The following is a 72,089-nucleotide window of genomic DNA, read 5'->3' as shown; positions in this document are numbered from 1 at the left end:
TTCCATATCATTCTGAGTGTGGGCCTCCTGGGCCTGCTCTGTAACATGTGCATCCTGCAAAAGAATAAAAGTATTGCTAGTAGAGACAGGAATTGGGGGCGGAGGGTGGGAGCATGACAAGCCAAACTCAGGTGCAACTCCTGAAGTGATGGATCACTTTGAACTCGCGGGTCAGACGACCTTTGTTTATTTTTTTTTATAATTCTTTATTAATTAGAATTAAAAAAAAAAAAACGAGTTTCATATAAATCACACTTTCAAGTTGTGGTTATAGACTTTCTGTAAATCAAGTATTATTAATAAAATTGAATACTTTGAGAATATTATTATCATATTCACAATTATTGGACTGTCAAAAGGTGTAGTAGTGGGTGGACTACGTTCTTTCATGCTATCTACACAAAGAATCCAAGAAATTTCAATGTACTCCTCTTAGGGAAGTGTCATATTGTGAAAAAAGCTATTTTAATGATCATCTCTTGCAAACTAAAGGCAAAAACTTGTGTGAGACTGTCTCACCGTGAGACGGGTCGGGTCAATATGAAAATATAATATTTATGCGCACAAATGTAATATTAATTAAGAACAAAGTATTTATTACTTATATAAGCAAATGTAAAACTTTTTAGAAAAAAAATGTAATATTTTTGTATTTTTATTCAAAATATTATATTTTTTCTTTTATTAAGTAACAAATATTTCCCAACATTACTTATGTCCGCAAAAACAAGCGTACGTAGATGAGGAGATGATTTTTCTAAACTTTTGTGTGAAACAAACTAGGAAATGAGTTTTGTTTAGTTTTGGCAAGCACATATATAAAAGATCTCTCAAAATTTTTTTTTTGAGTACATAAAAGATCTCTGCCTAATATCTTCAAAACAAATAAAATAAAATAAAAATCTCCGCCTAATACCTCTAGATGAATATTTTTTAAAGGATAATACTAGATATGACAAATTAAAATTTATCACTTCACAATATTTAATAAAATATTTGATACAAAAATGTAATCTAAATAATGTTTTCATAAATAATTTTTTTTTTTCTATTTCATTTTTTCCATCTACTTTTAATCTAATTCGAGATTGCTCACTTTTTCCACTTTTGCTCCATAACGTTATTCACATCCATGAAATTTTCTCTTACTTCCAAAATGCTATATCATTAAATTTACAATTAATCATTTTTCTTCATCAATACAATTTTTTCTTCATTTTTACAAGTAATTTCCTAGCTATTGCGCAGTCTGGGTCCCTGCGTCTCCGGACGTGTTTTAAGGGATAGACCATAGAAAGCTAAAGTGTCCTACAAAAATGTGTAGTATATGAAATGATTATAATTCTTCATTTTCATTTACCTCATTATGTTGAAAAAATCGCGCCTAAATGCCAGGCGCCGGCTAACCATCTATATTATCACTATGGTGATTTAGACGAAACGGCCGCCTAATCGGCGGATTAGTTATTATTATTATTATTATTATTATTATTATTATTATTATTATTATTATTATTATTATTATTATTATTATTATTATTTTAAATAGGCTATTTCATTTAAAATGACGTCGTCATTTTCAGCGAAATAACCTAAATCGTTCAAATCCTAAATACTTTTTAGGTTCATATTTAATATTTTAGTATTAACTATTAACTATTAAATAATATATAATTATCAAGTCTTAAAAAATTTTAAAAATTAAACAAGTTGTAAAATCTAAAAAAAAAAAAAAAAAAAAAAAACATAGGCACTAGCGATTTTTTCAATCATGCAATAGAGTTTTAGGAAAGGGCATTATTGAGGGCCGAGCATGCAGAAAGAATGAATCGGTAATATTTACGGAAGATTTATTATAAAAAAAAATTCTAAAGAGAAGAGATAGCAATAAAAACTGAGGAGGGTAACCTCGTAAAGATTGAGTGGAAGACTTAGCTAACTGCAGTCTAGAGATGGATGACAATGGGAAAGAGGAAAGCTATGGAAGAAAAGTGTAATGAGAAAAGTGTAAAGGAAAAATGAAGAAGGAAATTTCATAGAGATTGAGTGGAAGACAGCAGGGAAATTATTGATTGTAAGCCAAGTGTCCTATAAATTCTACAATAGATGATTAACTAAAAAAAAAAAAAGGAAAATAAAATATAAAGAAAAATGACGTGAAAAATAAGAGAGACCGACAAAACTATTTTGGACATTATATTGATACTTAGATATATATGTAGAGGCTCAACCATAGACCCATAACTTGTGTGTCAACCTTTGAAAAGAAAATATTTAATGCACTTGTATTGTGTATTTTATTGATCAAAAATAAAATTTAGTATTAACAAAGGCTTTGTTTGATGGAGCTTATTTAGGAGCTTATAGCTTATTTTAAGTTACCAATAAGCTATAAGCTCTGTTCGGTAATGTTTCCAAAATAAGCTCCTAGCTTAAAATAAGAGCTTATTTTTGAACGCTACCTTCGTTTCAAAATAAACTCCTAGCTTCCTAATTTTTTTTTTTTCATCTTTATCCTTATTGTTTTAAAGAAATGACATAATTTACGCTTCCCAATTAAAACCATTTTCTCTCTTCCTTTATCCGCAAATTTCACCGCAATTATTATTATTATTATTATTATTATTATTATTATTATTATTATTATTATTATTATTATTATTGTTGTTGTTGTTGTTGTTGTTGTTATTATTGTTATTATTGTTATTATTGTTATTGTTGTTATTATTGTTATTGTTATTGTTATTGTTATTATTCTTATTGTTATTATTGTTATTGTTATTATTGTTATTATTGTTATTGTTATTATTGTTATTATTATTGTTATTATTGTTGTTATTATTGTTGTTATTATTGTTGTTGTTATTGTTGTTGTTGTTATTGTTGTTATTGTTGTTATTGTTGTTATTGTTGTTGTTGTTATTATTATTATTATTATTATTATTATTATTATTATTATTATTATTATTATTATTATTATTATTATTATTATTATTATTATTATTATTATTATTATTATTATTATTATTATTATTTCCGACCACTTTTTGCTTTCAACTTGATTTAAAATCACTTTCAGGTGGTCGGAAATTTAATAATTTCTAATAGTGACAGACCGAAAATTAAAGCTGAGGAAGAAAAGTCTAAAGAGGAAACACAAAGGATAAAGAGGATTAGAAAAGGGACCGTAATGAAGGAATTTCATTCTGGCATGCATTAGGATCATAAAATCATAATTTAACCGACACAGGTCATAATTCCAGTATCATATTCAATTTTATTTTTTTTAAAGTAATATTCAAATTTTTTATTTTTTAATAAAATATACAACTCATTATTCTCGCCCTCCCCTACTTTTAATCTTCAACATTGGAACAAAAAGTAAAAGAAGTTATCTTAAGTCCAATGGTACTAAGGGTGTGTTTGGAAACCTGAAAAATGAGTTCTGGAAATCATTTTTTAAGTTTCCATTGTTTGGATGTGTCGGAAAATCAAGTCAACGGAAATCATTTTCCGTTGACTTTGGAAAATAGGCTTGTTTTGGAGGAAAATGACTTCTCCTTTTTTTGAGGGGGAGTCATTTTCCAACTTTTACACCAACATCACACCACCATCAACATCATACCACCACCACTTCACTAACACCATCACCACCACTATACCACCGCAACCATCGCCACCACACCACCACCATCACACCACCACCAACACCATACCACCGCAACCACTACCACCACCACCACCACCGCTGCCACCATCACCACCACCACCATACCACCGCCACCACCACCACCATCACACCACCACCACTACCACTACCGCCGCCACCACTATACCACCACAACCACCGTCGCCGCCACCACCACCACCATCACACCACCACCGCCGCCACCACCACCACCATACCGCCGCCACCACCACCACCATACCACCGCAACCACCGTCGCCGCCGCCACCACCACCACCATACCACTGCAACCACCGCCACCACACCGTCATACCACCACCAGTTATTATTATTAATATTAATATTATTATTATTATTATTATTATTATTATTATTATTATAATATAACAAATAACATCACTACCACTACACCACCACCACAACCATAATATTTTTGATATATTATTAGTTATTTTTTTATTATATTTAAAATTATTATTATATTATTATATATATACATGTTGTAATATTCTAAATAAAAGAATTAAAATGTTTAATTATACAATTCTACTCATTTTTCAGAAAATGAACCAAACACACAAAAATAGTTTTCCAGAATGCAACCAAACACTGGAAAGGAAAATATTTTCCGGAAAATGACTCATTTTCCGAAAAATGACTCATTTTTCCAGAAAACATTTTCCAGAAGTCATTTTCCTGCTTTCCAAACGGACCCTAAGTTAAATTCCCACAAGAGAGATTGTGGATTTGAGCTTTAGTGGAGGTGTTATTACTATTGCTCTTTGACCTTCATTAGGTTGAAAAAGTAGTTATAAACGGATAAGGAGTACTATATTTTAACAGAGTTAATAGTATTACACAAAATGCACATACCACAATACATATATTAGTTAGCTTTAATGGAAGTCTTGTAATATTATTATAGTCCCACATTTTCATCCCCAATCAATAAAGTTGTGTGGAAGGAAATTATTGTGGGTAAGCCAAGCGTCTTACAAATTCTGCAATGAATGATTCACTAAAAAAAAAAAAAAAGTGACGTTAAAAATACTATTTTGAACATTGATAATTTGATGTATATGTAAAGGTTCAACCATAGACCCACAACTTGTGTCAACCTTTGAAAATAATATACTGTGTATTTTATTGATCAAAAATAAATTTAGTATTAAGAAAGTTCATTTTGCAAATCCAATTCTCTCATTTTTGCCCCAGCTATGTATACTACAAATTACATGAATTATAAAAAAATAAAAAATAAATAAATAAATAAATAAATTAGTAGTAAAATAACATATTTGATTTTTTTTAGTTAGTTTTAAAATAATATTTATTTTTAATTTTTAATTTAATTAGAATTAACTTGATGAAATTTGTTTATATAAGTGCTACCTCTAAAATTAACACAACAATATGGTTGTGTAAGCAAAAACAATGTAGAAGATGATGAGATGGTTTTTCTGAATTTTATGAGCTATAGCTCTACATGCGACCCTACGGCATGGTCCAAATATTTCTCAAAAATAATATCCATTGCACCTACTGATTATAACAAAAATAAGAATAATAATAGCTCCTAAAAGGTGATCAAGCCTATCAAATTGGATCTTCCTGCACGGCTACACAGTATTTAAAAATAAATTATACAAAATTTAATCTAAATAATATTTTTGAAAAATAGTACATGGTAGCACGCAGGTACAGATTGCTATTTTTGAAACCACTGTTAAACTGCTGGATTCTGTGAAAATTGGTGGTGCCGATAGGGGGATTCTGCGCCTCCATTTTAGCATCCTCTTTTATTTATTTCTTCTCTCCATTTATTATTCTTTTGAGCATTATAGGCCCAAATGGGCTCAGTATGTTTTCTGGTCACTTTTGGACCGTCAGTTGTAAGACTCTTTTTTCTGTTGTTTAATAAAGCTTTTGTCTTGAAAAAAAAAAAAACTACTCACTAATTCATCATGGCTAAAGTACGACTCCTCATACAAAAAGTTAATCTTGCGGATTATGAGTACCAGAATGTTCAGCTAAGCAATATGACTTCTCCTCACAACTTGACATCAGTTATGTCTTATAAGAATCTAGCTAGCGCCTAGTTATCACATTTTTGCTATGAACATTATTACTTGTTCTAAGGAGCCAAAGTCTTATCACATTTTTGCTATGAACATTATTACTTGTTCTAAGGAGCCAAAGTCTTATAAAAATCTAGCTAGCGCTTAGTTATCACATTTTTGCTATGAACATTATTATTACTTGTTCTAAGGAGCCAAAGTCTTATCACATTTTTGCTATGAACATTATTACTTGTTCTAAGGAGCCAAAGTCTTATAATGAGGCCATACAATTTGAGTGTTGGAGGCAAGATATGAAAGCAAAAATTGAGGCCTTAGTTTGCAGGCCAATAATACATGGGTTCTTACTGACTTGTCACCCTCTAAACAACCAATTGGGTGTAAATGGGTGTACAAGATTAAACACAAAGCGGATGAAACTATTGAAAAATACAAGGCAAAGCTGGTAGCTAAGGGGTACAATCAAATTCCTGAATTGGATTACTTGGATACCTTTAGCCCAGTGGCTAAGGTCACTACGATCAGAGTTTTGTTAGCCCTGATAAAATTCAAATAAAGCATATCAAGTAGCATTTGCACAGTTCATTCCAAATAAAGGACTTAGGTCCTCTAAAATTCTTTTTAGGGCTAGAAGTTGCCAGAAATCACAAAGGCATAAGCATTAATCAAAGGAAGTAAGCATTGGAATTACTTGACATCACAGTTTTTTTTTACATTGCAAATTAAACCAGCCAAAACCCCCATGTTGCCCTCTTTCAAGCTAAGCAAACACAATGGAAGTGCTTTGGAGGATATCACTCCATATAAAAGATTAATTGGAAAATTGCTGTATCTCACTATTACAAGACCAGACATCAGTTTTGCTATAGAGCAGTTATCTCAGTTTCTAGATTGCCCTACAAACATACATTTACAAGCTGCAAAATAGACTCTAAGATATATCAAGTCAGCTCTGGCTCAAGGCATATTCTTTCCAGCTACATCCACACACCAACTAAAAGGGTTCACTGACTCTGACTGGACAGCCCTGTCCCGACACCAGGAAATCTGTCACAGGGTTCTGCATCTTCTTAGATACTGCTTTGGTGTCATTGAGGTCTAAAAAGCAAGTAACAGTTTTGAAATCCTCTTCTGAGGCAGAATATAGGGTCCTTGCTACTACAACTTGTGAAATACAGTGTATAACCTATTTACTTGAAGCCTCGGAAGTTGATGTTCACCGCTCAACTCTCTTATTCTCGGACAGCAAGGACTAGATAAGTGCACAAGGTCCTCACCTGATCCTATATATATATATATATATATATATATATATATATATATATATATATATATATATATATATATATATATATATATATATATATATATATATATACTAATAAGAGCCCAAGAGAGTTAGACCTATAATGGGTTTAAAAAAATGGCGGTCAAATTTTTTAATCAAATGAATGGTTCATGCATATTGATCAGATTTTAATTTTTCTTTGAAATTTCCTAATTTATCCTTAGTGAATATGATTATCCGTTAACTTTTTCGTTAAATATTATTTTTTCCGTTAATTTCTGTTAGTTCACCGTTAACTTACTCATTGATTTTAATAAGAAATGTCTCAGGTTCGAAAAGTTGACATAATTAGTACTCTATTTTACTTTTATTAAATTACTAGTTTTTTTACGCCCTTTGCGCGAATGGAATAATGCACAATGATTATTTTTAAATAAGTATTTCAAAGTATATCGATGCAATATTATATCGGAGATGTTCATGCATAAGTAAATAAATATTGAATTTGTTTATTTAAATTGGTAATTTAAAGTATATAAATGCAAGATAGTATATGAGAGATTGATTATATCGTCACTAGAATAGTTAACGGAATATTCCGTTACTAAATTAATACTAACGGGATTTGAGTTATTTAAGGGAAAAAAAATAATATAATAGAGGGTGAGTAAGGAAAATCATTAAAAAAAAATACTAAAATCAAGATAATATGAACCATTCATTTTAAGAAACAAAACTACCGATATATTTTTGTTCCAGTTAAGGGCCTACCATTATTCGCTCTTATTAAAATTGTAGATGTAGATATAATTAATAATTTAGTAGCTACAACTAAAAATAATACATATGCATTTCTTTAATTTAGAATTATGTGTCTACAATGTCTTTATTCAAAAAAATTATTCATTATCAATAAATTAAATAAGAGAAATAATTTCATTAGTTATATTTTCTTTATTTTCACCAATATAAAAAATCTTTACATTCCAATTAATTATATTCGCTACATTATCCCTACAATGTCCTTATTAAAAATAAATTATTCATTATCAATAAATTAATTAAGAGAAATAATTTCATTAATTATATTGTCATTATTTTTTTCCAATGTAAAAATTCTTTACATTCAAATTCATCAATTAATTTTATTCACTACATTGTCTATTATCCTTTTTGTGGACTGTTTTTTAATTAAATATCAAAATTATAATACAAAATAATGCTATATATTTATTTACCAAGTATTTTATTAATAACATGAAAAAATTAAAAATTAAAAAAATATAATTAATAAAGCCAGTCATATTAACTACTTGATAGATTTGTTGACAAAGAGAGTATTCAAATCACACACAAATTGAAGTGAGAACTACCTCGCAACGGTATGCAAAAAGATATTTGAAAAAATAGTTGTTTAGATTAACATGTAAATGACATAATAATAATAATAATAATAATAATAATAATAATAATAATAATAATAATAATAATAATAATAATAATAATAATAATAATAATAATAACAACAACAACAATAACAATAACAATAACAATAACAATAACAATAAGGGAAAATCAACGATTTGGTCCCTCAATTGTTAGCGAAATATCAATGTAGTCCCTTAATCGCGTAATCATCGATTTAGTCCCTGAAAATAATTATTTTTTGTTGATTTAGCCCCTTCGGTCATAGTCCGTCAATAACCCGGCGAGAGCTCCGATTTGCCATGGGCAATTTGGTCTTTTCACCCCATATTCTTCCTCTACCGACCCTTTAATCGGAGCTACTGTTGATAACCACGTCGCATGGTCTCAGTCCGTACAGTCGCCGACCAGAAACGACTTCGCAGGCTCGCAGTCCGTCCAGTCGCCGACCACTTCCTCAGTTCATCCAATTGCAGTCTCCGACCACAGTCAAGTACCTATAGTTATTTTCTTGCTTTGTAATTTATTTTATTTTCATTGTAGGATTGCGCTTCTCCGAGCTCTTGCTTTTGAAATCCAGGAATCCGGTCATGGTTTCGTGTCCCGTTTTGGCTTGTTCAAAGGTATTGCCTTTTGGTGTTTTCTTGCCGAACAGCAATGCAGTTTCTTTCAGTCATTGTCATAAACACTTGGAAGACACTTTTCCAACGAAGAATTTACACACCAACGCATGCTTCAAGCTCAGCAAGACCCATTTGAGTTCTTCTCTGACATTACAGAAACCGTCTGAACATTTTTCTTTACTGCCATTGAAATGCTCCGGTTCACACTCAACTGCAAAGACTGATGATGGGATCATGTTCAGGAATAGCCTGAGAAATCTCTCGGTGGAATCGATAAAATCAAACATTTCTGAGCTGACCCCGTTCTTGAATAGCCTGAGAAATCACCCTATGCAATTGATAAAATCAAACATTTCTCAACTGACCTTATTCTTGGAAAGCCTGAAAGATCTCTCTGCGAAATTGATAAAATCAAACTTTTCTCAACTGACCCCTTTTGACTTGTGCAAGTGGTATGTGGTGATTGCAATTGTAGTGCCAAAGTGGATTGTAAATGTAGAGTTCAATCCATTCTTTTGGATGTATTTTATCTGGAGTTGGTTGTTCTGGCCATGGATGGCGGCGATTGGGATTGCGGCATACGGGTTTTATTACCTTAACAAACATTTGCATCGGATGAAGAATATGGCGTGAAAAGACCAAATTGCCCATGGCAAATCGGAGCTCTCACCGGATTATTGACGGACTACAGCCGGAGGGACTAAATCAACAAAAAATAATTATTTTCGGGGACCAAATCGATGATTACGCGATTAAGGGACTACATTGATATTTCGCTAACAATTGAGGGACCAAATCGTTGATTTTCCCTAATAATAATAATAATAATAATAATAATAATAATAATAATAATAATAATAATAATAATAATAATAATAATAATAACAATAATAATAACAATAACAATAACAATAACAATAACAATAACAATAACAATAACAATAACAATAACAATAACAATAACAATAACAATAACAATAATAATAATAATAATAATAATAATAATAATAATAATAATAATAATAATAATAATAATAATAATAATAATAATAATGATGATGATGATGATGATGATGATAATACACTACTTTAAAAACACTACTTTAAAAGCATAAATTTTCGGTGACGGTTCCGGCATGCTTTCGACAGGCTACACAAATTAATAATGTGGTGTTATGTTCAGATAAGGAGGAAGCTATGAACAAAGATGAGAAGCTCTCTTGTGTTCTCTCTCTGCGTGAACTGGAAGTAGGATTTTATAGTACAAAACTTCAACATCCTTCTCCCTTCAGACCACACAAATAGTGCTATTTTAGTGGTAATGGATCCTGAATAAAAGGCATGTCTCTGACTGGAGGACAAGAGAGGAATTATTCATGCAGCTCCAAAAAATTAGGAGAAGAAATAAATAGGTGAAAAATTCTTCTTTATTGAATAGTTTTTCCAACAGATATAATATAGATGACAGGGGTAATGATGAGGTTGCAACAACACTACCCCTACCCAACACTAGAACAGATGACCCATCCGCTAGAGTAACCATAGCCCCAGGGTTAGACAGGGAATATGTGGAGAAAACATTAGGATTACCTGTCATATGGTCACTAGCTCCGGAGTCAACGACCCACTGTGTAGACGAAGAAGACACACATGAAACAGGATTACCTGTTTGGACAAAGGTTGTAGAAGAAGATGGTTGATTGGATGGAGACTTCTTTCTAACGGCGTCCATCACTTTGATAGCACCTTCTGTGACACCCCGTAAATCTAAATACTAATTGAGATTAATTGAAGAATTAATCCAAGCTTTCTTTGGTAATCCATTTCTAAAAATGCTAAAATTTAATAGTCAAGGGACTAGAATTTGACTAGTCACTTAAGTCAAACAAGTGTACCTTATGCTTTATGGTTTGTACCTTTACCCTCTTGTCTTTCCAACCTTAGTAATGGTAAAAGTGACCTTTCACCCATGAATTGTTGATCAAGCTATCCCTAGCAAGTCATTCCTTTCATTCTCTCATACTAGCCTAAATCCCAAACACTCCATCATCTCTCTGAAAAGAACCTAGCTTATTCTTCAAGCAAAAAGGAGAACCTTCTAGCTTTGCAAGATCTCACTCCAAGATTCCTACTTTCTTCTTCCTAAGCATAGGAAAGGGTAAGGTTCATAGCTTTTTAGTGTTTTTAGCCATCTTTTGGGTGTCTTTATCTAAGATAGAATCTTTGCTTGTGTTTTGGCTTGTGTAAGAAGTTGGTGGAGAAGAGGAACTCTAAGAAGAGGCTTAGGAGGGTGAAAAGGAGAAGTTGTTAAGCTACAAAGGTAACACATGCTATACAAAACCTATTTTCTTACCTAAATGATGATTATTGGCTTCTATTTGATGTTCTTGGTGTGATTTGTGAGATTTGATGCATGATCTTGTGATGATGCATGTTTAGAGCTTGTATTTAGGTTTCTTGAATGCCATTGCTTGACTATTTCTTGGGTTCAAGTCATATATTTGTTGTGTGTGAGATTTTGGGTGTTTTGAACTTGAACTTGACCTTGAAGATGAAAATCCCCGAAGGGAATTTGGTGTACAGGTATTGTACCTCGCGGGCGGAACGGCGTGCAGTGGCCTACCCGCCGCCCCACCCGCGGGGAACGAAGCTGTATGGGCATGTACCCCGCGGGGAACAAATGTTGTTAGTGCGGGGATTTGTTCCTCGTGATTCTTTTCTTCTTGGTATTGATGTTTTGACCTCCCGTTGTTAGATTATTGAGCTATTTGTGAGTCTTCTTGATGTTTCGTATGTCTAGAACGATATGTTAGGATTTGGTGTCTTGAATCGTGCTAAGGGTCCAACTTTGTGATTTGTTGGGCTAACATGAGTCTTGAAGGTTCGTTGGAACCATTTGGGTTATCCGCTTGATGAGCATGCTAGTTTGATGTTGTTATGCTAGTATGTGTGGTTCGTTCCTTCTTATTGGGGTTGGCAACTTGTGTTGTCAATCATTTGATGTTGATTGTATCCTTTGTTGTTGAGTATTGTCTCATGTCTTTGTTGTGATCTCTTGATTGATTCTTATAGTGTGATCTTGTACAAATCGTTGTACCATTTGTTGATACTTGATTGGGGCTATTGATGTGCCTTAGCCTTCTTGATGATGATGACTATGTGTGAATACGAATGAGATTGGTGGTTTGTGACTTGAGCTTTGCTCACATGATCGGTGGTGTGTGACTATGATATTTAATGGTACCCTCGTGTACTGAGAGTTTGGTGGTGAATGATTGGCGGTGTAGGTGGGGGACGACGGTCCCAGGCAGAATAAGGTTGGACTCAGAAGTACAGGGTGGCACTAGGAGGCAACGGTTGGAACTGTGATAAGGCCGGGGTAGCAATAAGGTTGGAACAGGGCATAAGGTTAGAACTTTGAAACTTGAAACATGAATGTAAATTTCCTTGCTTATATGCATGTCTTTGATGAACTCTACCTTGTGAATGGTAGGTTGCATCTAGAGTTGTGTTGTTCCTTGTTGTCTGTGGTTTTGTTGCCTTGATGAGGCTTATGATCCCCGTTCTTGTTGAGAGTGTGATAAGTCTTTGATGTTGATATCCTTCTAGCTTTAAAATGACTATATACTGTATTCCTCAGTCTCAAACGCTTTTGATTATATCCATCTATATACTATGCTATTTAACGCGTATTGATGGATTACCAGCATTATTCGCTGACCAGGTGTTATCCCTTATCTTTTACAGGTTTTGCTTAGTTGTGGAACACGCTAGTCGTTATTGGTAGCTAATGTAGTTCCCCCTTCCTTTAATTGTTATGTTTTGGGCCTGTGAGCCTTAGATAGACGTGGCCTGTGTGCCCTAGACATTATGTTGTTTTGATGGATTGTTGTAGACTTAGCCGGTGTACCCATGATTTATGGGTGTGGCATAACACCTTTCCCGGTTTATGATAGCTTCCGCTTTATGTTGATTAATGTTAGTTTGTTTATCTTTGAAATTAAGTTTTGAAATTATCGTAAAAATTGGGGGTGTTACACCTTCACTGTAACAAGTCGCCACGTTTCTCATGATTTTCCCGACCTTGAAAGCAACAAAACTATGGGTTTTGCACTGCAGCTGTAACCTCTGTTCGTAGCTACGATCTTCTCTCGGCCTTCCAACACAGATGTCACAGAAGACAGAGAAGAAGCTGGAGTTGTAGATGACGGAGTATTCTTCGCTTAGCCATCTGACTACACCACCATTCCAGATCAACTAGACTCCCAGAGACGATCCTGCCGGTACCAATCGCGACCGGAAAAGTCGCCGGAATAGGGCACACGTGCCGGCCCGTGGTGTCGGAGCTCCTGGACTGCGGTGGCGCATGGCGGCGCGTGAGACCTCAGGTGGCTGCTCCGCTTCTTCCGATGGCGTCGCTTATCTGCTCCGACGAAAGCCCACTACCCTCTTTCGCTTCGGTGCTCTGATACCATGAAGAAAACTAAAAAAGGAGAATCTACTCTCTTATTATTTCTTATTCTGTGTATCCTTCACTGCCACAATACTGGTCTATATATATACAACAAGGGGAAGCTCTACAGCCTATTCACAACCTTAACTCCCATGTCTATTCACATCCTAAGCCTGTTTAACTTCCATGTCTATTCATTTCTAACAGCTAAGATGTGTTACTCCGCATTTAACTTTCTCATTTGTGTCCAATCTACTTAGGCAATAAGAAACTTAGAACTTATGGTGGTTTAGCTACAGGGATCAAATAGTGATACATAGGTGTGTGCAAAATTGCATTCTTTCGGTCTATAATTCAGCTATTTAGCTATGAATTGTGAATTTAACTGCTTCCATCTGCATCTTGATGATTGATGGCTTTATAGTGAATATTTATTCGTGATGCTATAATGGTGAGAAGTACAGATCTCAGTATATGGTTCACTGCTTTACATCCTTATCAATGTATATGTTATGTATGAGTATATAATATTCAATGCACATTACTATTGTTTCAAATTCTTATTACTAGTCCCAGAATTTTTACTTTACTGAGTGTCTGAGTGTAGCTTCTATATATATTTTTGCAGGAGAAACCTAAGATGGGAACAATGGTTTCTTGGTCTCTTCAAGATATATCAGGGATCTTTGCTACATTGGTGGTAGCCTATGGCATTAGCATCAACCTAAGATGCTATGCACTTCAATGCCAGGACCTCCAACTACTCAAGATCAAAATTCTGCTAATTTAAATGTTAAAAATTTAGGAGATGATTAAATTATGTTTATTAATATATTTGGTATTGATTCTACGATATAACATTACACAATGCTATACTTTTGTTATCGATATTGAGTTTGAATGTTTTAAATATAATACATTTTACAATTATATTACTGAGGTACTATGACTTGTGGTCAAATGAGTCCATCCTGTTATACGAGTCTGTGGATAGATCTAGACCATTGAATGCTTGAGATCAATGGCTTAGGAATCCTAAATTTCTAATTATTATACCGTATTGTTGTTTAGAGTTGAGAATTAGGAATTTTATTTGTCTTTTAATTTATTTATTAGGATTCTTATGTATAATGAAAGAGTAAATATCAGCAAAGGTCCCTTGAGTTTGGTAGTTTCACCATCTATAGTTCCTAACTTCCGTAATTACCATCTGTGGTCCTTCGAGTTGCGAAATCTGACTTGCTGCCATTCTTCTGGTAGTTTTTTCCCTCTAAGCCGTCAAAAGTGGGACTAGATATGTCATTTGCCATATAACAAAACATTTAAAAATTAAAAATCACAAAATACCATATGAAATGTAAAATTCCCAATTCATTACTTAGAACCCTAATTTCCAGCCTAAGATCTGTGATTCATTTACACTGGCTTCGTTACTTCGCGCACGAACAAGGGCAGTAACGTGGCATGCTTTTCTCTGTGTGACCCTGATACTATTTCTATGTGCATCAACATGCACCACCGCAGATGTAATACAAGGTTGCGGCGGATTTGTTGAGGTGAGGCTATACTCTTTCACTATCGCCTTTGATTTCTGAGAAATTGGATTTCGATCAAATCGATGATGTTCAAGTGTGAAGTATGCAGTTCAGAACTCAAACTTTTTTATATTTAGTTTAATTTGTTTCTGTTTCCCTTTCCTTTTGGACTGATGTAGGTGAGTCGCGCACTGATCAAGTCGAGGAAGCCGACAGGTTCAAAACTGGACTATTCTCATATCTCGGTATGCGTTCCTTATGCTCCGTGAGCTTGACAGAATGAAGAATTAGAATTTTCATGGATAATTTAGTTTTTAATACTGTGGAGCACTGGAGCATAAACATTTTTAAACTAAAAAAAAAAATAAAATCAATTAAATGGAGTGGAATGACAAGCAGCGTACATTTATTGGTTTATTCTAAGTTCTCAGGGTAAGATAAAATGTTTATGTTGTTGGATTCTATTTTTGAATGCAGGTTGAGCTTAGGATGGATGGGTTGGTGAATAGGGGTGTTAGCGAACAGAGCTTTCGGTAAATTACTTGTGTTTGTGTTTGGTAAGGGTTAGTTTATGTTCGTTTATTAAGGTAAACGAACATTAACAAACAAAATTTAGAACTCGGTTTATAAACGAACAGAGACTGAACAGTTATAAGCTCGTTTGCTAAGAGATCGTGAACAAGCCCGTTTGTGTTCGTTTAATAATGTTCGCGAACAAGCTCGTTTAGTGTTCGTTTATAATGTTCGTGAATAAGCTCGTTTGTGTTCGTTTAATATTTGTTTGTATTCTGTTTTTAGTTGTGTTACTTGTTTAGTTATTTTTCATGAACATATATTATTTCTTGTTCACGAACGAATTGTGATCATGAACAAGTTCATATGTTTGGTTATTAAGCATTCACGAACGTGTCTATGAACGTGAACGAACATGTTCGTGAACGTGTTCGTTAATATTAATGAACACGCTCGCCAACATGTTCACGAACGTTAACAAACACTAATGAACACTTAACAAACGAACACGAACAGGATTTTAAAAAACCTTAACAAACGAACACAAACACTACAAAAACCTTAACAAACGAACACGAACAACCTTCGTTTGCTTATGTTCGATTCATTAACAGCCCTATTGGTGAAGGATAGAGCACAATTTGCTGAAATGGTTATTACTTTATTCCAGTATACGACAAGGTGGGTTGTCGTATATTGGAATAAATTGGGAATTTTATATTTCATACGGTATTTTGTATTTTTTAATTTTTGAATGTTTTGTTATATGGGGAATGACGTATCTACCCACACTTTTGACAGCTTAAACGGAAGGAATTAACGGGAGGATGGCAACATGTCAGATTTTGCAATTCAGATGATCACGGATGGTAATTGCGGAAGTTAGGAACTATAGGTGGTGAAACCACCAAACTCGAGGGACCTTGACTGGTAATAATGAAAATATAAGGTTATTAGTTTTATTATATGAAGATTGGTTTTATTTTAATTTATTTTGTATATTGAGAAGGATATGCTAGAGAATATTAATCTTTGATGCAATTATTAATTATTTTGCATCAAGTAAAGCACGTAGAAATTTTTTGTCATGATTGTTTTGTATTTAAAAAATTGTTGAAAATTTTATAATCTTATTTCATGTTATTTGATATTATTATTTTTTTAGTATTATTAAATTTAAATTTAAAATTTTCATATTGGGGTCCTTTTTTAAATTTCGCCTCGGGCCTATAAAATGTTTGGACCAGCCTTGCCAGGCCGCTATAGACGGTGGGATGAAGCAACCAGGGCCGTTCTAATAAAAAGTGGGGTCCTGTGCAATATCTTAATTTGGGCCCTTTTTTCAAGTTATTTCTATATATAAATAATAGGTTTTCAAAAAGTTGTGTAAAAAATTCAAACATAAATATTGTATAAAAAATTAAATACATTTAAAATTTTATTTAAAAAGTGACACGCGCCATGTACAACGGCACACTTAGACGCAGAATCATCCACCAAACTTTTGATATCAACTTCTTCCAAAATCTCATTTTTTAATAGAGATTGAAGCTAATCCATTGAACTTGTCTTGCAACATACTTGATCATTATATGATCTACACTCGTTTATCACTTGTAATCTAAGACGCAACTCCATCCAAGTTGTCATATTAGTTATATGATCTACACTCGTTTCTTCCTCTTTTAAGTCTAAGACCAAGATGTGTCCAGTCCATAAAACCTTCAGTGACCAAAACACCTTTTCGTATACTTTTTTTTTTTTTTTTTAAAAAAATCTTGCAACAAAAACAAAACACCTTGTCAAGTTCTTTTGAATATACAAGTCAATCTCGATCACACTCATCTCCATTTGGCAAATATCTTGTGTAAAATGCAGATAAAAATCTTATAGACAATTTATCTTTAGGACCTTTATTTATTGATAAGTCTTTTTTAGGACCATCTTTCACAAGAATATCTATTAATTTAGAATAAGGGCATCCCAATTTCTTGGATCATATATGTCAAATAAAAGCAAAATAAGAATTATTTATTCATGTAAATAAAACAATAAACAAGAATTATGAAGCAATACGTAATTTTAATTACTTATCAAGAAAATTGAATAACTTGAGAGTTTGTATGATAAAAAAAATACAAATAAACAACCAAATTGAATATTTAAATTACTAGATAAAGAATACAAACAACCAAGAATTAAGAATGCAATTCAAATTTGAAGAATTAACACTACAGTAGCTTAGCCTCAATAACGCAAATAATGCAATTGAAATTTGAAAAATTAACACTACAGAATGTTAGAATTAACGTACGTGTAATCCGTATAGAACGATACTCTCTAGTCTCTAATCTCTATCTGCCGCTAGGCGCTAGATTAGGGATTTAGGATAGGTTTTGAGTTTGTCGCTTAGTCGCTTGCCTTTGTTCGAAGTCGCAGCTGCTGATGTATATATATACACTAATTTTTTATTTTTTTTTTAAATATGGGGCCCCCAAAATTTGGGGGCCCTGTGCGGGCTAGCCCTGGGCAGACTTGCCCAGGGCCGGCCCTGGAAGCAACGACGATGGGAGAGTATACCTACGGTGAGACGCATGTGGGACTTGCGTCTAATGTATTTTTATACATTAAAGGCAAGTCCCACATGCGTCTGTGGTCAACGTTTGAAAAAAAAAAAACAAATTAATAAATGCATGCTCATTTCCTATTCTAGTCCAAGATTTTAAATCTTCCCATTTTTGTTAACAAATATTATTTTTTTGCCCATTTTCGTCTTTGACCCTAAAAGCATGCCCATTATCATATCTAATTCATAGATATATAGTAATAGTGATGGGTGTAGTAAAATAGCGTTTGAGGAGGTATGAGCTGAGCGAGCATACGTGTAGACAATTAATTTTCAGAAGTCTAGTATTGTCTAGAGTCCAAATATAAAGGAGCATATTAGGCTGTCCACATCCCAGCCAAACTCTCCTTTGCAAAGTGATGTGGCAAAGCCACATATACATTATTTATTTATTTTTTTAATGAAATGGGTTTGCAAATTTGCACTGCAAGCAAATTTACAAACTCTGAAAAAGCTGCCGCGGAAGCTTTTGTATATTTTTTACAAATTTTATTTGATTTTTTGTACTTTTTAATATTTTAATATAATTAATAATGTTATTTTAATATATTGGGTCCACTTTTGAAGGTTGATTAGATTTGTTGGGATGTAGTGTGAATAGTAGATGATTTGCAAATGGGATGATGTGGAAGTGGGATCCATTTCAGGGTTGATTATTTCTAAATTCTTAACGTTCGTTGTTGAAAGTCACGCCAATTGAATCCCGGAAGCTACGCCACTTGAATCCCGGAGGCACGCGCCAATTGAATCCCGGAGGCTACGCTATTTGAATCCAGAGGCATTTCAATAGATAACGTCAATGAAGAATCAGATGACTAGACAGAGATTTTGTGCCTGCATATTGAATTATACATACACTGTTCAAGAAATTTTGTGAATATATACAAAGTTTGTTTTTTTTGTGTTTACAGATTTTGGCATGCCCAGTGGGACAACTCTGCCTCTCATCTCTTCATTGTTGATTCGCGAGCTCTATAAGGAAGGAATCCAAAAATGGCATCAAGAAATCCCTCCTCCAAGATGACCTACGCTCAAGCTACCCGCTCCAAGGCATCATTCTATGGCCGGTTCCGGTGACAGCCAAAATGTGGAAGGAGCAATGACTCGGAGCCAAGTGAGGAACCTGGGAGTGTAGCTGCACGGGGCCCAGGACATCGCTCGCCACATCGTTCGAAGGATTGACAGAAGCTCCACCATGTCACGAAGAGCTATACGCAATAAGGGGTCATCCGCTACAATGGAGGTTGTTGGCAACAAGGACCCTACAAGCGAAGGAGCTCCCAGCAACAAGAATCCTACAAGCGAAGGAGCTCCCAGCGACAAGAGTCCCGTGAGCCCTACTCCCTCGAATAAAACCCCAAGCAGTGGAAGCTCATCACAGTTATCACTTCTACGGAGAACCTCACCAAAATGGAATCACATATACACAATCATGCCCGCTATGACAACGAACGCGACTTCGGTGGAGGAAAAACAAGCCAACATCGCCAAATCTCTCGAGGGAATAACTATGCTCATGCATGACCAAAAAAGGAGGATCAATGAGCTCAGCGAAAAAGTTGAAAGCGGAAGGAACGACGAAACAAGTCGAGCTTCCGGGAAGCAGCCTCAAACCCAAGAAGATGAGATTGATGTCGAGTCACCGCGTCATCAAAGTAGACCAAGAATGGAAGAGACAATCTCTCGTCCACCACCTGCTGAGAAAAGTATTCCAATTTCTGAGGGCATGATACATGTCGAGCAGTTGAACGACTACATCATGGGAGCAATTAAAGGGAAGCTCGAGGGAGGACAATCTTCATACACTTACACTAAGCCCTATACTCAGAGGATTGAAGAATTGAAGAAGCCGCTGGGCTATCAACCTACCAAGTTCCAGTAGTTTGATGGAAAAGGCAACCCAAGGCAGCACATCGCCCACTTCATTGAAACCTGTAATGATGCAGGAACATACGGAGATCTCCTCGTCAAGCAGTTCGTCCGCTCTCTGAAGGGCACTGCCTTTGATTGGTACACCAACCTGGAGCATGGTTGCATTGATAGCTGGAATGATATGGAACGCGAGTTCTTGACCCGCTTCTACAGCACAAGAAGGATTGTCAGCTTCTTGGAGCTCACCACTACCCACCAATGGAAGGGTGAGAGTGCGGGCGCTTACATCGAGAGGTGGAGGGAGTTGTGCCTTAACTGTAAAGAGAGGATATCACAAAGCTCCACAATTGAAATGTGCATCCAAGGGATGCACTTCGAGCTCTCTTATATCTTGCAGGGAATCAAGCCTAGAACATTTGAAGAACTATCCAGTCGTGCTCATGACATGGAGTTGAGTATTGAAGCCAATGGAAGGCTCGGCATGTCAAGTATCCCTAGCTCATCCAAGGCACTTGTAAAACAAGAATTCAAGAAAGGGGGCAAGCCCTTCCCGAAACAAGAAAAGAAGGAGGCCATGAACGTGAAAACAGCACCAATGCAGGTTTTCACCAAAGTGACTGAAAATCCCAGGCTAAGGTCATTTTCCGGCCCATCAAGGGGTACTAGAATCATTGAAGAGATGCAGCAAAAACAGTATCCGTTCTTGGATTCTGATGTGTCACCCATGTTTGATGAATTATTAAAAGCTCAAGTTGATTGAATTACCAGATATGAAGCGTCCTGAAGAAGCTTCCAGGGTGGACGACCCCAACTATTGCAAGTATCATCGTCTCCTCGGACATCCGATTGAAAAGTGCTTTGTCTTTAAGGATAAGGTGATGGGGCTTGCTCGTGATGGAAAGATTGAGCTGGCTGATGCAACTGCCAGCACTAACCAAATTTCATGCTGAAGGTTCGCTCCGTTAGTTGTAAAGAGTGATGAAGAAGATGGGGGCAAGCAATACAAACGTCCGCTTCCATTCATTGTGAAACATGTTACTAGGCAACAGCTAGAGTCACCACATGTCAATCCGGTATGGGAGAAGAATTGGGTAGTTGTTACCCGCAAAAAACAAAGGAACAATGCTGGACATGTTAGATCTTTGAGGAGAATAACAAAGCAATGGGTTGAGAGAAACCCAGCAAGGGACCCCTCCTATGACACAAAGATGAAAAGACGTCCCAGCAAGCCTCGAACACCAGTTGCCCTGGCTCAAACGTGCCAAAGGCGCTTCCTCCGCATGGGACAATTATTCCTGGAACTCGCTTGAATATTAAAGAGAGACATGTTGAAGAGGAGGAATGTTCATTCCCCGTGATTGAATGAGGTGATGAGGTTCAAGTCCACAAAGTCGCGTCTTATACCGCCGAGATAACTTTTAAAGACGAGGATCTATTGCTTGGTGGTACACCACATAATCTTCCGTTGTTTGCTGAAGGTTATGCCCGCGAGCAAAAGATTAAAAGGATTTTGATTGATCAAGGGTCGGCTGTGAACATTCTGTCACTCCGAGCTATGAAAGAACTTGGCATCTCCACCGATGAGCTCTCTCAAAGCCGCCTAATGATTCAAGGATTTAATCAAGACAGACAAAGAGCACTGGGTACCATCAGACTGGACCTCAGGATCCGAACACTAAACTTAAGTACAATATGTTATGTGATAGATGCAAGGACATATTACAACTTGCTGCTGGGACGGCCTTGGATACATGAGAATGGAGTAGTTCCCTCATCCTAGCACCAATGCCTCATGTTTGAAAAAGGCGGGGTGATACAAAAGGTAGTCGCTGATGAAACTCCCTTCATCGAAGCAGAATCATACTTTGCAGATGCAAAGTTTTACTTGAAAAAACAAGTTGTAGAGGAGGCTGAACAATGCGATGTTGACACTCCTCCTAATCCGTAGTGGAAGGGCAAGTAAGTTGTAGACCAAGCTCATTGCGACAAGGAACTTGTTTTCCCACTCGCAAGGATTGAAACGTTAAAAGCAGCTTCAGTTAAACCGCTTAAAGATGAAGCTCAAGTTGGGACAAGTCAAACAGTGCCCGCTAAGTGCACTGGCGGCTTCGACCCTAATGCTTATAAACTTCTATTTAGAGCTGGATATAATCCCAAAGAGCCAGAGAAGCTGGGGAAACTCATCCCAGAGGCTGGTGGTAAAGGCAAGTCAAATCATCAGGAACCGCATGAACGGAAAGGATTAGGTTATGTCCACCCCAAGCCAGTGCGAATATTCATAAACAGAGCCACAAGTAATTGCATCACTTCTACGGATGAGGAGGAAAGTGACAAGAAACAGTCTGTTTTTGATAGAATGGGAGATGTAGAATCACGACAATCAATTTTTCGTAGACCTGGGCCGAATCCCAAACCTGCTAAGAGAAAATCAGTACATGACTTTATTGGGCTTACTCAGAGTTCGAAAGAGCAGACCAACCCTCCTACTGAAATGGAACCCTAAAAAAGGCTCAGGAGTGCCGTTCTGTCTCGTATGAGAGGAGAAGTTGATATCCATGTCTCGTGTGGTGAATTTTTGAAGGTCCAACCAAGAACCATTGTACACACCCAAGTGCAAGGAAGAAATCAAGAAAACATTGATTCAAGTTGTGAGGCAACACCAAGTCAAGATGAGATGGCATCGTCATTTCATATAACATTATACGATGAGATTCCAACCGAGGGTGAAGATGTAGAGGATGCGCCTCAAGAGCTAGAAGAAGGGGTACAAGCCGCAGTGGACGAACTAAAAGAGGTTGATCTAGGAACTCCTGAAAATCCTCGACCTATCTTCATTAGTTCACTCCTTTCTAACAAAGATGAAGAAACATATGTCATACTTTTGAAAGAATATATTGATGTATTTGCATGGACATACAACGAGATGCCAGGGTTGGACCCAAAGGTAGCCGTGCACCGCTTGGCGGTGAAAAAGGGGTGTCGCCCTATTAAGAAGGCTCAACGGCGCTTTTGCCCCGAGCTCATTCCCTCAATCGAAGAAGAAGTCAACAAGCTTATAGAGGCTAGTTACATTCGCGAAGTCAAATACCCAACTTGGATATCCAACATTGTTCCTGTGTGCAAGAAGAATGGCCAGATCCGTGTGTGCGTAGACTTCCGACATCTTAACGTTGCATGCCCGAAAGATGACTTCCCGCTCCATATCACAGAGTTAATGATAGATGCCGTAACTGGACACGAGATCATGTCATTCATGGATGGCTCATCTGGTTACAATCAAATCCACATGGCGCCAGAAGATGAGGAATTTACAACGTTTCGTACGCCAAAAGGTATCTACTGCTACAAAGTGATGCCCTTTGGTTTGAAAAATGCACGTGCTACATACCAAAGGACTATGCAGACTATATTTGACGACATGCTGCATAAAATGGTGGAATGTTACGTTGATGACCTGGTTGTGAAGTCGAAACTTCGCACAGATCACATGATGCATCAAAAACAAGTCTTTGACCGCTTGCGGAAGTTTCAACTCAAAATGAACCCCCTGAAGTGTGCTTTCGGGGTTGTTGCTGGAAAATTCCTTGGGTTTACTGTTCGACATAGGGGCATTGAGATCGAACAAGCAAAGATCGACGCTATAATGAAGATGCCTGAGACAAGGAACCTTCATGAGCTTAAAAGCTTGCAAGGGAAATTGGCTTATATAAGAAGATTCATATCAAACCTAGCAGGAAGAAGTCAGCCCTTTAGCCGGTTAATGAAGAAGGGTGTCCCTTTTTAATGGGATGAGGCCTGCAAGAATGCATTCCAAAGCATCAAGTCATATTTAATGAAGCCGCATGTGCTGACTGCTCCAATTCCAGGACGCTCGTTGATCCTTTACATCTCCGCCCAAGAGAGCTCTGTGGGTGCTTTACTTGCACTAGAGAATAATTATGGGAAAGAAAATGCCCTTTATTATTTAAGTAGAATGATGAAGCCAAATGAGCTCAAATATCTGCCAATTGAGACGTTGTGTCTGGCCCTTGTATTCGCAATCAGGAAGCTCAAGCACTATTTTGAAGCGCATACAATTCGACTAGTTTCCAGGGCGAACCCAGTAAAGTATGTCATGGCAAAGGTTGTTCTTTCGGATCGACTTGCGAGGTGGTACTTATTATTTCAACAGTTTGAGATCACTTATGTACAGCAGAAGTCCATCAAGGAGCAAGGCTTAGCAGATTTCCTAGCCGATCACCCAATTCCTGCCGAATGGGAGCTGTCCAATGACCTACCTGATGAGGATGTGCTTGTGGTTGAAGTCTTAGCTCAATGAAAGATGTACTTTGATGGAGCGGCACACAAAGAGGGGGCAGGCGCTGGAGTTGTCTTTGTTACGCCTGAAGGGGAAGTGCTTCCTTATTCATTTACCTTGACAGAACGATGTTCGAACAATGTTGCCGAGTATCAAGCACTCATTTTGGGACTTGAAATTGCAGCTGATATGAAGCAACTAAGGGTTAACATATATGGGGACTCCAAACTGATTATCAACCAAGTACTTGGGGTTTACGAAGTAAAAAAGCCAGAGTTGATCCCATACAACAGTTATGCAAAGACGCTGCTACATTGGCTAGGAGATGCTACGATGGAGCACATTCCAAGGAAACATAATAAGCAAGCCGATGCCTTAGCTGCTTTGGCTTCAACTATATCACATCCTATAGATGAAGCTCGGTTACGAGTATGCAAAAAATGGGTGGTCCCTCCAATCTTCGAAGACGATGGCTCTCTTGACGACATTGTTGAACTCCCGACTGCTTCTGTCTATGAGGTAGATAAAGAGGATTGGAGGCAATCACTGATTAACTACCTTGTCGATGGGAAGTTACCTCAAGACCCTCGTAGGAGGGTAGATGTAAGACGTCGAGCTCCTCGCTTCATATATTTCAAGGATGCGCTATACAGGCGCTCGTTTGATGGTGTGTTTCTTCGATGTTTAGGCGAAGAGGAAGCTTTACAAGCAATGGAGGAGGCTCACGCTGGAGTGTGCGGTGCTCATCAGTTTGGTCCTAAGTTACATTTTCACATCAAAAGAATGGTTACTACTGGCCTACGATGGTGAAGGATTGCATAGACTATGCACGTAGTTGTCAAGCATGTCAATTTCATGCGAACTTTATCCATCAACCTCCTGAACTGCTACATCCGACGGTAGCATCATGGCCATTTGATGCATTGGGGCTCGATGTGGTTGGTCCTATTACACCCAAGTCATCAGCAGAGCATTCGTATAGCCCACCGATTATTTCTCAAAGTGGGCTAAAGCAGTGGCTTTAAAGGAAGTGAAGAAGGAAAATGTTGCAGACTTCATCCGAGTTCACATTATCTATCGTTTTGGCATCCCTCGGTATATCGTAACCGACAACGGGAAACCATTCGATAATAAATTGATGGATAAAATCTGCAAACTTTTTGAGTTCGAGCAAAGAAATTCATCAGCTTATTATGCAGCTAGCTGCAAATGGACTTGCCGAGGCTTTTAACAAAACTCTATGCAATCTACTAAAAAAGGTGGTATCGAAGTCAAAATGTGATTGGCAAGAGAGGATGGAAGAAGCACTGTGGGCATACAGAACTACATACCGTACACCAACACAAAACACTCCATACTCACTAGCATGGTTGCAAAACTGGGCATACAGAACTACATACCGTACACCAACACCGAGCCTTGCCGTTTTAGCCTAAAGGTGGCCAAAACTCGGCCGCCCGCCTAGGCGGCCAAACTCGGCCTGGTCGGTCAAACTCGGCCGAGTCGGTCAAACTCGGCCGAGTCGGTCAACTCGGCCAACTCGACCGATTTCGTCCGATTTTGTCTAATTTTGACCAATTTTTTTCAATTTTTACCGATGTCGTCTTTCATTAATTATTGATTTTAATATTATTATGGCGTTATGACTTATAAATTATCATTATTTCATTTATTTAGATGTGCTATTTGATTGAATGTTGAAAACAACCTCATTAAAATTGTCAAACTACAAACCTGTCACTATTTTTTTAAAATTTTTTTGGTGCCCGCCTAACGCCGCCTAGGCGCTTGGCGCTGCCCGGCCGCCAAACTAGCGCCTAGCATTTACTGCAACTATGCTCACTAGTATATGGGGTTGAAGCAGTTTTGCTTCTTGAACGCCAAATACCTTCTCCAAGGTTAGCTATCCAATAAGGCCTTACAGACAACGATAATGTAAAGTTGCGGTTGGCAGAGTTAGAAGCTCTCGACGAGAAGAGGTTGCAGGCTCAACAAAGTTTAGAATGCTATCAAGCTCGAATTTCTAGAGCTTTCAACAAGAGGGTGAGGATTCGCTCATTTCAGGTTGGTGACAAGGTGTTGGCGGTTCGTAGACCTATCATTATTACAAGGAAAACTGGGCACAAGTTTACTCCAAAATGGGATGGACCTTACGTGGTACAAGAAGCATACTCAGGAGGTGCTTACAAGATAATTGATGAAGATGGTGTGCGAGTTGGACCTATTAACGGGAAATTCTTAAAGATCTATCATCCATAAACACACGGACTACATGATGAATGATATCCACCAACAATGCAGCACGTGGTTAAAATGCTAATGCATCACACTTGTCTATGGGTGGGCCCAAGTCATAGACGCTCCTGGCCCGCACGATCTTAAACTGTGTACGGTAAACTCCTGGTCCGCATTAGTTTAAACTGTGAACGGCCCTACCTATTCAAATGGTCCTTTGAACTACGTTTGACTTGATCTCCTTTGCAGGAGTACGTAGGCAGCTTAGAACACTTCCTCTTCTAAGTTCAGTCATAACTAAAATAAACCCATTTGTGTCCACTTTATGTCACGTTTGTTCGAATAATGTAGATGTATTGGATATGAGTCATCTCTGTTCATGTTGTAATTATGGGTGAATTCTTTTGTCAGATTTCTATTAAAGTGACTCGTTCGTGTTTAGACTTACAAGTACTTTTGAAAAAGAGAAGAGAATTCAAGTCGTATTCAAGTCTTGGTTTCCGAGTAAAACTCATACAAATTGGCCGAAATACAAAAAAAAAAAAAAAAAAAAAAAAAAAAAAAAGGTAAACAAACCGAAGAGCTAAGCAAAAAAAAAAAAAAAAAAAAAAAAAAAAAAAAAAAAAAAAAAAAAAATCTAAACTATTCTAAAGCTCATAAGATCTTCCTTATACGCTTCCAGCTCTCTTTTGATTAAAGTAAGCTTTTCTTCATCTTCATCCGTCAAAGTGGGGCAGTCTCGAATACGTTTAACTTCCTCCTCAGCGGTGGTCACGTCCTCTTGCGATGCGTTATGTTGTTCTTGAGCCTTCGTCAAACGGTCTTGGAGTTCCGGGTTCTTGGCTTCAATCTCCTTCAACTCTTCCTGCGCATCCTTTATCGTTTTCTCCAGGAGGGTTTTTCGATCGGCAACGTCTTTGAGGGTTTTCTGTTGGTCAAGAAGAAGCGCTTCGGTTTGAGAACGCTTCTGTTGAGCTTCTATATGGACACCTTGCGTTAGAACTAGCTTCGGGGCTTGAGTTTCAACGGACAGTGCATTTGAGAGCTGCGACCGCACCCGATCGTAATCTTTGGCTTTTTTAAAGAACTCGGCCACTCGTTGCTTCAATGTTGATAGGTCCACTCCGTCCCGTCCCATTTCTTGGAGTTGTCTTTCAACGCTTCCTTGGAAAGAAGAAATTCTTTTAGAGGGAATCTCATTATGCTTCTTGCAGATATTACTCCAAAGTCCTGCAATAAAAGTCGTGTATTGTGATATAAACGACTCCTTGCCGAGAAATATAGAGGCTTGGGACGGTTCTGGTTGCGCCTTTTGAGGAGTTGTGTTTAAGGGTGGCATCGATTGGTGAGATACTACCTCGAGATCAAGGGTATTAGTGCGTCCACCACTTTGTCCCATTGAAGATTGGTGATTTGATGACTGGACATCGTTGCTAACATGTGGCTCGACAAGATCCTGTAAGAAGTAGTGCATGTACGTTAACAAAGGCCAAAGTTCAACGATATACGAAACGGAAGAATTTGGGGAGGTATCTTAACCTGGCTCAATGGTCTCCCTCTGGGCCGTTTCCAACAGCGATCTTGATCGTCATCACTACCAGCATCCTCGTCCGAGCTTCACTGCCTCGCTTGCTCCTTCGAACGGCATGTCCTGAGGCTCTATCCCGAGATGACATGTCCTCTTGTGCAGGTGTCTTGTCGTTCCTCGAGGTAGTCAATTGGTCTCTTTGTTCTCGAGTTCTTTCCTCACCAACAGGTACATTTGGGTTCCCGTTAACAGCTATGTCTTTGAAATGATTCTCAAGAAGGTTTGCACTCACATCGATCAACCAGGCCTTGTACTCGTCCGAAAAATGCTTCTTTGGAGCAGCCGGGCTCATGGGAAATCTCGCCCTGGATTTGGAGTTGATATTATCATATTGGCGATGAAGTCGGAATCCTTCAGTGAGTGAAACAGAACGGACATCCTTCGCCAATAGGCCGGGGGCATATGCTTGATAGAATCCAAATTGACGACTGAAGTGATGCGGTATATAAGGCTCAGCTTTGCATCGAGATCCTTGGCGCAAAACGAGGAAGCTGGGGCGCAAACATATGAAGTACTCAAAGTCTTCCTTATTCCCTCTATGGTTGTCGTAAAAGGTAAAATCTCTATCATCCTTGCGGGAGTTGCAGAGCCAAGAAACGTCCCCTTTGAATATCTTCTTACGGGCATCCATCTCATTGTAATGCCTTGCATCACCTTCTCCAGAATTAGTGACCATCTTTGAGTTTGCTAACGTGAGGCTAGGGGTCTTAAAGTGGGTTTGGTAGTAACCTGCTAGCTAACTGTACACGTAATGGATTGGAAAGGATCTCCTATTTGACCGGGAGAGTGGGATTCTGAGATTGAGTTTAAACCAGAATAGATGCTAGCAAGTACTGGAGGCGCAAGACATATCTTATCTCCTCTAGCCATCATGCATGCTATCTTGAAAGTCTCGGGGCGAATGGTTCTTGTTGGTGTGCCTGGTAGGACAAACACGCAAAACCAACAAGATAAGAACGCGACTAAGTAAGCTTCCTTTCCGAAATGCCGGGAGATGCCTAGTTCAAGAAAGGGCATCTTGCTCACATCTGACCACCTGATGGGTATGTTAAGTACTCCGCTTGGGTTGTGGGTAGACTTTGGCCGGGACTTCATGTACTTTTGAGATCGAGGTGGAGGAGCTGGATGTGTTCGTGGTTTTCTGCACCAGAAGTTAATCCATCGCGATGCTTGAACGTAGGGGGTGCCACCCTCTTGTTGGTTTAAGAGATAAAAAGCCTCGAACAAGATTGCGCACCACTTGTTTGAACCCCTTTTTAGGTCCAGGGCACTCGGGATGTGTTCGTCATAAACGCCGCCGGACATTGGTAGTCCCCCAAGAACATGCAAATCCCGAGGCGATATGCTCACCTCACCAGACGAGGTGATCAGGGTGTTGGTTCGCGGACACCATGCTTCGCAGGAGGCTTTGACGATGCTGATGTTACGGTCATATGTAAACAATGACGCGTACACAGCATCATATATCGTCCCATCCTTTAAGGTGTCGTAGGAGAAGTGAAGTATTTCTTCAACCCACTTCCAATATCCTTTTAGAAAAGTGAACTCGCCCTCGAAGTCTATGTCTTGGCCCCACGAGACCTCAGCATCAAGTATGCGATGCCCCAGTGTAGGAAAGGCGTCTTTGGAGGGTTGGTGCTGCATTCCTGGTAGCAAGGTCCACACCTTGGATGGCGGACATTCGTACTCGGGGGTCCAGTTGCTCTCATGATACGACACCGTGAGCTTTGGCGGGTCACGCATTACTATGGATGGGTTAACCGCCAATGTGACTTGATGATCGCTCTTTCTGCTCGAAATCACCATGACCTCTTGCCCGTTTTGTCGTTGATCTTGAAAGTACACCATTTTGGACGTGTCAAAGTCGAAAAGTCGTTGCAAAAAAAAAAAAACAAAGGAAATAACAATAATGATGATATATTATGCACAAATATATAGCATATACATAACACAAAACTAAATTGATCAATCATATGTATACTACACGTGGATTATATGTATTAATACATTATATACATGTATACACAATATTATTATTATTATTATTATTATTATTATTATTATTATTATATTAGTTGTTGTCAAAATATTGCAAGACAAAAGAAATTGGAAGTAAGAAATAAAAAATAAAAATAAAAAGAATCAGAAAGCAAAGTAGAAAAAAAAAAGAGACAGAACTAAACGAAAGTCAAAGAAAAACAAAAAAAAAAACTAGTTTCCGATTTTTTTTAATGTTTTGTAGTTTTTTTTTTTTTTTTTGTTTTTCTTTGACTTTCGTTTTGTTTTGTCTCTTTTTTTTTTTTTTTTTTTTTTTACTTTGCTTTCTGATTCTTTTTTTTTTTTTTATTTCGTACTTCCAATTTCTTTTGTTTTGCAATATTTTGATAACAACTAATATAATAATAATGATAATAATAAGAATAATAAGAATAATAATAATAATAATAATAATAATAATAATAATAATAATAATAATAATAATAATAATAATAATAATAATAATAATGTGTATATATGTATATAATGTATTAATACATGTAATCCACGTGCAGTATACATATGATTCACCAATTTAGTTTTGTGTTATGTATATGCTATATATTTGTGCATAATATATCATCATTATTGTTATTTCCTTTGTTTTTTTTTTTTGCAACGACTTTTCGACTTTGACACGTCCAAAATGGTGTACTTTCAAGATCAACGACATAACGGGCAAGAGGTCATGGTGATTTCGAGCAGAAAGAGCGATCATCAAGTCACATTGGCGGTTAACCCATCCATAGTAATGCGTGACCCGCCAAAGCTCACGGTGTCGTATCATGAGAGCAACTGGACCCCCGAGTACGAATGTCCGCCATCCAAGGTGTGGACCTTGCTACCAGGAATGCAGCACCAAGCCTCCAAAGACGCCTTTCCTACACTGGGGCATCGCATACTTGATGCTGAGGTCTCGTGAGGCCAAGACATAGACTTCGAGGGCGAGTTCACTTTTCTAAAAGGATATTGGGAGTGGGTTGAAGAAATACTTCACTTCTTCTACGAAACCTTAAAGGATGGGATGATATCTGATGCTGTGTACGCGTCATTGTTTACATATGACCGTAACATCAACATCGTCAAAGACTTCTGCGAAACATGGTGTCCGCGAACCAACACCCTGATCACCTCGTCTGGTGAGGTGAGCATATCGCCTCGGGATTTGCACGTTCTTGGGGGACTACCAATGTCCGGTGGCGTTTATGACGAACACATCCCGAGTGCCCTGGACCTAAAAAGGGGTTCAAACAAGTGGTGCGCAAGCCTGTTCGAGGCTTTTTATCTCTTAAACCAGCAAGAGGGTGGCACCCGCTACGTTCAAGCATCGCGATGGATTGACTTCTGGTGCAGAAAACCACGAACACATCCAGCTCCTCCACCTCCATCTCAAAAGGACAGGAAGTCCCGACCAAAGTCTACCCACAACCCAAGCGGAGCACTTAACACACCCGTTAGGTGGTCAGATGTGAGCAGGATGCCCTTTCTTGAATTAGGCATCTCCCGGCGCTTCGAAAAGGAAGCTTACTTAGCCGCTTTCTTATCTTGTTGGCTTTGCGTGTTTGTCCTACTAGGCACACCAACAAGAACCATTCGCCTCGAGACTTTCAAGATAGCATGCATGATGGCTAGAGGAGATAAGATATGTCTTGCGCCTCCAGTACTTGCTAGCATCTATTATGGTTTAAACTCAATCTCGGAATCCCACTCTCCCGGTCAAATAGGATATCCTTTTCCAATCCATTACGTGTAGATTGGCTAGCAGCTTACTACCAAACCCACTTTAAGACCCCTACCCTCACGTTAGCAAACCCAAAGATGGTCACTAATTCTGGAGAAGGTGGGGCAAGGCATTACAATGAGATGGATGCCCGTAAAAAGATATTCAAAGGGGACGTTTCTTGGCTCTGCAACTCCCACAAGGATGATAGAGATTTTACCTTTTACAACAACCGTAGAGGGAGTAAGGAAGACTTTGAATACTTCATATGTTTGCGCCCCAGCTTCCTCGTTTTGCGCCAAGGATCTCGATGCAAAGCTGAGCCTTATATGTCGCAGCTACAGTCGTCAATTTGGATTCTATCAAGCATATGCCCCCGGCCTGTTGGCGAAGGATGTCCGTTCTGTTTCACTCACCGAAGGATTCCGACTTCATCGCCAATATGATAATATCAACTCCCAATCCAGGGTGACATTTCCCATGAGCCCGGCTGCTTCAAAGAAGCATTTTTCGGACGAGTACAAGGCCTGGTTGATCGATGTGAGTGCAAACCTTCTTGAGAATCATTTCAAAGACATAGCTGTTAACGGGAACCCAAATGTACCTGTTGGTGAGGAAAGAACTCGAGAACAAAGAGACCAATTGACCACCTCGAAGAACGACAAGACACCTGCACAAGAGGACATGTCATCTCGAGATAGAGCCTCAGGACATGCGGTTCGAAGGAGCAGAGAGGAGCAAGCGAGGCAGCGAAGCTCGGACGAGGATGCTGGTAGTGATGAAGATCAAGATCGCTGTTGGAAACGGCCCAGAGGGAGACCATTGAGCCAGGTTAAGATACCTCCCCAAATTCTTCCATTTCGTATATCGTTGAACTTTGGCCTTTGTTAACGTACATGCACTACTTCTTACAGGGTCCTTTCGAGCCACATGTTAGCAACGATGTCCAGTCATCAAATCACCAATCTTTAATGGGACAAAGTGGCTGACGCTCTAATACCCTTGACCTCGAGGTAGTATCTCACCAATCGATGCCACCCTTAAACACAACTCCTCAAAAGGCGCAGCCAGAACCGTCCCAAACCTCTATCTTTCCAGGCGAGGAGTCGTTTATATCACAATACACGACTTTTATTGCAGGACTTTGGAGTAATATCTGCAGGAAGCTTAATGAGATTCCAGCTGAAAGAATTTCTTCTTTCCAAGAAAGCGTTGAAAGACAACTCCAAGAAATGGGACGGGACGGAGTGGACCTATCAACATTGAAGCAACGAGTGGCCGAGTTCTTTAACAAAGCCAAAGATTACGATCGAGTGCGGTCGCAGCTCTCAAATGCACTGTCTGTTGAAACCCAAGCCGCGAAGCTAGTTATAACGCAAGGTGTCCTTATAGAAGCTCAACAGAAGCGTTCTCAAATCGAAGCGCTTCTTCTTAACCAAGAGAAAACCCTCAAAGACGCTGCCGATCGAAAAACCCTCCTGGAGAAAACGATAAAGGATGCGCAGGAAGAGTTGAAGGAGATTGAAGCCAAGAACCCGGAACTCCAAGACCGTGTGACGAAGGCTCAAGAACAACATAACGCATCGCAAGAGGCCGTGACCACTGCTGAGGAGGAAGTTAAACGTATTCGAGACTGCCCCACTTTGACGGATGAAGATGAAGAAAAACTTACTTTAATCAAAAGAGTGCTAGAAGCGTATAAGGAAGATCTTATGAGCTTTAGAATACTTTAGATTTTTTTTTTTTTTTTTTTGCTTAGCTCTTCGGTGTTCCATTTGTTTACCTTTTTTTGTATTTCTGCCAATTTGTATCAGTTTTACTTGGAAAACAAGACTTGAATACGACTTGAATTGTCTTCTCTTTTTCAACAATACTTGCAAACAATTTTCTTGATTACAAGTGCAAAAAGTATACTCGGAGGAAAGTAATTGAACTTGAACATGAACAGAAGCAACTAAGTCTAAACCCAAACGAGTCACTTTAATATAAATCTGACAAAAGAATTCACCCGTAATTACGACATGAACAGAGATGGCTCATCTCCAATACATCTACATTATTCGAACAAACGGGACATAAAGGGGACACAAAGGGGTTTATTTTAGTTATGACTGAACTTAGAAGAGGAAGTGATTCTAAGCTGCCTACGTACTCCTGCAAAGGAGATCAAGTCAAACGTAGTTCAAAGGACCATTTGAATAGGTAGGGTCGTTCACAGTTTAAACTCATGCGGGCCAGGAGTTTACCGTACACAGTTTAAGCTCGTGCGGGTCAGGAGCGTCTATGACTTAGGCCCATCCATAGACAAGCGAGATGAATTAGCATTTTAACCACGTGTTGCATTGTTTGTGGATATCATTCATCATGTAGTCCGTGTGCTTAGGGATGACAGATCTTTAAGAATTTCCCGTTAATAGGGCCAACTCGCACACCATCTTCATCAATTAGCTTGTAAGCACCTCCTGAGTATGCTTCTTGTACCACGTAAGGTCCATCCCATTTTGGAGTAAACTTGTGCCCAGTTTTCCTTGTAATAATGATAGGTCTACGAACCGCCAACACCTAGTCACCAACCTGAAATGAGCGAATCCTCACCCTCTTGTTTAAAGCTCTAAAAATTCGAGCTTGATAGCATTCTAAACTTTGTTGAGCCTGCAACCTCTTCTCGTCGAGAGCTTCTAACTCTACCAACCGCAACTTTACATTATCCTCGTCTGTAAGGCCTTCTTGGATAGCTAACCTTAGAGAAAGTATTTGGCGTTCAAGAGGCAAAACGGCTTCAACCCCATATACCAGTGAGTATGGAGTGCTTTGTGTTGGTGTACGGTATGTAGTTCTGTATGCCCACAGTGCTTCTTCCATCCTCTCTTGCCAATCATGTTTTGACTTCGATACCACCTTTTTTAGTAGATTGCATAGAGTTTTGTTAAAAGCCTAGGCAAGTCCATTTGCAGCTGCATAATAAGCTGATGAATTTCTTTGCTCGAACTCAAAAAGTTTGCAGATTTTATCCATCAATTTATTATCGAATGGTTTCCTGTTGTCGGTTAGGATATACCGAGGGATGCCAAAACAATAGATAATGTAAACTCGGATGAAGTCTGCAACATTTTCCTTCTTCACTTCCTTTAAAGCCACTGCTTTAGCCCACTTTGAGAAATAATCGGTGGCTGCTAATATATACGAATGCTCTGCTGATGACTTGGGTGTAATAGAACCAACCAAATCGAGCCCCCATGCATCAAATGGCCATGATGCTACCGTTGGATGTAGCGGTTCAGGAGGTTGATGGATAAAGTTCGCATGAAATTGACATGCTTGACATCTACGTGCATAGTCTATGCAATCCTACACCATCGTAGGCCAGTAGTAACCCATTCTTTTGATGTGAAAATGTAACTTAGAACCAAACTGATGAGCACCGCACGCTCCAGCGTGAGCCTCCTCCATCGCTTGTAAAGCTTCCTCTTTGCCTAAACATCGAAGAAACACACCATCAAACAAGCGCCTGTATAGCGCATCCTTGAAATATATGAAGCGAGGAGCTCGACGTCTTACATCTACCCTCCTACGAGGGTCTTGAGGTAACTTCCCATCAACAAGGTAGTCAATCAGTGATTGCCTCCAATCATCTTTATCTACCTCATAGACAGAAGCAGTCGGGAGTTCAACAATGTCGTCAAGAGAGCCATCGTCTTCGAAGATTGGAGGGACCACCCATTTTTGGCATACTCGTAACCGAGCCTCATCTATAGGATGTGGTATAGTTGAAGCCAAAGCAGCTAAGGCATCGGCTTGCTTATTATGTTTCCTTGGAATGTGCTCCATCGTAGCATCTCCTAGCCAATGTAGCAGCGTCTTTGCATAACTGTTGTATGGGATCAACTCTGGCTTTTTTACTTCGTAAACCCCAAGTACTTGGTTGATAATCAATTTGGAGTCCCCGTATATGTTAACCCTTAGTTGCTTCATATCAGCTGCAATTTCACGTCCCAAAATGAGTGCTTGATACTTGGTAACATTGTTCGAACATCGTTCTGTCAAAGTAAATGAATAAGGAAGCACTTCCCTTTCAGGCGTAACAAAGACAACTCCAGCGTCTGCCCCCTCTTTGTGTGCCGCTCCATCAAAGTACATCTTCCAGGGAGGTAAGACTTCAACCACAAGCACATCCTCATCAGGTAGGTCATTGGACAGCTCCCATTCGGCAGGAATTGGGTGATCGGCTAGGAAATCCGCTAAGGCTTGCCCCTTGATGGACTTCTGTGGTACATAAGTGATCTCAAACTGTTAAAATAATAAGTACCACCTCGCAAGTCGATCGGAAAGAACAACCTTTGCCATGACATACTTTACTGGGTTCGCCCTGGAAACTAGTCGAATTGTATGCGCTTCAAAATAGTGCTTGAGCTTCCTTATTGTGAATACAAGGGCCAGACACAACTTCTCAATTGGCAGATATTTGAGCTCATTTGGCGTCATCATTCTACTTAAATAATAAAGGGCATTTTCTTTCCCATTATCATTCTCTTGTGCAAGTAAAGCACCCACAGAGCTCTCTTGGGCGGAGATGTAAATGATCAACGAGTGTCTTGGAATTGGAGCAGTTAGCACAGGCGGCTTCATTAAATAGGACTTGATGCTTTGGAATGCATTCTTGCAAGCCTCATCCCATACAAACGGGACATCCTTCTTCATTAACCGGCTAAAGGGCTGACATCTTCCTACTAGGTTTGATATGAATCTTCTTATATAAGCCAACTTCCCTTGCAAGCTTTTAAGCTCATGAAGGTTCCTTGGCTCAGGCATCTTCATTATAGCATCGATCTTTGCTTGTTCGATCTCAATGCCCCTATGTCGAACAGTAAAGCCAAGGAATTTTCCAGCAGCAACCCCGAAAGCACACTTCAGGCGGTTCATTTTGAGTTAAAACTTCCGCAAGCGGTCAAAGACTTGTCTTAGATGCATCATGTGATCTATGCGAAGTTTCGACTTCACAACCAGGTCATCTACGTAACATTCCACCATTTTATGCAGCATGTCGTCAAATGTAGTCTGCATGGCCCTTTGGTATGTAGCACCTGCATTTTTCAAACCAAAGGGCATCACTTTATAGCAGTAGATACCTTTTGGCATACGAAACACTATAAATTCATCATCTTCTGGCGCCATGCGGATTTGATTGTAACTAGATGAGCCATCTATGAATGACATGATCTCGTGTCCAGTTACGGCATCTATCATTAACTCTGTGATAGGGAGCGGGAAGTCATCTTTTGGGCATGCAACGTTAAGATCTCGGAAGTTTATGCACACACGGATCTGGCCATTCATCTTGCACACAAGAATAATGCTGGATATCCAAGTTGGGTATTTAACTTCGCGAATGAAACCAACCTCTATAAGCTTGTTGACTTCTGCTTCGATTGAGGGAATGAGCTTGGGGCGAAAGCGCCGTTGAGCTTGCTTAATAGGGCGACACCCCTTTTTCACCGCCAAGCGGTGCACGGCTACCTTTGGGTCCAACCATGGCATCTCCTTGTATGTCCATGCAAATACATCAATATATTCTTTCAAAAGTATGACATATGTTTCTTCATCTTCGTTAGAAAGGAGTGAACTAATGAAGATAGGTCGAGGATTTTCAGGAGTTCCTAGATCAACCTCTTTTAGTTCGTCCACTGCGGCTTGTACCCCTTCTTCTAGCTCTTGAGGCGCATCCTCTACATCTTCACCCTCGGTTGGAATCTCATCGTATAATGTTATATGAAATGACGATGCCATCTCATCTTGACTTGGTGTTGCCTCACAACTTGAATCAATATTTTCTTGATTTCTTCCTTGCACTTGGGTGTGTACAATGGTTCTTGGTTGGACCTTCAAAAATTCACCACACGAGACATGGATATCAACTTCTCCTCTCATACGAGACAGAACGGCACTCCTGAGCCTTTTTTAGGGTTCCATTTCAGTAGGAGGGTTGGTCTGCTCTTTCGAACTCTGAGTAAGCCCAATAAAGTCATGTACTGATTTTCTCTTAGCAGGTTTGGGATTCGGCCCAGGTCTACGAAAAATTGATTGTCGTGATTCTACATCTCCCATTCTATCAAAAACAGACTGTTTCTTGTCACTTTCCTCCTCATCCGTAGAAGTGATGCAATTACTTGTGGCTCTGTTTATGAATATTCGCACTGGCTCAGGGGGGACATAACCTAATCCTTTCCATCCATGCAGTTCCTGCTTATTTGACTTGCCTTTACCACCAGCCTCTGGGATGAGTTTCCCCAGCTTCTCTGGCTCTTTGGGATTATATCCAGCTCTGAATAGAAGTTTATAAGCATTAGGGTCGAAGCCGCCAGTGCGCTTAGCGGGCACTGTTTGACTTGTCCCAACTTGAGCTTCATCTTTAAGCGGTTTAACTGAAGCTGCTTTTAACGTTTCAATCCTTGCGAGTGGGAAAACAAGTTCCTTGTCGCAATGAGCTTGGTCTACAACTTGCTTGCCCTTCCACTTTGGATTAGGAGGCGTGTCAACATCGCTTTGGTCAGCCTCCTCTACAACTTGTTTTCTCAAGTAAAACTTTGCATCTGCAAAGTATGATTCTGCTTCAATGAAGGGAGTTTCATCAACGACTACCTTTTCTATCACCCCGCCTTTTTCAAACATGAGGCATTGGTGCCAGGATGAGGGAACTACTCCATTCTCATGTATCCAAAGGCCGGCCCAGCGGCAAGTTGTAAGATGTCCTTGCATCTATCACATAACATAGTGTACTTGAGTTTAGTGTTCCGATCCTGAGGTCCAGTCTGATGGTACCCAGTGCTATTTTTCCGCCTTGATTAAATCCTTGAATCATTAGGCGGCTTTGAGAGAGCTCATCGGTGGAAATGCCAAGTTCTTTCATAGCTCGGAGTGATAGAATGTTCACAACCGACCCTTGATCAATCAAAATCCTTTTAATCTTTTGCTCGCGGGCATAACCTTCAACAAACAACGGACAATTATGTGGTGTACCACCAAGCAATAGATCCTCATCTTTAAAAGTTATCTCGGCGGTATAAGACGCGGCTTTGTGGACTTGAACCTCGTCACCTCCTTCAATCACGGGGAATGAACATTCCCCCTCTTCAACATGTCTCTCTTTAATATTCAAGCGAGTTCCAGGAATATTTGTCCCATGCGGAGGAAGCGCCTTTGGCATGTATTGAGCCAGGGCAACTGGTGTTCGAGGCTTGCCGGGACGTCTTTTCATCTTTGTGTCATAGGAGGGGTCCCTTGCTGGGTTTCTCTCAACCCATTGCTTTGTTATTCTCCTCAAAGATCTAACATGTCCAGCATTGTTCCTTTGTTTTTTGCGGGTAACAACTACCTAATCCTTCTCCCATACTGGATTGACCTGTGGTGACTCTGGATGTTGCTTAGTAACATGTTTCACAATGAATGGAAGCGGGCATTTGTATTGCTTGCCCCCATCTTCTTCATCACTCTCTACAACTAACGGAGCGAACCTTCCGCATGAAATTTGGTTGGTGCTGGCAGTTGCAACAGCCAGCTCAATCTTTCCATCACGAGCAAGCCCCATCACCTTATCCTTAAAGACAAAGCACTTTTCAATCGGGTGTCCGAGGAGACGATGATACTTGCAATAGTTGGGGTCGCCCACCCTGGAAGCTTCTTCAGGACGCTTCATCTCTGGTAATTCAATCAACTTGAGATTTAACAATTCATCAAACATAGGTGACACATCAGAATCCAAGAACGGATACTGTTTTTGCTGCATCTCTTCAATGATTCTAGTACCCCTTGATGGGCGGGAAAAAGACCTTAGCCTAGGATTTTCAATCACTTTGGTGAAAACCCGCATTGGTGATGTTTTCACGTTCATAGCCTCCTTCTTTTCTTGTTTCTGGAAGGGCTTGCCCCCTTTCTTGAATTCTTGTTTTACAGGTGCCTTGGATGAGCTAGGGATATTTGGCATGCCGAGCCCTCCATTGGCTTCAATACTCAACTCCATGTACGACTGGATAGTTCTTCAAATGCTCTAGGCTTGATTCCCTGCAAGATATAAGAGAGCTCGAAGTGCATCCCTTTGGATGCACATTTCAATTGCGGAGCTTTGTGATATCCTCTCTTTACAGTTAAGGCACAACTCCCTTTGTGTTGCCGGTTCGAGAATTTTGAATTAATTTGCCTATTTGGAGCAGAAGGCCGATGTGGCAGATCAGAGGCCTGGGGCTTGGCGGAGGTGGTTGTTGAAGATTGTGGCACAAGCACTTCCTACATTTACTAGAGTGTTTTCCTGTTACCAATCTGGCCACTGTTCATATGGTGATGGGGGTTTTGTCTAAATGGCATGAAAGTAAAGCTTTAGATTTTAGGCGAGGACCGGGTGTGGTGCAATAGGAGGCCGTACGGTGGTAGTGGAGCAGCAACCGGGTAAGGGGGAGCAAAAAAAAACAGACTGACCGAAATATCGACGACCGATAACTGAATCGCCCGAATATTTTGATTTTCGGTTCGGTTTCAGTTATTAAGGTAAAAAAAAGTTTGGTTATTTTGATTTTTCGGCCGGTTATCGATTTTTCAAGAGAAAACCAAAAATCGACCGAAAAATCTAAGATTAATTTAAATTAAAAAATACAAATAAAAATAAAACTAACCCCATCTCATTTACATTTTACAAGTCTATAGTCTATCACAATAATTTTAATCACTAATTGGAGTGCACAGCATTTGTGAACCATATAATATAAATATAGTTCATTTATATCTCAATAAACTACTATTGTACTTGAGGACATTAATTTTAATTGATTATAAATACTATTTGTAATGTATATTCGTTACGGTCTTTTTTTTTTTTTTTTTTTTTTTGTTAGATAGTGATCAGTTACATTTAAACCAGTCTAAAAAAAAACCAACAAAACAACAAACAGTACAAGATACTCGATAGTTGTGCTTATGACAAGAAAAATTGGCAAATAATACATTAATACACACAAAACTTATAACGATAATAAGATTTGAGTTGGTTTCACTGACACTGTTGAAGATGCCAGTCTTAAATGCCAGTCTTAAAAGCGTGTGCCTTCAGCAATCTCACCAGTAACACCATCTAAGTTACAATTTACCTACTGAATGTTCACAATTTTACATACTAAATGTTCACAATTCAAATTATGAACATTCAGTATGTAAATTTTGTATGTTGGACCCCGAGTCCACCTTGCAAGGTGTACCAGATCCATGGTATAACTGTTGACAATCAAATATTGTTTTGCCCTCTTCAACAAGAAAACCATTTTTGTGTAATAGAATAGCATTTTTTAACAAGTCATGCTAAAGACAAATACAAAGAAGGGGTGGAACATTTATGTTCAATGCCCACAGGGAGTAAATTCTACAACACATGTTAGCTGTTCATTTTTATTTTAGGTCCACAAGCATTTGCAGGTAGCCAGGCATAACAGTACAGATCTTGAATGGGTAGGTATAAGTGTATATATAACGAATGAAATAATAGAATGGCAAGAATAAACAATGAGAGAAAGAAATCGGCAACATGGGTGAGAAAGAAGTGTACAGCCTACCTACCATATAAGATGATCCAAGTAGTGAAAGAAGCAACCTGATTGCATCATGCTTTTCATTCACTTAGCTTACACGCACGAAAGTAGGGATGATCAAATTTTACATACTTGGACCAGTATAACTTGTACTTTGTCATTGCCAACTCTAGCCATGGTTTCATATTCCCGTTATAGTGAATAACAGCAGCATTTTCAATCTCTTTCCGATCAATGCTGGGGCTATATCCCAGACCTAGGACATGCCATGATTTGTCAAGAGGATGTGTAAGCCCATAAAATGTGATCAGCCCAGGAGGCAAAGTCCCTAGCTTCCACAGAGCCCTCTCCTCATTCTAATTTAAAAAGGAAGCCAGAAAAGAAGTTAGAAGACTAGACTAGGCACCATTCTACACTACTACCTAAGACCACCACACACTGCAATTCAACTTGCGACTCAGTTATACAGTTGCAACACATTAGAAAATATTCAACGGAACCAATCACTTTATAAACAAAATATTTTCATATAACATTTAAACAAACAAAACTAACAAATAAAACTTCTAGTGCATGCTATGCATATACCAGAATTCATATATAGCATTGAGAGACTGAAAATGAACATAGATGAAAAGGAATAAGATTACTCACCATGTTCTGCCATTTGTGGTAAATGCCAGTTATGTCTCTCTTCTTCCATTCCTTAAGATCGAACATGTTCATCCCATATGCCCATCCACAAGCATTTGGATCAAAGTTTCTGGCAATGTGGGGATTTGTGAAATTCAAATACTTGTTAAAACGGTGAAAGCTCTCACCACAGGTTTCAACTGCACCATTCACTTTTCCATGAAGATCGATGGACCACAATGGGGTCAAGTCTTTCTGAACAACAATGTCATCATCAAGAAAAAGGATTTTATCCAACTTTGGATAAACCTCAGGGAGATAAAATCGGAGGTGATTAAGCATGGAAAGGTATTTTGGGTTCCTGTACTTTAAATTAGAAGAACCAGCAGAAAGGGTGGTTGAATGAGCAGCCTTGAAATAATATTCCTTCATTGCTGCAGACTCAAGTTGTCGGAGAACAACACAATAAGAAGAGTTCAGCCACTTAAACTCATCAACATTTTCAACATGGATGGTAGCATTTCCAGGTGGGTTTAACAAGAACCACATGTTCATAGCTCCGAAGTTTAATTTATCAGTGACAAGATGAAACACATGTTTCTCAGGTTCCTGAAAGACAGCCATGTAGCATTTCCAATTAGCAGAATGTCTTATACAAGTACTAAATACAACACTCTCATCCATTCCCAGAGTTGAAATGCGTAGTAAGTCATTGTGTCTCATCTAGATAGCTAGGGGAGATCCACCAGAACAAATAAAAAGAACATATGATGCGATGTCCAAGTACAAGAAAGTTCCCAAATCCTTTTATTCCAAGTGTCATTTCCTTCTTAAATGGATAAAATAAATGGAAAATCCAAATTGTTATATTCCCAGGAGCAACTCCCTTGAATGCTGAGAATAAAATGGAAAATCCTCTCAAGCATTCAAAACTATGCATTTGGATGGTAACAAATGAATTTGACTTAACAATTGGATTTATTCACAAATTGACACATTACATGAATTATATAAAACCTTAATGCCTAAACAGGAATTTCGGTTCTACAAGGTGACGCAATTAAAATAATGTAATTCAAACAATGGATTTAGAAGAAGGCCACAAACCCCATACCTTAGCATTCATGACAGCTGAATGGACAACGACAGAAGCAGCCAAAACATTGTCAGAAAAGAGGGCATAATGGTAAAGGTCTGGGTTTTCAAGATTCTCGCTTTTAGGAAATTTCCTTTTTTCAAGAGGGAGGTGGTAATAATCAATAGTTAAGCGCATGGATAGGCAGTGGATCCCATTTGGAAGCATCTTGGCAGCTAATTGGCTCAAAAATGTGCTTTGCCTCTTCAAACTCCTGACTTGCTCATCTGCAGTTTGCAACATGCCTCTCAGCTTCTCAGTAACCAGTTTGCAGTCATATAGTTGTTCACGTGCTTTTGATAGCACTTGGTCCAGAGCTTTTATTTTTTCATGTGCACTGTTCAGCAAATGACCAATTAATTGCATGACACATGCACAAAGATATCTATCCTTTATGAATTTTATCAACTAACATCTATTACCTGTGGGGTAGATCAGAATCAGCACTTACATCCCCCAAGGCATGCTGAATTTCTTTAAATCGTAGTTCTAACTCATTTGCTAAGTCGAGCTTCTTCTTAGATGTTGCAATACTAATGTATACCCTTGCCATAATCATTTGATCTCTCATTAAGCGTACTGTTGAATCAGAATTCTCATTCTCAATTTCCTTCCTCCATATACTGTACTTCCCCAGAACAGAAGAGTCAACTGACTTAGAACGTTCCATGGCTGCATTTTCAAGCTTTACAGTCACTTCATCATCTCGTTTCACGAAACCAGCAACATGTTTTTCACGTCTTTTCTGCCTCAATTGCTGCAGGGTATGTAATAATAAACTAAAACTCAAATAATAAAAGTTAACAAAACAAAAGCAGGGATGGATTCAGTCGCTCAATCACACAAAAACATGCACATAAATACACAAGAAAAATTCATGTGCATACTAAAAGGGTTAACATTAGAAGTTAAGTTTCCTTCTCACTTCTTCACATCAAGAGTAACCTCATCATCAAAATAAGTTACTAAAGATATTACATAAATGACTGAGCATCAAGTAGATGGATGTGTCTACTTACCCTCCTGGCTAGTTTAGCAGGTGAATCCAGCAACTGAGAATGTTCATCTGTATTAGAATAAAGCATTGTCTAGTTCATATTAATTTATGCATGAAGCATTACAAAGACAATTAGAATGCAAAAATATATACCATCTAAAGAGACATCCTGCTTCCCTCTTGAGGTATTTTGTTTGAGATGGCTAGCTATTTTATTTGACTATTCAATCGAACATTAAAAATAATATTAATCAGCACATTTAGGAATTGCATTCATGGAAGCATTGAATATATGAAATCATAAAATCCAATCTTAATCCTGACCATCATCCCAACCTCCAAATAGGTGGAATTATTCTTAGCCAAGACTTCTTGTCTAACAAATCTCCATGAAGCCAATAAATTGTTCTTTTTGAAGGAATCAGGAATGACTTGCCCCAAATCCTCTGCACTGGTTTTGATTACATCAAACACCTGAAAATATGCATAATTATTGTGGTTGGAAAGTAAAGTTTCAGACAGTAAATAATTACCACAAATGAGGACCAAAGAATATGGTTGAACTAAAAAAATGAAACAAAGAATAGAGGAAAAGAATAAAAAATAAAAAACAAAAAACAAAAGAACATCATGCTGAATTCAAGAGCCTGTAGTTCATTGAAATGACTTATAAAAACAAAATAAGCATCACAATACCAGACACCTGATAAATACACAACAAAGAATTATACCTCTTTGCCTGAAAAGGTTGAAAATTGATGTTGATCTGCAGAAAGATATAAACAAAGTCAAGTTTTTGACCAATTATGCACTACTGCAATAGCGAATAACAGGAAAAATAAAAATAAAAACAAATTGCACAAAGTTTCCTAGCAGTTGGATGGATTGTCAAAAGTTCAAAACACTAGCTAAAGGCAAATCCACTTATCCACAGTATTACAAACTAAAACTCAACACACACTCATCTCAAAAGCACCGCTGATTTCCTATTTCACTTATCACTTAGCTAAAGACAAGTTCAACCTAGCAAACTAACCCTCCTACATCTTCACACGAGCACTAACGACCTGTTCCTTTCAGTCAACTCTTATATCCTAAACCACCTCCATCTAAAAACCATCAGAAAAGCACAAAGTTGGCGAATCACACATCACAAGACACGGGTTCCCATATAAATGTAACAAATGCAAAGACCAAATCCAATTCCTAAAATGGAATTATCAACAGTACCATAGTACAACATATGAATCTAAACACGAAACTATGTTGAGTACGCAGATCAGTATTGGATACTAACCAAGTTCAACAGAGGTATAGAGGCCGCGGCCAGCAAATAAAATCAAAGGAGCAACGCATGAACATAAGACAATGAACACAATGGGGAAGCGAGAGCCACCAACCCCGTTCATCTGGCTACGCACACCCGATAAGCCCCACTTCAATGCAATTAATTACCTGTTCACAATTATTGAAAATCAAAAGTGAAATCAGGAGATAGCTCAAATAAGGTTAGAACACTCCTGAAGATTCAAAAACATGTAAGATTATGCATACACGCGCCCACACACAACGAAAGAGACAGAGACTTACAGAGCGAATCTCTAGAGAGCTTTCCACCTATCAGAGGAATCTGTTCATTAACAGTAAATCTCAAAGAGGAAAATGCATGGATTAATACAGTTATCTGCACCAAATCGGGCCCCAGAAGGTGAGAGGGGTTGAGGACTTGAAGAAGATGAAATCTGGAGAATTTGGTCTCTTCCCTTTTTTTTTTTTTCAAAATTCTTTTTTCTTTACAGATTTATTTTCTTTCTTTTTTTTTTTCAGATTTATTTTCTGTTTTTCCTTTCTCTTTTAAATCTCTGAACTCTGGACGTTCCGCGCCAAACAAGGGTAAAACGACGTCGGAGGACCCCAGATGCTGAAACAGTGGAAAACAACCATCTTCTTTTGGGTGATTTGTTTCCCAAATTTTTAAGTGATTTTTAGACATTAGGACTTTTGTTTTTTATCATAATTTTTAAATAAAATTGATAATGTCACATGTACATAAATAGACAAACTTATACGGAGTATTTTATATTGATGGCACATGAATTACGTGTGGTCAAACGCGACAATAAAGGAAGGAATTAAAAACATATGTCATTAGAACGTTAGGATACAGTAAAAATGAATTAAGTGCTCTGGAGCGATTTTCTTTATTTCTTTCACTTGGTTTATTTTAGGAAGTTTTTCCGGCTCTTCTCTTTACTGTTGCGGCGGTCTACGACGGTTGGAGGGGATGTAGGCTCCGCCTGAACCCTTGGCACCTCCATCACCCGATCTGATGGTGGAGGGTGAGTCCTATCAACCTGCTTCTAAGAAGTTTTGCTCAACGAAATGCTCGTTTGCTGACATCATCGCCTCCCAAACCTCCCTTAACGATAGTAATCTGCTTCAACGGACAACTACTTAATGGGCTTTTATCAGTGGCGGAGCCACATATACAATGCAGGGGCCTTGGCCCCCACCCCTCCATTTTATTTTATATTAATATTATAAGGATTTTTTTTATATTAATATTATAAGGTTTTTTTTTTTGTTGCCAATTGGCCCCCCTTGTCCCATCCAAAAGGTTTTAGAATAGACTTAGGCCTTGTTTGGTTGAATGTAGTTTAGTTGTAATTGAATTATAATTCAATGAAGGCCTTAATTACAGTGTTTGGTTGGAGAGAATTGCAATGAAGACCTCAATTAAAATGTTTGGAAGGACATTGTAGTCTTTATACTACTTTTTCTTTCACATCCCCAATAATTCTATTCCTCCCTACCAAACAATGTAATTTGAATTCCTACATTATTCCTACCTTATTCTTTTCCCACCGAATTGCAATTCATTTACTTCCTAATTCCTTCCTCCCAACCAAACACCCCCTTAGTGTAAGCTTTGAAAAAAGTTCAGCTCCAATTCTCCAAAAGCTTCCAGAGTACTCTTTACTCCAAAATTCAGCATCATTCTCATCCAAAAAATTCAACCCCCCAACCCCACTCATAGTCTCATCCAAAAGCTTTAAAAATTTTCAGCTCCAACAAAAAGATCTTGTTTTTCTAACAATTATTGTGATTGGCCCCCCGCATTCCTAAATCCTGACTCCGCCCCTGGCTTTTATTGACCCCGAGATCCCATCAGACAAGGAGATAGACGACAGAGTGAAGGATGATGGTTATCCGCGTGTGAAACTGTCCAAAGAGCTTAGAATGGAACTCTGTCAACGTTGGAAGCTTGCCCTGATCATCAAATATCTCGGTAAGAACATCAACTTTAACGTTCTGAACCAGCATTTACCTAGCATGTGGGGATTGCGGGGACACCTTAATCTTATTGATTTAGGGTTTGGAAGCTTCATGACTCGGTTTGAAAATCGAACTTTTTATCTCCATGATCTTCTTGATGGCCCCTGGAAAATCTTCGATAACTACCTTGTAGTTGGCAGCCGGGGTTCGATCCAGTAGAGACCAAGTTCTCAAAGATGGCAGTTTGGGTGCAACTACCTAGGCTTCCAGTCAAGTTCTTTCGCGATGATATCATAAAATCCATTCTTGATAGTGTTGATGATGTTTGGCTTGATAAGGGAGATCTTGCCAACCTGTTCCAGTTTGGCAGTACTTCGTCCCAACCTATAGATACCTTGCCAAGCTCGTCACATGTGATGAACACCACGACGTCCCTTGTTCCACGCCCGGGGAAGGCGATTGCCAAACTTCCCCCCTCTTGATTGTTCCCGATGAAGATATCTCTTGGAACTGTATGGGCATTGTCAACGGACGGGTTATTAAGCATGTAAAAGAGCTTTTATCCTCATCCAAAGTCGATGCCCTTTGTCTCCTCGAGATTCGTTCCTCTAGAGCGGATATGATGATTAATATGTCTCGTAATATTGGGTATACTAACCACTTTATTGTTGAGCCTTGTGGTTTTGCAGGTGGTCTTCTGTTAATCTGGAAACAAGGTAATATTGACCTTGAAGTGATTGGCCATAACTCGCAAGCCATTCACACCATAATAAAACAAAGACCGGATGATTGTTTTGTCACTTTTGCTTATGTGTAACACCCCCGTATTCTAACACTAGAGCCAAGATAGATTAAAGGCTCAAGCAACGGAAATAACAAAACGAGCCTAAATCATATACTTAAGAAGCTTAAGCAGCGGAGTAAGCCAAAGGATTCTATCAAACTTAGGATTAAAAGTCTAGAATCCTTAACCAACAAACGGGGAAGGTTACCGCCACAACTACCCACTCCTGAGTAGTTGCTCCGGCTAAACTTACAACATATTAACCACAAGCTAAAACATAAGCACAAGTTCTAAGACCCAGATGCCATAGCATCACACAACCCACAGGGATCTAGGGAAATACTATAGAATCAACATCGCGCTACAAACCACTATTCCACACTCTTTTTAAATAAATTTTGGAATGCCTCCGCAGAGGTTTAATTGTGGGAAAATAATGTGAAAAGAGTGTGGAATAGTGGATTGTGTAAGACAAATATTAATTGAGGAATGATTAATCAATGATATGTAGTATATATCATTAATAAATTTTGAAAGAGTTAGAGAAAAGTAAAAAGTAGAATAGTAGTTTGAATTTATTAATTTGGAAATAATTTTGGATGAAGAGTTTGGGTGTGTGTAGGACAAGTATTAATTAAGGAATGATTAATCAATGACATGTAGTACATATCATTAATAAATTTTGGAAGAGTTAGAGAATAGTAAAAATAGAATAGTAGTTTGAATTTATTAATTCGGAAATAATTTTGGATGAAGAGTTTGGGTGTCTGTAGGAGTTGAAAATTAAATTTAAGGTGTAGGGATTTAAAAATGATAGTTGAAAGCATTTTTAATTTCAAAATTGCTAAAATTATTTAGTTTCAGCTCCACTTTAGTAATTTTCATAGTTATCATAGCCATAATTTATGGGATAAAGAGGAGTTGAATATCTGTAAGATTCTCGTATTTCATAATTTATTTATTTATGTGTGCATGTTGTTGATGAAATTCTGCTTCAAAATTTTTAATGTGTTTTGATTGAGAAACTAATTCGATTATTTCTTCAACAAAATTTTCTATTTTTTCTTCTTCGAAATCTATTTCAAATTGTTCTTTTAATTTGTCTAATATAAATTTTTTTTTGGAATGTGAACAATTTTAAATACTTTATAATTTGTTTTACCAAGTCTGGGTAGGGAAATCTCTTGAGTATATAATAAATGTTTTCGTTAAAATTTGGTATATTTATTGTATATCCAAGAAATTCTTTATCTTTAGATTTGTCATCTAAATAATATGTCGTAAATATGTTTCCAAAATTTCTTTTTACTTGAAAATTTTCATTGTTTCCAAAATAGTCTCGAATAAATTTTTTGTCCATGTTTTCAATGGACAATGTTAGGATTAGAAAAGAGGACATGAATAAACTAGTGATGAACTTCCTAGTCACTGAGGGTTATGTGGAAGTAGCAGAGAAATTCAAAAAGGAATCTGGGACAGAACGTATCATTATATCATCTTTACTTAGTTGATGTGTACATTAAGAATTTTGTTTTTCCTTATGAATAACCAGCTGACATAGATCTTGCAACCATTACTGACTGGATGGCTGTGAAAAAGGCAGTACAATGTGGTGATGTTGAGGATGCTATTGAAAAGGTCAATGATTTGAACCATGAGGTATGTCTTCCTTTCCTTTGTTGTTGTGGTCATTGAACCTTGTTGGAGCCGCATGCTTGATTAAATTGTTATTTTTTAGAGCTTCTTATATCTTCATGTACATGTGGGGAAATCTCTTATCATCTTTCCCAGCTTATTTTGTGGCTTATCTATTCCAAAAAGTATGTGGGTCAAATTCTAAAAATATTAAAAGACATTACGTTAGACAATAAGAAAAACCCTATTTTTCAAAAAGCAGCAACCTGGGAGCTGTTGCCACAAGGCTTCTTCACAAACTCATAATTCATGTTTTTTTTTTAATCAAGTTGATTCTTGTTTTATTCAATTTCATGTATTCTTTTACTCATCTTTCTGCCTTGTACTTGTTCACATTTGTACTCACCTTCCCATCTTTTTAAAATCCTCCATTGGTCTTTTAAGTTTATTTTGATAGTGAATTTGAAACCAGTCTATCTAATTGATATGTTTTCTGGTTCTCATTTTGTAAACAGCCTATATATGTTGTGGTTTACTGGTTTTAATATTTCCTTTTTTGTTTGTGTTAACAGAAGCCCCAACTTGTCAAAGGAAATATGCAACTATTCTCAGTGGACCAGCAACGTAGTCAAGCTCTTGAAGCCCATGCTGCATCATTTACCTCATTTCGAGTGAGAGAAGCTCCTTGCCACAAATCTTTTATTGACTTTGCTGCCATATTTTTTGTTATAATTGGTGTTTAATTTAAACAGATAGCAGGAAAATGATAAGGATTCTGTGCTCATTTCATTTGCAACAAAGACCTCATATGTAATTTCATTTATTATTTTTTACAAGTACCGTAGTAATTTGTATTGTTTTAAAGTGTGTTGATGGATAAATTGTATTGTGGAGTATGTTGATATGGATTTTAAGCTGTAATAGGTATAGGAATTATAAAAAAAAATAAAATAAAAAAAATTAGGGATTTTAATTAAAATAAATTAAAAAAAAAAGTCATCTGCGACCGTTTCTATTTCTAGCTTAAAACGGTCGCGGATGACTAATTAATAAAAAATAAAAAATAAAAAACGCGATGAAATGGTCGCGTTTTACCATTAATAAATAAATAAATAAATACAAGAGCAAGAAAGCGGATGCACGTTAGCGCAACGGCTTCTATTTATTTCACCAAGGAAGACGCGTAGCGTCACTTTACTCACGCACAACGGCTTCAACTAATTCATATAGAGTTTATTGACTTAAGCCATTGAATTCACAGCCATCTCTTCACGATACGCGACCGTTCTTTGTCAAGAATGGTCGCGTATTACTAACAATGCGCGACCATTTTGAAATGGTCGCGTAAAGTCGATGCCTTTCCGCGAGCCTCTCATAGGCAACCATTGTACAATGGTTGTACAATGGTTGCCTATTGTCTTTTACAATGGTAGCGTATCTGCAATTCTGTACAAGTGGGTTTAACCTCTTAGAACAAGTAGATGTTGATCCTCTAACTTCTGCTCTAATACCAAATATGTAGGGGAGATGCCTCCGCAGAGGTTTAATTGTGGAAAAATAATGTGAAAAGAGTGTGGAATAGTGGATTGTGTAAGACAAATATTAATTGGGAAATGATTAATCAATGACATGTAGTACATATCATTAATAAATTTTGGAAGAGTTGAAAAGTAAAAAGTAGAATAGTAGTTTGAATTTATTAAGTCGAAAATAATTTTGGATAAAGAGATTGGGTGTGTGTAGGACAAGTATTAATTAAGGAATGATTAATCAATGACATGTAGTACATATCATTAATAAATTTTGGAAGAGTTAGAGAATAGTAAAAATAGAATAGTAGTTTGAATTTATTAATTCGGAAATAATTTTGGATGAAGAGTTTGGGTGTGTGTAGGTGTTGAAAATTAAATTTAAGGTGTAGGGATTTAAAAATGATAGTTGAAAACATTTTTAATTTCAAAATTGCTATAATTATTCAGTTTCAGCTCCACTTTAGTAATTTTCATAATTATCAGAGTCATAATTTATGGGATAAAGAGGGGTTGAATATCTGTAAGATTCTCGTATTTCATAATTTATTTATTTATGTGTGCATGTTGTTGATGAAATTCTGCTTCAAAATTTTTAATGTGTTTTGATTGAGAAACTAATTCGATTATTTCTTCAACCAATTTTTCTTCTTCAAAATCTATTTCAAATTATTATTTTAATTTGTCTAATATAAATTTTTCTTGGAATGTGGAAAATTTTAAATACTTTATAATTTGTTTTACCAAGTCTGGGTAGAGAAATCTCTTGAGTAGATAATAAATTTTTGCGTTAAAACTGGTATATTTATTGTATATTCAAGAAATTCTTTATCTTTAGATTTTTCATCTAAATAATATGTCGTAAATATGTTTCCAAAATTTCTTTCTACTTGAAAATTTTCATTGTTTCCAAAATAGTCTCGAATAAATTTTGTGTCCATGTTTTCAACTTTTTCTAGAAATTGTATTTTCCACAGACGTTGTTTTGAGAATTTATATTTCAAAATTTTACTCTTTCAAGCAGTTTTTTAAGCTTTGCTCCTTCTTCTTCTCTTTACTACTGCCAGATATGATCTTTCTTCATCTTATCAGTTCATGTTAGTTTTTATGCTTAATATTTAATCATATTTTATCTAAAACCCTCACATTTTCACCCCTAACCTACTACAGGGGATTTTTCCGTTTACAATCCTAATAACATCTATGAACCTTATTTGGGTACTTTTTTCTCTTTCTGGTACTTCTTCCCCGAAGGTTTTCTAGACTACATGGATTGCTTCGACTCAAACAGGATCTACGTCTATTGGATAAAGATATACATATGATTAAAAATAAGAATAAAAAATAACACAAAGTAAGAAGATTAAGTTGTGATCATAGCTCTTAGTAGCAATTTGAAGAAGTTAGAGCAAAGGAATTTAGTGTGAGAATTTAGAGCGTATGAACAAAGGAGTTTTCATTAGGATGCATAAGGTAGTTGATTGTTGTGTGTGTCTACGGAGAGATCATCACACCTATTTATACAACAGATTGAAGGTTCTAGAATATACAGCTAACTACTATCTACAGGATAAAGATAAGAACGAATCTTATCTCATCAGCTACTTTGTACAAATGTTACATTTTTCACAGGCTGTAGTAAACATGAAGATAAGGACGAATCTTATCTTATCTTTTTACAACTCAGAGATAAATTGATTTTATCTCTTGGAAGGGACATGCCCCCATTCCTTAGCCATGAAGTCTTTAATTTTGTCTAAAAGTTGAGTCCCGTGTACAGTACGGGTACCAATTTTTCAAAATTAGTTGTCTTTTCAACTTTTCATCAATAACCTTTTTTTTCAAAATTACTGGTGTAGGAAATTTTCCTTGGTGGGTCTTGAATTTGTTTCCTTCATCATTCTTTTAGAGTGACAAATCTGATGAAGAATTTCTTGAATAGCGGCTTGCACTGAAATTTCTAAGTACTTCTTTGTGCTTCCTGTATGTTTGAACCAACCCTGGTCTTGAGTGTTCAACTTGAAATGGGAAGAAAAACTTGGATGCTATTGAAGATTCACAATAGATTTTTCCTTGTTCATCTTCTCTTAAAATGTTCATTGTAGCAAACTTTGTGCTGGTTCATCCAAAATCATTTGCCAGAATTGCCAGAACAATTTCCAATTGTCTTTCCATAGGATCTTCAATTTTAATTGTTTTAATTTCAGAATTTTCCTTACAAAATTCTTGATATTCATCATCAATGTCTTGGAAGAAGATTTCCAGTAAATGATATGCTGGAATTTTTCTTTCAAAATCTGGATAGAGGGAATTGAATTTTATCAAAAAAAAAATAAAAAAAATCTCACTTCTGGAAATTATGGTTTCAAATGTATCAGATAAAAGTGAGACAAAAAATGGTGAATAATCTGGAAGTGGAGGAGAATTATAGAGTTTACCAACCCATGCTTGATAAGTGATGGAATTGTGACTGGGTAATATCTAAACTTGAAAGGTTTTTAAAATTTGGGATTAACAGTTTTGCCATTCTAATGGTAGAATCTAATTTACATAAACATTCTCCCTCTTGGTTTTCATGACAATTTGGGTATTGGCTTTGACAAATTTTGAAGATATCATAAGAAAATTCCCAAGTGGTGGAAATTGTTGGAAAATTAAAAGACGAAGTATGAATATTTGTGTGGATAGTGTTGACAGCGCATATTGCTCTCTTGATATGGGTAGCGCCTTTGGTGCTAAATTGTGCTCTATATTCTTCCTTCTTCCTTTCCATTTTTGTGATTGGGGTGGAGGGGGCTGCTTACTATAAATAGCAGCTCCCAACATCGTTTTATAACACACCTCACTTCAAGTCACTTATTCTATTCTCCTTCTCTCTCCCTTAGTCTGAGCAATACTGAGGTTCGCCTACGTGATTGCTAGTGCAAGCTATCCGTAGTAGGTCTGTGTAGCCTGTCGAAAGCATGTCTGGGTTCTAACCGGGCAAATAACGCTTTTAGGGTAGTGTTATTATAACACGGCACAGATTTCCTTTCAACCATACACCATAGGGTCCGTGCTTCTTAAAAGGCTTTCAGATCGCGCGTTGAAGTTGCGATTATTTCCCAACAGTTAAAAGCGTTATTTTGCAACAGTCAACCTTTAGCGTTATGGCACCTTCTGTCATACCTGATCTATCAAAAATCACCGCGCTTGATGGAAAAAATTACAGTAGGTGGGCTCAAAGAATGCATATCCTCTTTGAACAATTAAAGTTGGTTTACGTGCTATATTCAGTTGCACCTGAACCTACTCCAATAGTGTTCTCTCCTTTTGGCGCTACAAAAGCTAACCATGAACCTAATTACACTCCGGGTGAAGATTCGAGAGAAAGCAGTCCTGAAATAGATTACATTCCGGGTCAAGAACCGGGTGTAACTCTGTTACAGTTTAGAAATGACAATGCATCAGCCAGAGGATACCTTTTGTCACAAATGAATGACGATTTGTTCGACATCTATGTCAAACAAGACTTGGCAAAAGTCATTTGGGAATCACTGTCAGAAAAGTACGGTGCCAATGAAATTGAAAATCAATGTGTCAGAACCGTCTACAACAAAAGGAGTAGAAAAGTCAAGAAGTTCAAATGAAGGTGTTTTGCGTGCGGAAAGCAAGGACACCGAGCATACCAGTGCTACAATCACAAGGGCAAAACTAGCAAAAGTCAATCTTACAGAGCAAGATGAGTATTGAGTCTCTTTAAATAAGTAGTTATTTTGAGTAACTATATTTGCTCTAGTTCTAAGGGCTCGCATGAAGTATGATTGTCTTAGTACTGAATTCCAGTTGAGTTGTCTAGATTTTGATTACTTAGTAGTACTTATTTCTTTAGTATGTTGAATACTAATGACATTGATTGAAATAATTTGTGCATAAATATTGCTCAAATTTTTTACTAAAATTATTTGTATAAAAAATAAGAGCATATATCATAGGCTTCAATTGTAATTTAATGAGAACATGGAAAAGTCATCATTCTTGAACACTCTGTCTAGGAAGATGGTTTTTAAGTAAACTTCAGTTTCACCACTCGACCTGGGAGTACTTAAGAAGTAGGGCATTGATCATGCAGACTAGTTAGAGCGCCACTTAATCTTCACCTGAAATGAGGTTGATGAACAATCGTAATACGCATTCAATCAGGAAAGAGATTACACAAGAGAGTCCTATAGTAAAGCTACCACTAAAGGCTCCTGTACAATAGGATTGACTAGTCAACTATAATACTAGCCACAGACAAATAAACCATATACTATATTATTACTAACACACCCCCTCAAGCACAAGGTTGTAGGGCCACAACATTGAGCTTGTCTCGTAGAGCCTGAAAACGCGGAGCTGGTAGTGGTTTAGTGAAGATATCGGCTAGCTGGTCCTTAGTCGAGACGAAGCTAACAATAAAATCTCCTGATGCAACCTTGTCCCGGACGAAGTGGTAATCGATCTCAACATGTTTCGTACGGGCGTGAAAAACTGGATTTGCTGCAAGATAAGTGGCCCCCAGATTGTCGCACCATAGGGTGGCCGGTGAGCCAGAGTGCAGCCCTAGTTCCCGGAGTAAGGAGATGACCCACGTGACTTCAGCGGAGACATCAACAAGACCTTTGTACTCTGCCTCTGTGGAAGACCTGGCAACAGTACGCTGCTTGCGAGAGACCCAAGAAACAAGATTATCTCCAAGAAACACGGCATAGCCACTGGTGGACTTACGGTCAACTGGACATCCAGCCCAGCCTGAGTCAGTATAAGCATGCAGATCGGAGGAAGCAGACGGAGACAGACGAAGCCCGTAGTCCTGAGTCCCCTTGATATACCGTAGTACTCGCTTAAGAAGTGCCCAGTGATCATCAGTCGGCGAATGCATGAACTGACACAACCTATTTACCGAGTAGGAGAGATCGGGTCTGGTGATAGTAAGATATTGCAGAGCTCCTACAATCCTGCGATATTGAGTCGGGTTCTCGAACGGAGTTAAGGAGGGGGTAGCCGGCTGGGTTACTGCTGCTGGGGTAGCTAGAGCCTTACAGTCCGTCATTCCAGACCTCGTGAGGATGTCCTTCATATACCGACGCTGAGACAAGACTAGGCCATCACCGGCAGATACTGTCTCGATCCCTAGAAAGAAGTGTGGTGTGCCAAGATCCCGGATTTTGAAAGCGGTTGATAACTGACCAAGGAGTGTGTCTATTAAAGCCGAGTCGTTACCCATCATGATTATGTCGTCAACGTAGACCAACAAGTAGACTCGTGAGTTTCCTGCTGTATAGTAAAAAAGTGAGACATCGGTTTTGGATGCTAAAAAACCAGTGGATGTCAGAAATTCCTGTAACCGATTAAACCACGCCCGGGGTGCCTGCTTCAGGCCATATAGAGAACGCTGTAAGTGACAAACGTGACCCGGGTGAGACGGGTCCTCATACCCAGGTGGCTGCTTCATGTAAACTGTTTCAGATAGGCGGCCGTTTAAGAAGGCGTTGTGGACATCCAGCTGTCGCAACACCCACTTGCGTGACACTGCAAGAGAAAATAAAATACGAACAGTAGTTGGCTTGACCACGGGGCTGAAGGTGTCGAAAAAATCTTCACCGGCCACCTGGTTGAAGCCTTTTGCCACTAGGCGGGCTTTATAGCGTTCAACAGTCCCATCGGCCTTGCGTTTAGTACGGAAGACCCATTTGCAACCGATTATATTCATATTCGGAGATGGAGGGATGAGTTGCCATGTGTTGTTATGCATTAAGGCATTGAATTCCTGATCCATAGCATCACGCCACTGCGGATGCCCCACAGCCTGGGAGTAGCAAGTTGGGTCCACGGTGGTGTTAAGAGCATAGAACGGCTCATTTTGACCTCGAGTTTTGCACCTGGTGCGCATGACATGGTCCTCAACTTGAGTGCGAGCTCGCTTAATGCGGCCCGGAGGGCGGCTCCGTCTTACACCAGTTTGAGGAGGCCCTTCTAGAGCCATTGGGGCCGGTTGCTGGGCCAGAGGTGGTTCATCCAGAACCGGGGAGTTGACCGGATTTATCATGACGGGCCCGGCTCCCCAAGGGGTGGGAGCGGGATCCGGAGTTGAATCAACCTGTAAAGAAGTCTGCACAGCAAAAGGGAAGACTGATTAGTCAAAACGCACATGACGGCAGATAAATATCTTGCCCGTAGTTAAGTCCATACAGCGGTATCCCCTAAAAGAAATTGGGTAACCTAGAAAAACACAGGATGTGGACCGATATTCAATTTTGTGTCGATTGTATGGCCTTAGATACGGGTAACATTTACACCCGAAGACACGAAAGAAGGTGTATGGGGTGGTGTTTTATGCAGTCGGTAGTGTGGTGTTTCATAGGATATGGAAGAGGAAAGCAAACAATTAATTAATTGAGTTGCGGTTTCAAACGCATAATCCCAATATTTTAACGGAGTTGAGCTTTCAGCTAATAAGGCCAAGCCGGTTTCGACAATATGTCTATTTCGGCGTTCAACACTGCCGTTTTGCTCATGTGTATAGGCACACGATTGTCTGTGTGTGATGCCTAAGGACTCGAATATTTTATGTAGGCGACGGTACTCACCCCCTAAATCAGACTGTATGGCTTTGATAGAACGGGAAAACCGTCATTCTACCATCACCCGAAACAAATCAAAAACTTTATAGATATCTGATTTTAACCGTAAGGGGTAAAACCAGCAATAACGAGTACAATCGTCTACAAATAAAATAAAATAGCGATAACCCGAATCTGAAATAACCGGAGAAAAACCCCAGATATCCGTATACAACAAATCTAAAGCATTTAAACTTGAAGTATATACTCTATCTAAGGGAAATCTAGCTGATTTGCCGAATTGACACGCGGAACATATTTGTGACGCCTGAGCCTTATTTGACGTGACCGGACAGTGTTTTAGGACTCGTTGGAGTTGTTGCTTATGTGGATGACCGGACATTGACGTTGATGCCAAACTGCAGGCGAAGCTTTTGCGGTTAAGAATGCAAAATGCGAACGCGGCACCAACAATTTATATAACCCATTTACGGCGGACCCTTTAAGGAGTGTTTCCTGAGTAGTGCAATCCTTCACAAAAAACGAGTCCTTACGAAACTCAAAAAATATGTTGTTTTCGTTAGTGAAACGATAAACAGACAAGAGAGATAAAGACAAATTCGGGACAAGAGAAAGTGGATGACCGGCAAGGGACAAGGCTTCGACCAGCATTTTCGCTTTCCCAAGGTACTCCGAGGCAGTCATGGCACCTTGGCGGAGCGTTTGGAATTGGCCGAGTAAGTTGAGGCATCGAGCCCGGGTAGTTGATGCCAGCGAGTCGTTGATGGAGAGCCACACTTCGCGTGACGTTTCCCGGCCGATAGCTAACGGCATGACCTCGTCCGATAGCGACGAGATCAGGAGAGATAGAATCAGCTGGTCCTGTTGAATCCACGACACATGCGCCGGATTGACCACGTCTGAACCAACCGCGGTGGTGCCGGAATCGTCCTGCTGTGGCGTCGCCGGGAGGTTCGCCGGAGGGCATACAGTGCTGCCGTCGACATATCCTAAGAGCCCTTGACCACGTAGGAAAGGTACTATTTGAGTGCGCCAGAATAAAAAATTTCTATTGTTTAATTTTATGGAGACGAAATGATGGGCGGCGTTTAGGGAGTTCCCGGTGTTTTGCGATGGAGGAGTGGTGGTTACAGTACGTTCGGAGGAATTCGTCGACATGGTGCGGTGGTGGAGAGAAAACAGTGTGGGATTCCTAGCCTAATGCTAACTGATACCAGATGAACAATCGTAATACGCATTCAATCAGGAAAGAGATTACACAAGAGAGTCCTATAGTAAAGTTACCACTAAAGGCTCCTGTACAATAGGATTGACTAGTCAACTATAATACTAGCCATAGACAAATAAACCATATACTATATTATTACTAACAAGGTTGACTTTCGTATGTTGTTAAACAATCAAAGCCTTGCAATAGAAATTGTTGAAGTACTGCAATAGTAATATTGATCTGCATCCTATGAATGCTTTATATGAGTTTTACTCTCCTCAAGTGAAAGAAAAATTATGCAAGTGGCAACTCTAAAGTCTCATTGTTAAGAGATATTTTCTAATAAATATGAGCTCAAACATATTCTTGGTGTATGAGATTAATTTCTTATAAGAATATGATGTGAAACTTGTGATTATGTTGTTCAACTTGATGTAGCATGTGGACAACATTATTTCTATGGCTTACTAACAATGAGCATTTGTATATAATATATGTGCATTATTTAAATTCTTGGTTGAGTCATCTTGAAAGACCTACAATTTCTGTTTAAAAGGCAATTAAGATGGGTTGAGATAACCAAGTCTGTTGAAATATATTCAACTATTGAGTATGTATCAGGCAAAGTGCGAAGCTACTATAATGCTCCACAAAGAAAATCGGCAAAACTCTGTCTACAAAGGAGCCAAGTTGGGCACCAAAGATCAATCTGGGTAAGAGATCAAATACTTTTGAGAAAAATATTTGTAAGTGTTGCATTGTGGGGGCAATTAACTCTTTATATATATTTCGTTCCTAAAAGTCTCTCTATGGTACCAACAATAACGGTAGAAGAGAATGTTTCATGTTAAGCATGAAAATATCAAGGGATTATTTACGAGTAAACGAAGTACTCGTCAAAGTGTATGTAAGTTTGATTAAGAGAATCAACTTACTTGAGAGCTAATTATGAGGATTAGTCGCTGAATCATTGGAAGGACTTAAAGTCCAACTGGTAATGAATTCGTGGTGGGTCCCACTTTTGTGGTCAAACGAAGCCATGAAAAGAGTTACAAAACAGTACACTACTTGGTCATTCCTACAATGTGTGTACTTGTGAGGTTGAGCTACAGCTCTTAATGAATTTATAACTCTTTGAGAAGGGTGATTTTGTTAAGATAAACCTAATAAATTCACCGCATAATGACTTGAGTACAAAAGTGCTCTTGGTGACTTATACTCAGTTGGGGTGGTCTATTTTGAGGTAGACCTAAAGAGATCCCTGACTTGAGTGGAAAAGGGCTAACCGCCTCTTATGAAAGATAATGGGGTTGTCCCAAGAAGCTGAGTGGCTAAGAAACATGGTGATAACCGTGCAGTTGTGGGGGTGTCCAACACCTTCACCACATTGTGATTCACAAACTGTCGTTTGCATTGCAAATAACAGTGCCTATGATAGAAAGAAAAGACTTACAACTGATTTATGTCTCTAACTACTCTATAAGCCTTTAATGGTGGTCTATACTAAGATAGACTTGATAAAGTTAAAAGTCTATATTGAGATGGACTTGATAAGATATAAAAATCTGTAATGCGGTAAGACTTGTCAGAATTAAAAGTCTATGTTGAGATAAACTTTGACATGGTAGAAGTCTATATTGAGACAGACATAACATTCTTTAATACTAAGGGTGTTCATAAGAAGTCAAAGAGTTTGACTTTCGAAGAACCTGCCTTTTGAGTTGGTGTGTGCATTAGAGTTCAAAATTTATCTAACCGGTGAGTTCAAGATTCTCACTACGTGTCAGTTCAAGTTCTCAAACACTGACATTAAGACCAACTCATTTGTATTGCTCAGACATTATCCTTTCTTTTCCTCTTTAAATTTGTGGGGGATTGTTGGAAAATTAAAAGATGAAGTATAAATATTTGTGTGGCTAGTGTTGACAGCGCATATTGCTCTCTTGATATGGGCAGCGCCTTTGGTGCTAAATTGTGCTCTATATTCTTCCTTTCCATTTTTGTGGTTGGGATGGAGGGGGCTGCTTACTATAAATAGCAGCTCCCAACATAGAACACACCTAACTTCAAGTCACTTATTCTATTCTCCTTCTCTCTCCCTTAGTCTGAGCAATAGTGAGGTTCGCCTACGTGATTGCTAGTGCAAGTTATCCGTAGTAGGTCTGTGTAGCCTGTCGAAAGCGTGTCTGGGTTCTAACTGCACTGTTACCGGGCAAATAACGCTTTTAGGGTAGTGTTATTATAACACGGCACAGATTTCCTTTCAACCATACACCCATAGGGTCCGTGCTTCTTAAAAGGCTTCCAGATCGCATGTTGACGTTGCGATTATTTCCCAACAGAAATTCCTTTAGATAGAGCTTGATTATTGGTAATTTGGGCTAAACAGTCTTGAAGAAGAATAAATGCTTTTAAATTTACTTCTTCAACAGAAACAAAAGGCTGCTTTGGTGGAGAAATTGGTTGAATTTTTTGTTTTTCAAGAATAAGTAAATTCTTCTGTTTTGAAGGAGAAGTTAATTGTTCTTTGAGGGTGTATGCAAAAGTGGGTGTAGAGAATAGTAGGAATTTTCCTGTCTCAACAGGAGTCTGTAATTTTTCATTCTTCTGAACAGAAAATGATGTGTCAATTTCTGCTTCTAGGTCTGAAATTTCTTTGAGGAAATCTGGATCCTCAAAATTCTCCAAATGTTTCAAATACTTCTGATATTTAAGAACTTTTGGAGAAACATAAGAATTTTCTCCGTGGTTCTCAATAACAGAGTTAAATGCCTCCTGAATATCGAAAAAATCATTTAAAAAGGGGTATTCCATATTTAGGAAATAATTTAATTTCTTCAATTAAGGGTACAATTTCTTCCCATTTAAATATACTCCAGCCATAGGGCCATTGTATAAAACGTAACAGGTATATGGTCTTTTCTTAAATTGTTTCCCATAATGGAAATAATCTGCTAAGGCATTGAGAATAACAACCTTTTGTTGGGTTAGCTTACCTTTCAGTGGCCAAGTTCCAAATATTGTCCAGGACGCATGTTTCCTTGTCATGAAGCCTGCTTCTGAGAGGTGTTTTAAATTGATTTTTCACCGAAAATGTCTTTAATTCTGTTTTGTCAAATGTGAAAGTTTTCTCCATGTTCAAAGTCTAGAATTTGTTGCTGAGAGTTTCAAATGTTGTGCTAAGTGTCTCAAATTTTCTGCACAGCTCAACAAAGACTGATTAGTTACATAATAATTTTCTTGATAATAAATCTGAAATTTTATTATCTTTTCCTTTAATATGTTCCCATCTAATTTTAAATCCTCTATTAAGGATAAATTCTCTCAATTTTAACCATCTGTTAAACAACGACCTGCTAGTGAATTTTAAACGCAAAAGACGTGGCTTATCCACCGACGATCTTCGTCCTATCTGCTCAGACGATGTCACGGAACTTTGGACTGTTGGAGTCGATCTGCACCACCGGCCAACTTCAACGCGTCCAGCCACACTCCCTTTTTCCGATGGATTCATGAAGGTTGCTCAGCTAATGGTTCAAGTCCGACACTTGCTTTGGAATATATGGAAGGGCCGTAATGAATATGTTTTCAACCACAAGAAACTGCCGGCAAACGAAATTGTGAGAAGAGCAAACAGAGACTGCTTGGAAGCCAAACGCCATCTTCTTCCTTTGAATGGTAGACAAGTTTGGGTTTGCTGGAACCCTCCACCTCCAGGTGTCTTCAAACTCAACACAGACGGGGCAAAGAAAGCTATCTCTGGCATGACTAGTGCGGGTGGCATCATCCGTGATCACCATGTACGTGGATTGTTGGTTTCACTACAAAAATCGGTATTACTAATAGTTTCACCGTGGAGCTCTGGGTCTTAGGGAGGGTTTACTTCTGACCCTCAATCGGGGGTTCGCCAAGGTTATTGCTGAAACTGACTCTGAAGCAATGATCCAAGCCCTTGATAATGGTACGGGATCCAATATGCTGATTTTTTTACTACAGTTCCCTTATGACTCAATTCCATGCATGTAAACTCCAACATGTGTTTCGTGAGGAAAACAAGTGTGTCAACTTCCTCGCTAATATGGGCCAAGTTAACTCGTGGGGTACTACTATCCTTCCTCATCCTCCAGATGGCGTGCAGGGAATTCTTGATTGCCAGGCTTTGAACGTGGCTACTAAAAGGATTACTTAGTTGTTTTTTCCCATCGCTCCCTTTCGGTCCCTCCCTTTCACCAAAAATAAATGGCAATTACACAGTTATGGACGAACAATTAAAGTAAACCTAAATTAGCTCCTACCCCCCTAAATTATCATTCTCCTTCCTAAAATTACTTTCCAAATCTCATTAATTACCCTACTTCACCATAAATACAAAATTACCATGCATGTAGGTCCCAATTACCATATATCTTGTACTCTTTCTACTATAAAAGATCTTAGTCAGTCGCAAAGAAAGGCATCGAGATCCAAATCCTCTCATCCTACATCTCTCTATAGAACACCCTATTGTACATATACCCAACCTACCAAAATATAGTGGAGTTCAGTTTGCATTGCCCAAAAAGGCCAGTGGTTTTTATCTTTCGGGTTCCACGTAAAAATCAACGTGTCTATTTATTTCTTCTTCTCCATTATTTATCCTTTATTTAATTTTCCGGTTATGTTGGCCCGTCGCTTGATTACCACGGTGGTCAATAAAACCAACATATATTTATTTTGATTTTTTTTAACTGCAAAATTCATGGCTAACTCTGGTCAAGGGCCATATAATCTATTCCACGCATCTTCTAATTTCTTAATAAATCACCTGCAATATACATCACATAAATCGATAATACAAATGTAATTTAGCATTAAGATTAGAAATTTTCATACAATATACAGAGTATAACTAAATATAAAACTTTGATAAATTTTGAGTTCGTTTTTCAAACTTTCAACGTCATATATTCTTGAACTCATACGACATTTACACTTTCGAATATGGTACTAAATGAAGTCAGAATGACACCGAAATTTAGCTATGAACATTTCAAAATAATATATAACTAAATATAATACTTTGATAAATTTTGAGTCAATTTCTCAAACTTTCAATGTCACTCGTTAGAATGGGAAGATGGTGTGCAAAGTTGATTTGATTGTAAAAAAATATAATCAAATGAAGAAAGTGAGAGGGGGAGTGGAGGAATGTGATTTTGCACAAGAATGTTGGAGCTACTTGGGCATCCATAATTAGAATGTCAACACCTCAACAGTTCATGATTGGCTTGTTAATATCACTTCCAGTACAAACTTGTACCCTCATTATGGCTTGTTGGAGTGTATGGACCCTAAGGAACAACATATTGTGGCATAACCAAAGCAGGGAATCTCCTAGCACTACCATTAAGAGAACAAAAATCTACTACAATGACTAGAGTGGATAAGGATTGTAATATGTGAATCAATCAATAAAAGTCTGTACAAGGGAGTATATGAGTACAAGAGTATAAGACCTATTACAAGACAAACACTACGAATGATAGACTCCTAACACTCCCCCTCAAGCACAAAGGTGAGATGAAACAACATTGAGCTTGTCCCGTAGTATAGCAAATCTTGAACCAGGTAGAGCTTTAGTAAAGACATCAGCTAACTGGTCCTTAGTAGAAATAAAATTGACCTGCAGTTCCTTCTTAGCCACCTTGTCATGAACAAAGTGGTAGTCAATCTCCACATGCTTCGTCCTTGCGTGAAAAACCGGATTGGCACAAAGGTAAGTAGCACCCAAGTTATCACACCAAAGAGTGGGTGGTAGATCCTGACAGAAGCCAAGCTCACGCAACAGAGAAGTTAACCAAGTAACTTCAGCAGACACATCAGCAAGTGCCTTATACTCAGCCTCAGTAGACGAACGAGCAACAGTATACTGCTTCCTACACGAACAGGAGATCAAATTACAACCAAGGAAGACCGCAAAACCACTCGTGGATTTCCTGTCCCTCGTATCACCAGCCTAGTCCGAATCTGAAAAGGCATGCACACCAACCGAAGGAGACTTCCGAATATGTAAACCAAAGTGAAGAGTGTCTTTGACATACCGTAATACACGTTTGAGCATAGCACAATGCTCAGTAGTGGGAGAGTGTATGTGTTGGCACAACCTGGTCACCGCATAGGACAAATTCGATATGGTAACCGTAAAATACTGAAGGGCCCCAGCCAGACTCCAATACTGCGTAGGGTCGTCATAAGGAGTCACAGAATCAGGCGACGACTTAGAAAGTGACACCGGAGTAGCCAAAGCCTTACAGTCCTCCATACATACACGCTTCAGAATATCCCGCATATACCTCTGCTGAGAAAGAAACAAGACATCATCCCCGGAAACCATCTCAATACCAAGAAAGAAAAACGGTGCCCCCATGTCACGAATCTTAAACTCGCAGCCAAATCAGCAAGAAGCCGAGTCACACGTGAAGCATCAGAACCCATGACAAGAATGTCATCTACATACACAAGAAAATATAAGTAACCAGAGTCACATGTGTAAATAAAAAAGGAAACATCAGTCTTGGACGGAGTGAAACCAACCGAGACCAAGAATGTATGCAACGTATTGAACCAGACCCGAGGAGCCTGCTTAAGACAATAAAGTGACCTTTGCAGCAAACACACATGATCCGGCCGAGCCTTGTCCTCATAGCCCGGTGGTTGCTTCATGTACACAGGCTCTGCCAGATTACCATTCAGGAAGACATTATGGACGTCTAACTACCGAATAGTCCAACCACGGGATACAGCTAAGGACAGAAGGAGCCAAACCGTGGTTGGTTTGACAACTGGACTAAAAGTCTCAAAGAAGTCCTGCCCGGGAACCTAGTTGAAACCCTTGGCAACCAGCCGAGCCTTATACCTTTCTACCATGTCATCCGCCTTCCGTTTCGTTCTGAATACCAATTTGCATCCCACGAGATTCATACCTAGACTGTGACAAACTAGACGCCAAGTATTGTTCTGGAGCAAAGCATTAAACTCCAAATCCATGGCCTCACACCATTCAGGGAACCGAACAACCTGAGAATAACAGGCCTGGTCAGACACGGCTGCTAGAGCAACATGCTGAGTCGGTCCCTGGCTACGAGTGGCCATTACATGAGACCGAGGCGGAACCACCTTACGTGCACGACGAGTCGAACGAGAGACAGCCCGCCCAGCCACCGTGACATCACCCAGGACCGATTCGGACATAATCCGAGAGCTCAAGGCAAGTGAGGCACCACTGGGAACAGAGTCCACTACTGGACCCAAGCCGGACTCCAATGAAGTCGCACACACATTAGTTCCGGATGCCACACGTACATCACCAATAGCCCAAGGGGCAATCGGAATATATCGAGGAATGTGCATAGGCACAGAAGTAGCAAACGGGTAAACAATCTCATCAAACCGTACGTGACGGCAGCTGTCGGCAGATGAAAACCTTGTTAGTAACAGGATCAAGACAACGATAGCCATGAAACGAAGGCGGGTAACCAAGAAACACACAAGGAGAAAACCTATACTGCAATTTATTACGATTATAAGGACGCGGAAAAGGATAACAAAGGCACCCGAAAACACGCAAGAAAGAATAAGAGGGATCGGACCAATGTAGACGGAAGTGGGGACTAACATCATTCAAGACACGAGTAGGCATTTTATTGATAAGATAAACCGTTGTCTCAAAGGTATAATCCCAAAAACATTGTGGAACATAGGCCTGCGCCATTAAAGCCAGACCCGTTTCCAGAACATGACGATGCCGACGCTCTACCCTACCGTTCTGCTCGTGAGTGTAGGCGCATGACTGCCTTTGATTAATGCCTAAAGAAGAGAACATGTTATGTAAACGTTTGTATTCTCCCCCTAAATCGGATTGGATAGATATTATTTTGCGGTTAAAGGAACGTTCAACAAGTGACTGAACTAATCAAAGATTGCATACACGTCAGTTTTAGCACGCATAGGATTGAACCAAACATAACATGTAAAATCATCGACAAACAGGACAAAATGACGAAAACCATTAACAGAAACAAAGGTGTTGGGCCATAAATATCAATATAAATAAGCTCCAAAACATGGGATGTGGTAGTGTCAACACGAGAAAGGGGAAATCGAGAGGATTTACCCATCATTCAAGCACGACAAGAAACTGATGTATCAATAAAACTAGAATTAATAGAAAATGAATTTAAAATCTTACGCATAACACGAGCGTGCGGGTGGCCCAACCGACCATGCCAAATCGAGGAGGACAGACGAGAAGCCACTAATGCAGCCGGACTCGGACGAGACACAAGCCAAGAATAAAGAGCCCCCGTAGCCTACCCTTTATGTAGGGCCGCCCTGGTTGAAAGATCCTTCACAAAGAAACAGTTGGGGTGAAACTCAAAAAAATACACAATTATCCTTAGCAACACGTTGAATAGACAAAAGAGACGCAGATAACCTAGGAACGTAAAGAACATCAGACAAACAAAAAAAAAAAACTTATTATAAGTGGTGACCGAAGCAGAACCAGTACTAACAATAGGTAAGCATTTACCGTCGCCAACACGAAGAGTGTCTGGCCCAGAATAAGGAGCGACGGACATCATCAGTGACGGGTCAGGTGTGGCATGATTAGAGGCACCCGTGTCAGGGAACCAGTGTTGAGTCTCAACAGAACCCGCATCATCCACCGAGTAGGCAACATGGGCTCGCGGACTTGGAGCACCCTCATAGCACCGGAAGCACGTCGACGCCGAATGGCCATCACCACCGCAAATCTGACAATGGAATGCATGGCGACTGCGTCCACCGTCGTCACCGCGCTGCCCTCCAGATCGGCCACCACCTCGCTGAGCAGCCATAGCGACCGTAGCAGCCACCTCGCTGCCATCATCAGCACATATAAATGCTTAAGAAACCAAAAATCGGAAAGTTCACTGAGCGAAATCGGTGCACCCGCGTCAACAAGGTAACAAGAGGCCAATACTCAGCCCGGAGACCTAGAAAAATGTACATGTTCTGATCTTCAAGCGTGATCGGTCGGCCGGCCAGCTCCAAGTCTTCAATCAATACCTGTGCACGGCCGAGGTAGCCGGGAATCGAAGAATCACCCTGCCTCAACGCCTACAACTGACCAACAAGACGGAGAGCACGGGCACGAATCGTTGAACCAAGAATTTGCTCGATCGTTGTCCAAAGGTGTCGAGACGACGTCCTCCCGATCGCAAGTTACATCATTTCGTCCGAAAGAGACGAAATAAGGAGTGAAAGCACAGCCTTGTCTTGTCGGAACCAGGCAGCACGAGTAGCTGAAGGAACCACCGAAATAGCCACCACCTCGCCGTCGGCCGGCACAGCGGGCAGAACATCCGGCGGACATGGCGTGGAGCCATCAACGAACCCCAGTAACCCTCGACCATCGAGGAAGGGTAGCAGTTGCGTTCGCTATAAAAGGTAGTTCCGAGATGTCAACTTGATCGAGACAAAATGGTGATCGGAAGAGAACGACATGTTCGACTGCAACGGCGCCGCGAGAGCAGCCTCGGAGATAGTCCATTCGGAGGAGTTACCGACAGAGCCATCGTCTGAACCGAGAGTTGCTATGAGAACGATCGTAACTTACTGATATCAGATGAGGATTGTAATATGTGAATCAATCAATAACAAGTTTGTACAGGAGAGTATATGAGTACAAGAGTATAAGACATACTACAAGACAAACACTAGTAATGATAGACTCCTAACAGAGAGAAGCCACAGAAAGAAGCAACCACAACTTGCATGACACTACAACAGAGAAGGACCAATGGACCAAGCCTCAACCAGGCTTCCTCAAATTAAATGTCGATGCGGCCATAAATAAAGACATTCTTTGCATGGGATATGGATGGTGTCCTTAGAAATGACCAAGACCATTTTGTTGCAGCACAAGGTTCTCATTGGCGGGGAGTTTTTACTTCTAGAGATCGAAGCAGAAGCTGTGGCAAATTAGAGAAGCTTTCAACTGGCACAAGTCATTGACTTTTCTAAAGGGTAAAATTGTCATTTTCTAATACTTTTTTCTTAAACTTATTTTTTCCCAACCCTTTATCATCCAAGGTTAAAAGTCCATATTTTCTATGCCTCCAAAAAAAAAAAAAATGTATGGCTACAAATTTCATATTAATGCTTCCAAATTGCCAAAAGCAACAAAAAAAAAATTATAGAAACCAAGTATAAATGAACAAAAAGGACGGTAATAAGAATGAGGGTTTAAAAAAAAACATGAAGAAACTTATTTGGGAGAAAAAAATTTAATTAAGAAAAAAGGATTAGGAAAACAACAATTTTACTCTTTAAGATAATTCATTTGCCTAAAATTTTGTCATCGATGGTTGAATTTTAGGTTGGAATGACTAAATAATGTGGTAAGAATTTAAAAATCATGTGAAAAAATCTGAATATTTTAATAGTCAGAAACCACATGTGGTACTGACTTAAGTAATTAGACCAAATCTAAGGACATCCCCAATAGGGATATTTTCATAGATTTTGGAACAGTAAAAAACTAAAGGATTTATTTTTTGCAGGTGCACGTCAGGCTTTTTTTCATAAAAATAAAAAGGATGATTTTTTTATTTTTTCATGTCAAGTTTTTTTTTTTCCCTTTTTCTCTTTCCTCTACCCTCTCTCTCCCATACGGTCGAAAACCAACCTAAAAATCTCACTATTTAAGTTGTTCTAAGAATTTTAATAGTCCAAGACGAAATGTGAAAATGGTAACATATTCATGGGAAAGTGAAAAAAAAAAAAAAAAAAAAAAAAAAAAAAAAAAAAAAAAACTCTTACAAAGGTTAGATCAGCTATTTCATCTTTTAGGCGTTATGCAGTTACTTGGTGGAAGCAACAGGAAGAACACAAGGAGTTTACTCATGATTTACCAATAACTACTTGGGACAGACAAAGGACAAAAAGAGAGTTTACTCATGATTCACCAATAATTACTTGGGACAAACAAAGCCACAAAGGACAATGCTTAGGCATACGTTCCAACCTGTCACAAACTACTTTGAGCTTGAGAAGTAGTTACATAGAATCTGTCAAGGTAATAAGACAATTGAGAGGAGTGAAAATTGGAATTCACCAACAAAACTTTAAGACTTAGAACATTCTCAACAGTTGCGATTTTTAGGAGTTTTTACAGGTGTGACTAGCAAAGAGAAGATGGAATGAGAAGGAAAAAGGGGAAAGAAACAAACAAGCGAAACAAAATCTGTAAAAAATAAAATAAAAAATAAAAAAGTCCCATTAACGCGCCCAGCGAGCGCGTGCATACTAGGCACTCCTGGTGCACCTCACACACACCCGACAGATGTATTTTATTTTTAGGTGGGGCACACAATTGAACCGATTCTCCTGCAACACTTAAAATTTTTCTCTCCTCTCACTTCCAACTAGAATACATGGTCTAAAAAACCGTACAAAAATCACTGATGAAAATGCTCTAATGGTAATAAAAATGCCTGTAAAAGTACAGTTCCTATGATATTCATTCATAATTGTCCTCTGATTTCACCTCAAGCTAATAGGCTAATGTCTAAATAAACTCATTTGTCATTTCTCACAGCATACAAGAAACCAATACAAATTATTGAGTAATATCAAAGTAGCTATGAATTAATAGAACAAATCATTCCATATTTGAGAGAGAGAGAGAGAGAGACATCCAAAAATATGTTAAAGCAGAGCAAAAAACAAAAGAAGATGATGTTGGCCCTCCGGAGCTCATGCCTTCTGTTTCCCTTTTCTAAGCTTTTCTAGTTCCACTTCCGCATCTTTCAATTGTTCCCTTAATACAGATACCCGTTGCTCCAGCTCTTCAACCGAGCCTCGGACAAGAGAAGGTTGGTATGGTGTTGTAAAATTGTGCGAAAATGCCTTGAGAGCTTCAACACCACAAACCTACAAATGATTGGGAGGGAAACTTCGGATGCATATCAAAGCTAGGCTTGCAAAACTCGCAACACTAAATAGCCTTTTGCAAGATATATATATATGCATATAGTGTCTAGTTTGTGGGAGCCTTTACGGTGCCTTTCGTGACCATACCGTGTGCTTTGTAGAGTTGTATCTTTCGTTTTGCAAGAGGTACTAGAGGAGGGAGTACAACTTTAATTTACCTACCAATTACAAGTTACCTACACAGCACGGTAGGTACTGAAAGGCACCTTAGATTTCCCCTATGCTGTTTATTAGTGTGTAACGAAAACTGTTAAAAATATCATATAGATAACTAAGATAAGGCCTTAGGGAAAGTGACACTTTTTCCCTTTGAATTATATGTTTATAGCGTTTTTTCACCCTGAATTATTCCGCTCAATCATTTTTTGAAGTGATGATTTTTCCTCCTCCATGATAAATAGGTTTTTAGATTGTTAAAAAAAAAAAGGGCAAATTAGGTAATTCAAGTCACTTTCCTTCTCCAAAAAATTATTGCTTATATGTAGGAATCAGAATAAATGCAAAAAAAACAGACACCATTTGTAAATATTATAATTATAATTTTAAACTAATGTCAGTAATAGAATTAAGACTTAAACACAAATTTAGCAATAATGAATTATTTGTGTTTAAGTCTTAATTATGTTGCTAGCATTAGGTTAAAATTATAATTATAATATTTGTAAATGGTATTTGTTCTTTTTCGCGTTTATTCTGATTCTCACATATGAGCAATAATTGGTTGGA

The 72,089-nt window shown here is 38.6% G+C and overlaps 5 protein-coding genes across 8 annotated transcripts in view; 1 reads left to right on the top strand and 4 right to left on the bottom strand.

Annotated features, from left to right (window-relative positions):
• Positions 1-27,270: 27,270 nt before the first annotated feature.
• Positions 27,271-28,107, bottom strand: LOC109157601 (probable DNA double-strand break repair Rad50 ATPase). Its single transcript, XM_019305455.1, has one exon. The coding sequence runs from the start codon at positions 28,105-28,107 to the stop codon at positions 27,271-27,273; it is 837 nt and encodes a 278-aa protein (XP_019161000.1).
• Positions 28,108-34,912: 6,805 nt separating this feature from the next.
• LOC109157600 lies at positions 34,913-36,676 on the bottom strand. The gene is made up of 3 exons (XM_019305454.1): positions 36,314-36,676; positions 35,386-36,241; positions 34,913-35,235 (listed from the first exon to the last, which is right to left on the bottom strand). Exons 1-3 carry the CDS (start codon positions 36,674-36,676, stop codon positions 34,913-34,915), a joined length of 1,542 nt encoding a protein of 513 aa, XP_019160999.1.
• Positions 36,677-41,328: 4,652 nt separating this feature from the next.
• Positions 41,329-46,113, bottom strand: LOC109157672 (polygalacturonate 4-alpha-galacturonosyltransferase-like). 4 transcript variants are annotated; one of them, XM_019305536.1, is made up of 10 exons: positions 45,896-46,113; positions 45,607-45,756; positions 45,041-45,075; positions 44,634-44,783; positions 44,463-44,529; positions 44,332-44,378; positions 43,735-44,069; positions 43,292-43,649; positions 42,199-42,786; positions 41,329-41,900 (listed from the first exon to the last, which is right to left on the bottom strand). In XM_019305536.1, exons 2-10 carry the CDS (start codon positions 45,716-45,718, stop codon positions 41,625-41,627), a joined length of 1,968 nt encoding a protein of 655 aa, XP_019161081.1. In that variant the 5' UTR covers positions 45,719-45,756; positions 45,896-46,113; the 3' UTR covers positions 41,329-41,624. The 4 variants fall into 4 exon arrangements, with proteins under 4 accessions (XP_019161081.1, XP_019161083.1, XP_019161078.1 ...); XM_019305538.1 differs by having other exon boundaries at positions 44,646-44,783; XM_019305533.1 differs by having other exon boundaries at positions 45,607-45,764; positions 45,900-46,113.
• A 3,623-nt stretch (positions 46,114-49,736) lies between these two features.
• On the top strand, positions 49,737-50,771 carry LOC109157599 (glucose-induced degradation protein 8 homolog). Its single transcript, XM_019305453.1, has 4 exons — positions 49,737-49,851; positions 49,922-50,028; positions 50,577-50,675; positions 50,757-50,771. The coding sequence occupies exons 1-4, from the start codon at positions 49,737-49,739 to the stop codon at positions 50,769-50,771; spliced, it is 336 nt and encodes a 111-aa protein (XP_019160998.1).
• Positions 50,772-70,852: 20,081 nt separating this feature from the next.
• LOC109157652 (ATPase ASNA1 homolog) overlaps positions 70,853-72,089 on the bottom strand; it is a 5,170-nt gene continuing 3,933 nt past the window's right edge. Inside the window, exon 7 of the mRNA XM_019305508.1 lies at positions 70,853-71,303. Coding sequence (XP_019161053.1) covers positions 71,127-71,303 — 177 coding nt within the window. The 3' untranslated portion in view covers positions 70,853-71,126. The remainder of the gene's footprint in view (positions 71,304-72,089) is intronic.

The sequence above is a fragment of the Ipomoea nil genome, unplaced genomic scaffold, assembly GCF_001879475.1.
Source record: "Ipomoea nil cultivar Tokyo-kokei standard unplaced genomic scaffold, Asagao_1.1 scaffold2791, whole genome shotgun sequence".
NCBI lineage: Eukaryota > Viridiplantae > Streptophyta > Magnoliopsida > Solanales > Convolvulaceae > Ipomoea > Ipomoea nil.
The sequence above is the reverse complement of the archived record's forward strand: the minus strand, read 5'-3'. Positions and strand labels throughout refer to the sequence as shown.

Excerpts from the sequence above, each read along its gene's own strand:
- LOC109157600 (XM_019305454.1), bottom strand. The coding sequence starts at position 36,676 with ATGAAGAAGGATGTCCCGTTTGTATGGGATGAGGCTTGCAAGAATGCA. Across the intron at positions 36,242-36,313 it reads TAAAGTATGTCATGGCAAAG|AAGTCCATCAAGGGGCAAGC; the intron begins GTTGTTCTTTCC and ends TATGTACCACAG. Across the intron at positions 35,236-35,385 it reads GTGCGGTGCTCATCAGTTTG|CATCATGGCCATTTGATGCA; the intron begins GTTCTAAGTTAC and ends ATCCAACGGTAG.
- LOC109157601 (XM_019305455.1), bottom strand. The coding sequence starts at position 28,107 with ATGCACTACTTCTTACAGGATCTTGTCGAGCCACATGTTAGCAACGAT.
- LOC109157599 (XM_019305453.1), top strand. The coding sequence starts at position 49,737 with ATGGACAATGTTAGGATTAGAAAAGAGGACATGAATAAACTAGTGATG. Across the intron at positions 49,852-49,921 it reads AAAGGAATCTGGGACAGAAC|CTGACATAGATCTTGCAACC; the intron begins GTATCATTATAT and ends ATGAATAACCAG. Across the intron at positions 50,029-50,576 it reads TCAATGATTTGAACCATGAG|AAGCCCCAACTTGTCAAAGG; the intron begins GTATGTCTTCCT and ends TTGTGTTAACAG.
- LOC109157672 (XM_019305536.1), bottom strand. The coding sequence starts at position 45,718 with ATGAACGGGGTTGGTGGCTCTCGCTTCCCCATTGTGTTCATTGTCTTA. Across the intron at positions 44,784-45,040 it reads CAACCTTTTCAGGCAAAGAG|GTGTTTGATGTAATCAAAAC; the intron begins GTATAATTCTTT and ends GCATATTTTCAG. Across the intron at positions 43,650-43,734 it reads GATTCTGATCTACCCCACAG|TGCACATGAAAAAATAAAAG; the intron begins GTAATAGATGTT and ends TTTGCTGAACAG.